This window comes from Hyaena hyaena, unplaced genomic scaffold, assembly GCF_003009895.1.
Source record: "Hyaena hyaena isolate Hyena2069 unplaced genomic scaffold, ASM300989v1 scaffold_57, whole genome shotgun sequence".
NCBI classification, from domain to species: Eukaryota; Metazoa; Chordata; class Mammalia; order Carnivora; family Hyaenidae; genus Hyaena; species Hyaena hyaena.
This window is the reverse complement of record NW_024080690.1, coordinates 4,103,307-4,164,652: the sequence shown is the minus strand read 5'-3', so window position 1 is coordinate 4,164,652 and position 61,346 is coordinate 4,103,307. Positions and strand designations below refer to the sequence as shown.

General features: G+C 45.6%; 1 long non-coding RNA gene and 2 gene segments (V, D, J or C); 1 reads left to right on the top strand and 2 right to left on the bottom strand.

Annotated features, from left to right (window-relative positions):
• Nucleotides 1-7,789: 7,789 nt before the first annotated feature.
• LOC120231546 lies at nucleotides 7,790-8,439 on the bottom strand. The segment is given in 2 exon segments: nucleotides 7,790-8,169; nucleotides 8,391-8,439. Coding segments are annotated over 2 exon segments (429 nt in total).
• A 4,959-nt stretch (nucleotides 8,440-13,398) lies between these two features.
• LOC120231520 lies at nucleotides 13,399-14,642 on the bottom strand. The segment is given in 2 exon segments: nucleotides 13,399-13,842; nucleotides 13,967-14,642. Coding segments are annotated over 2 exon segments (378 nt in total).
• LOC120231521 lies at nucleotides 14,229-36,135 on the top strand. 2 transcript variants are annotated; one of them, XR_005528348.1, is made up of 4 exons: nucleotides 14,229-14,286; nucleotides 28,272-28,512; nucleotides 33,077-33,171; nucleotides 35,946-36,135. It is a non-coding gene; the product is annotated as an uncharacterized LOC120231521 (long non-coding RNA). The 2 variants fall into 2 exon arrangements; XR_005528347.1 differs by having other exon boundaries at nucleotides 35,943-36,135.
• Nucleotides 36,136-61,346: the final 25,211 nt, after the last annotated feature.

Here is a 61,346-nt window from a genome sequence, read left to right as displayed (position 1 = left end):
AGAGAGAGAGAGAGAGAGAGAGAAAGAGAGAGAGAGGGAGGGAGAGAATCTCAAGCAGGTTCTATGCTATCAGTGCAGAGCCCAACAGGGGCTTGAACTCACAAATGGTGTGATCATGACTTGACCCAAAACCAAGAGTTGGTCACCTAACCGACTGAGCCACTCAGGTGCCCGTCTTTCTTTTTAGTGTTTTTTTTTTTTTAATTGAGAGAGAAAGAGAGAGAGGGGGAGCCTGCACGTGAGTGGGGGAGGGACAGAGAGAGGGAAAGAGAGAATCCCAAGCAGGCTCCACACTGTCAGCACAGAGCCCCACTCAGGTCTGTATCTCAGAACCCTGAGATCATGACCTGAGAGGAAATCAAGAGTCAGACACTTGACTCACTGAGTCACCCAGGTGTCCCGGTGTTAGCAACTTTCAAATATGGTATATAGTGATATTAACTAAGGTTATCATATTGTACATTATATCCTCACTATTTATTTACCTTATTCCTGGAAGCTCAAAATGGATTAAGGACTTAACTGTAAGACCTAAAACCATAAACTCCTAGGGGGGGACAAAAAACAGAGAAAAGCTCCTTGATATGGTTCTTGGAGTGAGTTTTTGGATGTGATACCTAAAGCACAAGCAACATAATAAAAACTAAGAAAGCAAGACTACCTCAAACAGAAAGCCTTCTCCAGAGCAAAAGAAATGATCCACAAAATGGAAAGGCAATCTACAGAACAGGAGAACATATTTGCAAGTCCTATATCTGATCAGGGGCTAATCCAAAATGCATAAAGAATTGATAGGGGCGCCTGGGTGGCTTAGTCGGTTAAGCGTCCGACTTTCGCTTAGGTCATGATCTCGCGGTTCGTGGGTTCGAGCCCCGCGTCGGGCTCTGTGCTGACTGCTAGCTCGGAGCCTGGAGCCTGCTTCAGTCTGTGACTCCCTCTCTCTCTGACCCTCCCCTGCTCACGCTGTCTCTCTCTCTCTCTCTCCTAGAAATAAATAAAACATTAAAAAATTAAAAAAAAAAGAATTGATACAACTAAATAGAAGAGAAACACAAATAATCTAATTTTTTAAATTGGGCAAAGAACCTGAGTAGACATTGTTCTCAAAGAAGACACACAAATGGCCAACGAGATACATGAAAGATACATGAAAAAGTATTCAATATCACTAATCACTCAGGAAATGCAAATAAAAACCACAACCAGCTATGACCCCAGGCTTATTAGAATGGCTGTCATCAAAACAAGAGAGAACTAATCCTGGCAAAGATGTGGAGAAGGAGCCCTTGCGCACGATTGATGAGACTGCAGATTGGCGTAACCACTATGGAAAACAGTGTGGAGGATCCTCAAAAATATAAAACTAGAACTACCCTATGATCCAGCTATTCCACTTCTAGGTATATATTCAAAGGAAGGAAAAAGCAGTATGTCAATAAGGTATCTGCAGCCCCGTGTTCACGGCAGCATTATTTACAATAGCCCAGATGTGGAAACAACCTAAGTGTCCATTGGTGGATTGATGGATAAAGAAAATGTGGTGTATATATACAATGGAATATTATTTAGCCATTAAAAAGAAGGAAGCCCTGGGGTGCCTGGATGGCTCAGTCATTTAAGCATCCGACTTCGGCTCAGGTCATGGTCTCATGGTTGACGAGTTTGAACCCCGTGGAGGGCTCTGTGCTGACATCTCAGAGCCTGGAGCCTGCTTCTGATTCTGGGTCTCCCTTCTCTCTGCCCCTCCCTGCTCACACTCTGTCTCTCTCAAAAATGAATAAACGTTAAAAAAAAAAAAGAGACAGAGGGAAGTCCTGCCATTTGTGACAACATGAATTGACCCTGAGGACGTTATGTTAAGTGAAATAAATCAGACAGAGAAACACAAATAGTGTATGTTCTCACTTATAAGTGGATTCTAAAACAGAAAGAAACAAAAACAAAAATAAACAAAAAATATCAGATTTGTGGTTGCTAGAGGCAGGGATTAGAGGTTGAGAGAATTAGATAAAGGCGGTCAGGAGATCCAAACTTCCAGTCATAAAGGTCTCCAATCCTTATTGGTGGTCTCATGCATAATCTCTTGTCTTAAAATATACAGAAAATGTAAAAGATTTTTAAATCATCTCTTGGTGGAGAAAAGGCTATGAAATATTCCTATACTATTTGTAGAAAGAAAGTTCAATATTCCTAAATCTAAAAATGAATCTCTGTCTCTAGCAGACTAACCAAGTGTACTGTAGCCTGAATGACAAAACTGACCAGCAGCCAATACCAGTCCCCTCACAGCACCTAGAAATAATAACAGCATGTTTGGGTTGAAAGAACAAGGAACATGAGGTCCCACTGAGCATCAGCTTCTGGGACTCTAAACCTGACCGTTATCCCTGAATGAGGAAGGACTTAGACAGGTGGGTTTTATTGTACTTTGTCTCTGCTGTTGGATGCTGTTGGTTTCAGGTCCATAAGACTGGAAGCCCATCTGTGGCTGTGTGACTTCGGGAGACGGTCTCACTGGAGTCTGAGTCTGATACCCTGTAGTCACCATTTAGAGGATGGAGTCGGTGACACTGTTATGCATTCTGTGCACTGTGTTCTCCAGACTTTGTCAGCCCAAACAGCCAAGCCCACAATGGTCTGGATGATTAGAGACACAGAGATCTGTTCACTTCCTGGATCCAAGGGAATTTTCCTCTTTCTGACTAAAGGGGAGAGTTTGTCCTTGAGTGAGTTCAACCCACCCAGCAGGGGAGCTCCCCCTGCAGCAGGTGGTCTGGAATGGATTGCTGAGCCCTGAGTCACCTGTGCCTGAAACCGATCGCTTTGGACAAATAACTGCACGTTGTTATCCACCAAAGGTAAAATCCGTGAGGAGGCATTCGGTTACAGGGAACTCTGGGAAGCCTCCACGGATGTGTTTATGTTCACAGTGTTCACGTTCTCTCAAAATACTGGGAGAAACAGATATATTTACATGCCTGATTTTTCTGGATCATCAAGACTTTATTATCCATCTGCCTTATAGGAGTTTATTTTTTGGGAAAAAAAATCATAAGAATTCTTTAGAAATACAACACTGACCCATAAGGATAAGTGGAGAAATAGTGTGCTGGAGATGGAGGCTTTTTGTCTATAAATGTGAAACTCTCTGCTGATCCTGGCTCACACATAGACTAACTGAACAGATTAGACAATAATCTGCCCACTTGTTTCCCCAAACGGTCGTCACGGGTGGGCAGTGGCCATACCCAGAGATGGGAGGTTTGTGGGCAGAGCTATACTGTTCTGGGAGGAGTTTGTAGAGCTTGCATGCAGTAATAAACTCTGGCATCCTCAGCCTCCACCCTGCTGATTCTCAGGGTGAAATCTGTCCCTGGCCCGCTGCCACTGAACCTGTCAGGGACCCCAGATGCCTGGGTGGAAACCAGATAGATGAGGAGCCGTGGAGACTGGCCTGGCTTCTGCAGGTACCAACTTAAATAGGTGTATCCCTCACTGTGCAGGAGGCTCTGACTGGCCCTGCAGGAGAGGGAGGCCGGCTGTCCAGGGGTGACGGGCAGGGACAGAGGGGTCTGCGTCATCACAATATCTCCACTGGTTCCTAAAGTAAGAAGAGAGAAATGCAAGGTTATATACGAACTTCCTGAGTCATTTTTAGAATTTTTCTTTTGCTATTTATTTTGGGCGAAATCATTTTTTAAATGTTGATTAATAACCCTAAAATATCCAATTTCAAAAAGAACCCAAGATTTACAACATACAAAGCGACCCCTACAAAGGAGAGTGCAAGCCACTTGTGCCATCCCTCCCCTTCTGTGTTACAGTCTTCCTCAGAACACAGGTGCTTGTTCCTTCTGGAATGTTCCTCGGGCTCATGAATCTAAACATCACATGACTCATCCTAGAGAGCAAGATGTATGCATCTAACATGTCGATAAATACACATGCTATGTATGCACCTCTGTCACCAGAATTCACCATCCCAACCCCTCTCCCTTTGTCATCGGCCCTCTGTCCTTAGCAGTGATCCAGAGCATCAGCTGCCCCAGGAATGGAGCAGGGAACGTCATTTTGAGAAACTGAACCGATGAGTCCTGATAAGTCAAAGCAAAATGAGAGCTGACCTTTGATCTCAGGTTTGCAAGGGAAGCGCTCTCCTAGAGAACAGCATGCCCACCCCCTGAGCGTGCAGCAGGATGGCGAGAACCAGGAGAAGGGGTGGGAGGCTCTTCTGCGAGCCAAGTACGATAAAGTGTCTCCGTAGTTCAAGGAAAATCAATAGAGATAAACTCTGTGGTGGCTCAAGGGTAAAGGCACACAGTTCCGTGTCCCCTTCTATTTTCTCAACCAGTTTCCTGGTTTTTCAGAACTTTCTTAGTCACATTCATGGTTTTTTTTTTTTTAAATGTTTTATTTATTTCTAGGAGAGAGAGAGAGACAGCGTGAGCAGGGGAGGGTCAGAGAGAGAGGGAGTCACAGACTGAAACAGGCTCCAGGCTCTGAGCTGGCAGTCAGCACAGAGCCCGACGCGGGGCTCGAACCCACAAACCTTGAGATCATGACCTAAGCGAAAGTCGGACTCTCAACCGACTAAGCCACCCAGGCGCCCCAGTCACATTCATGTTTTAATGGGGTTGAGCTTCCATAAATTTTTGGTGATAATTGCTTTTTTCTTTGTTTGAAACGCTCTGGGTTTGTCTTTTTTCACTTTGATTGAGATAAAACATGTACGGGGGAAAAAAGGCAAAAATGTTCAGGGCACAAATGACTAAGGTTTGCATGTAGTCACCATCTGGATGAAAACACTGAATATTTCAAATTCTCCAGAAACCTCATTCATATACTTTCCCAGCCATTAACTACTCTCAACAGGGTAGCTATCATTCTGACATCTTTCACACTAGTTTGGGTTTTCCTAGCCTCGAAATTTCCTATCAATTGAAGTAAGCATTCTTTTGTTTCTATCTCATTTCTAGTCTCTTTACTTTCAAAGAGTATTGTCTTTTTCAGACTTTGGTTCTTTTTTAAAGCTTCTGTACAATAAAGGGTTTTGTAAAAGAAATTATATTCCAATTAAATCACAAATGATTCCAAGGTGGCCATTTGCCACACAATGGAATGGACGATATGCTATTTTTCTTTTCCAATAAATAATGAGGAGCAACTGGATGTGGAAATGCAATTAAATGGATAGTAGAAATAAAAACCTTGTCCCACCTTACATCTGGCAAAACTATGAACTCCTGGAGGATTATCGTCTACATGTGAAAGCTAAAATAATGAAGCTTCTAGAACAAAGCACAGGAAGCTATCTTTAGGCTCCAAAGGTATGGCAAATGTTTATTAAATGGAGCACACACATGCATATGCAAATTAAAGGAGAAAAAGATGAATAAATTAGACTTCTTCAAGATTAGAAACTTATTTTCAAATAGATGATTAAGAGAGGTAACAGACATTCTTAAAAATGGGGGAAGGTTTTCCAATGCATATTTTTGATAAAATATCCACTTTCAGGATATATAACAACAGATATTTAGATAGATAGATAGATAGATAGAGGTAGATACACATCTACATTTATATAATGTTTTTAATATAATGTTTTGAACAGTTATTTCCCCAGATATCCAAATAACGAATGAAAAACCTATGAGAAGTTACTCAACATCATTACTCATCAAGGAAATGTACATTTTAACCACAATACCACCTAAAGATCTACCAATATGATTATACTAAAAAGTATGACAACACCAAGTACTGCAAAGATTACAGCAACTGGGACTTGCATTCACAACTGGTGGAGCGTAGATACCAACTGGCAGCCAGACTCACGCAACTCAGTACTTACAGTTCTGAGGAATGTTCCCAAGGGAAGTGAGTGTGTGAGTTCACAAAGGACGTCTCAAAAATGTACCTAAAATCTTTATCAACAACAGTCTCAAATCTAGAAGAACGCATACATTTAAAACGAATCGTGGGGGGCGCCTGGGTGGCTCAGTCGGTTAAGCGTCCAATTTCGGCTCAGGTCATGATCTCACAGTTCATGGGTTCGAGCCCTGCGTCGGGCTCTGTGCTGACAGCCAGCTCAGAGCCTGGAGCCTGTTTCAGATTCTGTGTCTCCCTCTCTCTCTGACCCTCCCCTGCTCACGCTGTCTTTCTCTCTCTCAGATATAAATAAAACCTTTAAAAAATTAAAAAAAAAAAACCCGAATTGTGATGTATTCACATACTAGAGAACTTTTCTGCAGCAGAAAGGAACAAATGATGGCCATACCAACAACAAAAGTGAAGTTCAAAAACCATGTCATCAAAGACATCCAGGCGCCAACAAGTACACAGTGAATGCTTTCATTTATGTGCAGTTGAAGATTGGAGGAAAGAGAACAGTGGGGGCTGCTAGGGGGTGGGGTGGGGGTGGCAGGGATGGAGTATGGACATGATGGAAAGAGCATGAGGAGGTCTTGGGATGTGGGGGGGGGGCGAGAAGAAGAAGTGTCCTTGGACTGGGCAGCATGTTTATCTTTATCCAAGTGTATACTTGAAATTCACCTTATATACAGCAAGTTCACTTTACTGCACTTAATACTATCTACTTTTTTTTATTTAAAAAAAGACTTTTTAATCTTTATTTGTTTTTGAGAGCGAGACAGAGAGAGACAGAGTGTGAGCAGAGGAAAGGCAGACACAGAATCTGAAGCAGGCTCCAGGCTCCAAACTCTCAGCAAAGAGCCTGATGTGGGGCTCGAACCCACGAACTGTAAGATCATGACCTGAGCCAAAGTCGGACACTTCACCAACTGAGCCACCCAGGAGTCCCTACTTTTTATTTTTTTTAATGTTTTATTTATTTATTTTGAGTGAGAGAGCACAAGTCGGGGAGGGGCAGACAGAGAGGGAGACATAGAATCCCAAGCAGGCTCTGCGCTGCCAGCACGGAGCCCAGCCTGGGGCTTGAACCCATGAACTATGAGATCATGGCCTGAGCTGAAGTCAGACGCTTAACTGACGGAGTCACCCTGGTACCCCTAATATTATCTACTTTTTAATTGAATGACTGAATGAGTAAGACTTAGGGAGAGTCTGGAAATTAGAATTTTTTCCTCTTCTTCTTCCCTACAAGCACTGATACCTTGAACAACCTGAACTCCGAGAACCTTTGATTTTTCATCGCTAGAGGATTATTGTACGACTGATTACTGTAGATGAGTAAGGCCTTGGTGCACCACTGAACACACAGCAGGTCTTCAAGTGTCAGCACATGGCAACCAGCAGAGTAATTACTGTCGCTGTTTACTGTTAGTCGCATTATTGCTATTATTACTGTTGTTATTATTAAGAGAATTAGTAGGAGTGTTGTCATGGTTATGGGCTCCTTCTGCCTAGTTCTCTGTCTCAAAGTAAAACAAAACAAAACCTCTCACGTCGGGCTCTGTGCTGACTGCCAGTTCAGAGCCTGGAGCCTGTTTCGGTCTGTGACTCTCTCTCTCTCTGACCCTCCCCTGCTCACCCTGTCTCTCTTTCTCTCTCTTAAAAATAAATAAAACATTTTAATAAAAAAAAAAAAAACCTCTCAGAGTGTTTCTCAGAGAAGCAATTCAAAGACCACGCTGTAGACTAATGCTTTTGCAAGCCTGACTCGAAGCCTCCTTGATAAAATTCATTGAATTCGTTGTTTTATGTTGTTCTAAAGGAATGCTTTGGAAGGACACAGTCCCTTGCAGGCCCTCGGCCTTGAGCTCTGCAAGCCCTTCCCCAAAGCACACCCTGCTCCGATGAACAGACCTCAGGGCACAGTGCAGCTGCTGGAACCCCTGAACAAGCAGCCCGGTGAGGGGAAGGTTTTTGCTCGAGGCTGGAGCACCGTGGGAGGAAGTGCATAATTCTGCTGGCAGTAGTAATTGGCGGAGTCCTCAGCCTGGACTGTGCTGATTTTGAGGATGAATTCTGTGTCAGACTGAATCGCAGAGAACCGGTCTGGGACACCAGCCTCTAGGTTATCAGCATCATAGATGATAAGCTTGGGAGGCTGGCCCGGTTTCTGCTGATACCAGCTTAAGTAGTCACTAATGCTCTCGCTGGCCCTGCAGGTGATGGACACGCTGTCTCTCAGGGACACAGAGAGATAGGCCGGGGACTGAGTCAGCTGAGCGGCGCCACTGGTAGCTGGGAAGGAAGCAAGGCACAAAGTCACCATCATTCACTAGATCCCACTCCATTTCCTCCCAGAAGGTTCTGACTGTCCTGGTCCCCTATCCTGAGAGCACCTGAGTCTCGAGGGGCAGGGAGATCCCGGGTCAGAGATCCACGGTACCCTGGGGAGACCCCACAGTCAGGAGGAGAGAACCGCCACCACCTCGGGGATGTCCCCTGACTGCCCTCCTCACCTGGGATGCAGGACAGCAGGAGGCAGAGGAGATGGGTCAGGACACCCATGTTCAATGCAAGGCCTGCCTGAGGCTCTTTTTTGCCCTGGATCACTGAGCAGCCTATTTACGGGGCTTCTGAAAAGCAGAAATATGGTTTCTCTGGGGAAAACATGCAAATCAGTGAGGGGTTGGGTGGGTCTGGCCACAGCTGCCGAACCAGGAGGTACTTCTAGGGGGTGATGTCTCCTGGGGCTTCTCATTGGACACAGGGTTAACGTCCAGTCCCCGAGGAGCTTCTCCTCCGTGTTTGTAAGAAGAAAGCATCTCGGATTTTTCTGGTCCCTATTTGTCCTCATGGCTCTCATTTTCTAGGGATGAGTGTGAAATATCAGTTCCATCTTGATATGTCACTTATAGACCAAATATTGGTGAGGCGTGGACAACAGAGTGTATGTCCTTGGATCAAATCCACGCAATGCCTCTTCAGGCACTATGCAGTTGAGAAAGCGCATACACTATTAGATTCTATTTCCATAGTCCGTTTTATTCTTTATTTTGGGGGTTAATGTCTCTTGGTTAAAAATTTTTTTCCTATTTTTACTGTTTCTCATTCTCATCAGTTTTGGTTCATCAGATTATCATGCCTTAGAGCACCTATAACTTCTCTTTTGTCTGATGCAGGCCTAATGTGATCTTTAATATTTAATAGCACCCACTTTTTGCTCTCACAAATAAACCAGTTTGTTTGAAAAGTTATATGATGGCCCTCTATTTTGATTCTTTTTATTCCTAGTTTACCAAGACATTTCTTAATTAAAAATTAGTAATGAGGAGTGCCTGGGTGGCTCAGTTGGTTAAGTGTCCAACTTCAGCGCAGGTCATGATCTCCTGGTTTGTGGGTTCAAGCCTCACGTCAGGATCTGTGCTGACAACTCAGAGCCTGGAATCTGCTTCGGATCATGTCTCCCTCTCTCTGCCCCTCCCCTGCTTGTGCTCTTTCTTTGTCTTTCAAAAATAAATAAAACATTTAAAAAATTTTTAATAAAAAAATATAAATTAGTAATGAATTGCTAAATTTTATCAAATATATTTATAACTTATCAATATGACCAAACATATATATTTGTATATTTTAAAAACATATATTTATAGTTATATCACCATATATACATGTATAATGTATATATATGTGTTATGTTGCACATAACATAAATATGTGTATATTTAAGTACGCACCACCTACAATATAACAAATATATATATCCACCTATATATGTATATGTACATATATACATATTTTCCAAAAATAAGATAACTTTTATTCAAATATTATTTTGTTTTAATATCTTCCTAATATCATTATGAATGGATTGCTAAATACTCATATTGAAAGCATTAATTTTTTAAAAAATGGATCTACATTCAAGTGCAGATGTGTAACTATTGTATTTGTCAGCTTTTGCATGATAATGACTGGTAACAAACCAATCACAATCCAGCAACACATAATACGAAGCATTAATTCTCATATTCACGTATGTTTGTATTAACAATGGTGTAGATGACCCAGGCAGGGCTCAGCTGGGTGGTTCTTTTTTTTTTTTTTGATATATTTTTAAATGTTTTATTTATTTTTGAGAGAGAAAGAGACAGCGTGAGCAGGGGAGGGTCAGAGAGAGAGGGAGACACGGAATCCGAAGACAGGCTCCATGGCTCTGAGCTGTCAGCACAGAGCCCGACACGGGGCTCGAACCCACGAACCGTGAGATCATGACCTGAGCCAAAGCTGGACGCTCAACTGACTGGGCAACCCAGGAGCCCCTCAGCTGGGTGGTTCTACTACAGGCCACTGAGATGCCTTCTATCCTATGGAGAGTGCTTCATCTGGGACCCGGATGGAAAGGTAGTGACTACTCTGGATAAAACATTCTAATGGCAAGCTTCAGGAGTGAACTAAATCTCCAAACCAAGCTGCATAAAAGAATTGAAGTCCAATTATCTCCAATCCTGGTGCACAAAATTTATATTCTTTTGTCTTTCTAATTGCTCAAGTTTCTAAAAAACCTTAATCCATTAAATTTTCAAAGTATTCCTCAAAAACAGTCAAAAGTAGAACCCTACTATCTAATAATAACACTACTGGGTAATTCAAAAAGATACATGTACTCCTATGTTTACAGCAGCATTATTTACAATAGCCAACTTATGGAAGCAGCCCAGGGTCCTTCAGCTGATGAATGGATAAGGAAGATATGGTATATATATGCACAAAGGAATAGTACTAAGCCATAAAGAAGAATGAAATCTTGCCATTTGCAATGACATGGATGAAGATAGAGAGTTTAACGCTAAGTGAAAGAAGTGAGTCAGAGGAATAAAAATACCATATCACCTCACTAATATATGGAATTTAAGATACAAAACAAATGAGTAAAGAAAAAAAAGAAAAAGAGAGAGAAGCCAAGAAACAGACCCTTAACTATAGAGAACAAATCGATGGTTACCAGAGGGAAGGTGGGTAGGGGGAACGGGTGAAATAGGTGATGGGGATTAAAGAGGGCACTTGTGATAAGCACTGGGTGATGGATAGAATTGTTGAATCACCTTATGCTAACTATACTGGAAATAAAATAAAATAAAATAAAATGAAGGAAAAGCAAAGTATTTGATCATGCCATTGACAGATAAATATGTTTTTCAGACTATACTATCTTAAAAATGTTTTCAAATCTAGTTTTCTGTTAATTGGAAAACAGAGCTGAGTGTGGTCTCAACATACAGCTGTAAATATAATTGTCTTCAGTGGCTTCATTGGAAAAATCTCTTTAGCTGAAGTAAACAGTCTCTAAAACAGCTTCTTAAACCTTCTATAGATCACCTGGTAACTTGTTAAAATGCAGATTTCCATTTCAAGGTCTCAGGTGACCTGCAATTTTGTATTTATAAGAAGTTCTCAGTGATGCAGATGATGATGCAGGATTCTGGGGAAATGTTGAAGAGCAAGTTATTTCTAGAATAATGAAAAAGATTGCTACATGAATGTTTAGTGTTTTTGTGTGTGTCAAAAATGTTTTTCACTTCTTTGTCAAAAGATTGCTATATATTTAATGTAATTTCCTCATTTTCTGTTTACCATATAACTCAATAAAGTTTCATGCTATGATCCCAGATTTACTGCTAATACTTAGGAGAACATTCAGGTGTATTCTGGATCCATCTTCTAGCCAGAAGAGCTCTGACAGCTGGGAATTAGTGACCATCCTGGGCTGACTGCTGTCAGCCCCCCACTGTTGCCATCACTTCTGGAAACACATCTCCCCCTTTTTTTCTCTATAGCTCCATTTAGAGGTGCTCAATGAAGCATCGTCACTGAGATATGGAGTTCAGAAGAGACGGATTTGATGCTATCCATCAGCACAGGGTCCACAAGGTGAGGGCTGGAGAATCACCTGGGTTGGGGGGGGGAGGCCACTAGAGCATCAGCACCCCCCACCCTGGGGCTTCCCAGACAGGTGTGAGGACCACACACATGGTTAGGCAGCCTATACCTTCAGCCTTCAGCAGTGATGTGCTCTGGCTTCTCGGAGGAAGCACCACACACTCTCTCGATTCTCATATTTGCTCTTCTGCCTACCATACCCCAGTTCGTTAAAAAAAAAAAAAATATATATATATATATATATATATATATATATATATATAGTCAAACTCTAATACCCTGTAATAAAACAATTCCTGACAAGAAACAGCAAGAGAAAATTTTGCAAAGGACCTATCTGATAAAGAGCTGTTACCGAAATATACAAAGAGCTTTTTAAATTCAACAATAAAAGAACAAACAATGTGATTAAGACATGGGGCAAAGGCCTTCATGGGTACCTTCCCAAACAAGGTATAGAGATGACATATAAGCATCTGAGAAGGTACTTCATATTTATTATGTCTTCAGAGAAATACGAATTCAGACAACAACGAGATGCCACTACATACCTCTTACAATGGCCAAAATCAGGAACCCTGACAATATCCAGTGCTGACACGGATGTGGAGCAGCAGGAACCCTCATTCACTGTGATGGGAATGCACAACAGCACAGCCACTTTGGAAGACACTATGGAAGATTCTTACAAAACAAAACCTCCTCCTATCACATCATCCAGTAGCTGTGCTTCTTAATATTTACTCAAAAGAGTGGAAAATGATGTCCATACAAAGCCTACACACAGATGTTTATACTCACCTTATTCATAATCGCCAAAGCTTGGGGGGAACAAAACAGATGCCTTTCAGGAAGTGAATGAATAAGTAAACTGTGGCACATCAAGACAATAGAATAATATTCAAAACTAAAAAGAAATAAGCTCATAAGCCATGAAAAGATATGGAGGAATCTTAAATACATATTATTAAATGAAAGAAGCCCTTCTGAAAAAATTACGTGCTATATGACTCCATCTATAAGATATTCTGGATACGGCGAAACTGTGAAGGCAATAAAAAGATCTGTGGTTACCAGGGGCTATGGTGGGGATGGAGGGATAATAGTTGGGGCACAGAGGAATTTGGGGGGCAATGAAACTATTCTGTATGATGCAAAAATGGTGGATACATGTTATTATAAATTTGTCCAAATCCACAGAATGTACAACCCCAAATGTAAATGCCAGTATAAACTATGGACTTCGGGTGATAATGATGTGTCCACATAGGCTCATTGAGTGTAACAAATGTACCCTCTGGTGGGGGCTGTTGACAATAGGGGAGGCTGTGCCTGGGCGTGAGCAGGGGACATTTGGGAAATCTCTTTATTTTCTGCTAAATTTTGTTGTGAACACAGAACTTCTTTGAAACTTAAAGTCACCTTTAAAAATTCCTTCTTGGAATATCTAGAGTGGCTTCTCTTTTGCCATACGAACCCTGATGGATGCCATCACCCACATCTCCATCTTGATTACATCAGAAGGGGCATTGTCATGTCTGTGCTGCTGGACTGAAGAGGGGGAAGGGGAGTCAGGGGGCAGAGGAGCCTCCCTTCCCTCCTCCCACACCTCCCAGTGACCTCCAGAGCAGGGCTGCATCTGACACTTTCTGAACAGATGCAGGCACAAGAGGGCCAGCAGGAGGAGCCCAACCGCTTCCCTGGTGGTTTATGTGCTGGTCTGTAACACTGTGTGTGGGTAGTTATTATAGTGCTGGCAGTGGTAAGTTGCAGCGTCGTCAGGCTCCAGGCTGCTGATGGTGAGGGTGAAATCTGTCCCAGACCCATTGCCCCTGAACCATGAGGGGACCCCAGTTTGCAATGTGGATGCATGATAGATCAGAAGCTTAGGAACTTTCCCTGGTTTCTGCTGATACCAGTCCACCCACGTGTTCACGTTCTGACTCGCCTTGCAAGTGATGGTGACTGTGTCTCCGGGAGATGCAGACAGCGAGGATAGAGACTGGGTCATCTGGATATCACAGCTGGCTCCTGAGATTGGACACAGAGACACACATAGCCACACTGTGAATCATGTGTTAAGAGGACATTGCTGGAGGGCCCAGCAGTACTGAGCACATCGGCTGAGTACATTCCCGGTGTTCCTCTTCCTTACCTGGGAGCCAGAGCAACAGGAGGCCAAGGAGCTGAGCGGGAGCCTTCATGTCCATTCTGTGTCCTGACTGGGCCTGAGTCCCGCACAGGGTGTGACCAGCCTATCAATCAGTGTTCAGGGAAGTGGGCTGTGCCTGGGGAACATGCAAATCAGCAGAGGATGGAGCATAACTGGGACAGCTGCAGAGTTGGGTTATCTCAAAAACGGTACAGATGCAATAAAACCCCCTGGACCCAAGTTCGACCAGAGCAGCATAAATTTGCCTCCTGGAGCAGGTGTTTCTTCCTGGAGGCCAAAGAGCAGAATCCGCCTGCTGTCCTGTGAGTAGAGAGTTCTTTGCGTCTCTTTAAGATTCATGACACATTTTTCTTACTGTCTCTCTAAGACAGCATCAGTCAGCTATTACACAATCCCAGACACTCTAAGAACCTGTACAGGCCCCTTTTATTTGGTGCCTGTGGATGTTATTTAGGCCACAGAGATTCTTCTTTGCTCTACTGTCCCGATATTCTTGGCATGAGAAATTACCATCACTACCATCCAGCGATGGAATGGGGTAGTAGAATAATAAAGAAGTGTGGGTGTTATGATATGTAAGTTGCCCAGCTGTTGAGTATCTGCCATCGCTAACGTGTCATCTCCAGCTAAGCCACGTGTCCTCATCCCCATTCTGAGCTCTCTATCCCACTGGGCCACACAAATAAAAAGCTGCCTAAGTGTGAGAAAACTACCACCAGGTGGGGCAGCCAGAAGTTGTCACCTACATGAATGTATTTATTCTAGAAATCAAAAATTAATAGAATTCTGAGAAATTATCATGAAACAAATATTGATACAATCCTCTTTGCTTCTGTCAGGGCTGGGCTTAGCTGCAGGACTGGCTTTTTACAATAACAGCACTCCAGTGCAGTGTCTCTTAAGAGTCCCAACCCAAGCACATTTGTCTGCAGAGAACATGTCTCTCTCTGAGGGCCACAGGACAGAATCAGTTTACTATCCTATGAGCAGAGTATTTACTTTGCTGTCTTCAAGTTCTGTGACCTGCTTTTCATGTTACCTCTCCATCTGAGACTTAGTCTGTTGAGTGGGACAAAAGCCCAGAAATCCAAAGAAATTTTATGAGGTCCTTGCATTTGATGCTCACACATTTTTCAGGACAGAGAGTCTTCTTCTTTGCTCTGATTTCCTGATGCCCTTGGTGTGATGAATTATCCACATAGAGAGAGAACCTAGGATGTCCACAGATTGTTCCTCTCCATATTCAAGAGTGTACTGATAAACACATGCATGTCAAGAACCTACTGAGGCTGGAGAAAAAACTGCATGAAAGATTACGAGGATGGGGGGGTGGGGTAGGTAGCGCCTGGGTGGCTCAGTCGGTTAAGCATCCAACTCTTGATTTTGGCTCAGGTCATAATCTCTTGGCTCGTGGGTTGGAGCCCTGCATCAGGTTCTGCCCTGACAGTGAGGAGCCTGCTTAGAATTCCCCCTCCCCCTCCCCCACTATCCTCTGCCACTTGCATTCTCTCTCTCTTTCTGAACAATAAATAAACATTAAAAAAATTTTAGGGGAAATTTGTCAGAGCTCACACAGGGCCAGAAAGAGTTATTGTGTGCACCATTAGGAGTAGAAAACCTCATGATTCACAGGGCATCTGGCTGAGTACTCAGGAGGTACTGCCTTGGTAGTGAGGCAAATTACCCCTGGACAGAATGCTATTCTGGTCCTGCCTGACAAAGCTTAAAAGCAATACCCAAGTCTATCAGACAGATGCAAGTCACAAGATTTGATATTTCAGTAAAAATGATGAAAAGCCTTAGCACTAGAAATTGTCTAAACTGAACTATTATGAAAAAAATATTTGAAAAAACATGAACAGAGACAGCATCAGTGAACTGTGTGACAACTTCAAGCAGTCTGTTACATGAACAATTCAAGTCTTAAGAAGAGAAGGTGACAAAGGAAGTATAAGAAACATTTTTAAAAATTATTGGCTAATTTTTTTTCAATTATAAGAAATCATTATCAGGGCTTGCACAATTAAAAATCCAGAGTCAGCTTGAAACCATGTATTTGGTGGTTTGAATACCACCAAAGTGCAAGGCAAATCCCACCAAACTGCCTGCATGGTCCTGGTTGCAGAGAAGTTTCTAGAAGATGAGTGGTCTGGGGAATGTCAAAAAATTTGCCTCCAACATGAAAGCACATTTTCAGGGGCACCTGATTGGCTCAGTTGGAAGAGCATGTGACTTGATCTCGGGGTTGTGAGTTTGAGCCTTATGTTGGATGTAGAGATTACTTTAAAAAAAATAGACTTAAGGGGCGCCTGGGTGGCTTAGTCGGTTAAGCGTCCGACTTTCGCTTAGGTCATGATCTCGCGGTTTGTGGGTTCGAGCCCCACGTCGGGCCCTGTGCTGACTGCCAGCTCAGAGCCTGGAGCCTGTTTCAGTCTGTGACTCCCTCTCTCTCTGACCCTCCCCTGCTCATGCTGTCTCTCTCTCTCTCCTAGAAATAAATAAAACATAAAAAAAAATTAAAAAAAAAAAGGACTTAAAAACCCCCACATATTTTCAGTAACTAGGAAAGAGTTAGGTTTGAAGCCAATATATACTCCTTTATTTAGTAACCTGTAAGGTTGATGTTTTGACTGAGACCCAGGAGAGAAGAGCGCTCTACAGTAAGGACCACTGGCAGAGGACTTTATGACCCAGAAGTGCAGTGACACTTAAAGTGCCTGTGACAGATAGGCAGAGCACTTGGAGGCTTCAGAAAGCCCCAACAGGAGAAGCCCAGAATGGACCTCTAGGTTATTAGAATAGTGGTCCAATCTCTTCACAGGTAACAATTCCCTTGTTGAGATAGGCTCCTAGCTTGCTGTTCAGCCCTGGTAGAGACTACACACTGTATATAGATCCTGAAATAGCCATGTGACCTGAGCTGCCTTTATGAATTGAGTGGTGACTTATCCAACAAGCCATAAGGTCTGCACCCAGTATCCTATCCACCTGTAGAAGTGGGATATACAGGCTAGGCCTTGATATAGTCCCCCAGGCACACAGGTGAGTTATTCAAGCTCTCATGAGACCTACACTTGCTGAATTGTTTCCTTTCCATCATCCTAACCCTTATGTGGATGCTCTTTAGACAGTTGGCCATAAAAAATAACAATAATTCAGATCCAATATATAATGGATTTTTATGCAATCCAGTTTTATGCAAGATATGCATAAATTCAGATCAAAAGTAGAGTTTTATAGCCTTACAGACTACTTTAAGGATAGTTGGGAATGAGCATGTAGGAAGAAATTTATCTACTGGGCAGAACTCAGAGTTGGCTTCTCCAATCCACTTCACCTCTCTTAGAGATAAACTGGATCAGAGAGGCAGTGATTAAAGGTGTGGTCCCATGGTCAGAAGATTAGATAAAACAAGCCTGAGAGGTTGGTGATGAGAAGCTCAAAAGCAGAGTTTTATGAACGGCCCTCTGGACTGAGCATTTACTGTAAGAGTATTTGTATCCTATGCAAATGTTCACTTTAACACACACCCTGTACAGGGAGCTCTCAATCATTGGGCAGATGAGATGACCAACTCTGTGGATGTCAGTTAGCTTCTCATGCATACACCCCAGTGTTTGTTCATTGAGTTCAGACATAAAGTGGCCGTGGTGGCAGGGATGGAGGCCATGCACGGGCTCAACAACATGGAACTCACCTTACCAAGAATTAAATGGATTTTTGCCTCTAGGTAATTGCCTAGCAAGACAAAGGAAGAGATCAATACTGTTCCTGAGCTCCCACAACGGCTTCAGGACCTGGGGATACTAGCTAGCCACTTGGGGCTATATCCCCTTCCCTTCCCTTACTTTTTAAATAAGGTGTATTTGTAGTAAATTCATTCTTCAAATTACTTAATGTAAAAGTGATTGTGGCTAAACTGGAAAACAAATAAGCATCCCGCTCTGGGGAAGAAGGAGAACGTCGTGAGTTTTCCTGGGATCATTGTATCATATGAGGTAGATGCATGATGCCGTTGGACTTTAATTGGAAACATAAATATGGGTAAACAAGTGTTTTGAATGTTGGAGTATAAAGAAGTGGACCAGTTGTTTATTTGTCTGCTTAGCATCACTGCTTTGCCCTTGTGCATTCTCATGGACACCACTTCCCAGAATCCCTTTCTCCTTTTCTCCAGATTTTGTTTGGTTAATAAAAGGTGCTTGTATAAGATCTAAAATTTGGAATGGTACAGGAAACCCTTACTCTCTACTGGTGTTATGGTCCAAAGTATGTGCAGACCACAGATGAGCTTCTCGTAATTCTTGAGGTTTATCATGGCTTCTGAGATCTCTGGTGACTCGTCTTCTTTGAGCTGCTACCAAAATTATTTGTAGCAGATTTTCCACGATTCAGAAATTTCTTGAATGAGGAACTCTGGAAGTGGCTTCCTTGACCTTTGGTCCTCAGACTTCCCAGTAAGTAACCCTTTAACGCCCTGGACTAAAACCAACCTACTTGGAAATTCTGTGAGGTCATTTGTTTTCCTGGGAAAATCCCAACTCCATCTCTCTTTTACTGTTCATATCATTAGTATAGATTTTGCGTCTTCGAAATAAGATCTCTTATTTTAAAGTCTTATGATGACCTTTAATTGCTTCCTTCATCCTGTCATTTCCTTCTGTTAATGGCAGGCATTCAAAGCACAGTGATTTTTTTCTTATTTTAGTCCTATAGGAAAAAACGGAGTCCTCGACTCCCATGCTTATCTGCTATGACTTGGAAGTTCCTGTGCAAATTTACAACGTATAACATTCTTAATTTAAAAATATAGTCTGTATGTTTAATAAGTGTAAAACATGCTTTTGGTTTAATACAAATTAACTGGTTCAAAAATTCACATAAAAAATTAATTGATGCATGTAAGGTACGATTTCTAATTACAAACTTAGCAAAATGGTACATGAAATTGGATACATAGATTATAAAGTATCACATTTCCAGTTGTTCTGAGAGGCTCTAAACATCCAAAATAATGTTATCAAAACAGATGTACAAAGGAAAAACATACACAGAAGAATGAAAGAAATAAGGAAGGAAGGAACCCGCATGCCCACTATCTTACACAGTAGTTACTCTTAAAGGGGGTAGATGATTATTTTATCAAGGAGAGTGAGTCACCTCTACTATGAGCTCAGCAAACTTTTCTGCTCAGCAGCTCTTGAGAAACAAAGCAGTCCCCTTGCCTAAGAGGAAGCAGCCAGAACCGCAAGGCCTCCCTGGGTGATAAGCTTGAGTGAATTAGGTTTATGTTCACAGATGCAAAGTTGTGAAAGCAAGTTATACATCTGACAAAAGTCTTCTCCAGTATCACAAGGGTGTTTGAGTTGCTGTTTACCCACAGAATCTTGAATTTTACAGAAGTAGCCGAGGGTTCCAGAACATTGGTCAATCGCTTTGTAAATGGAAAAACTTAGGAGCCTCTCCTCGTTTTTGCGGTTTGGAAGCTAAAGTCACTGGTCTGCAGCTGATGGTGAGTTTCTCTCCTGGAGCCATGAACTCAGAGGCTGGAAATTTGGTCAGCATGGTGTTCCCTCCAGCGCCAGAGAGTAAACATGACACAGGTGTCCGCAGTGTTCTCCAGATTGAAACTACCATGTTCCTAGCAGAGTGAATCTGGCCCCTTCCACTACAGTATGGGTGCCGTGCTGTCTGCCATGGCGCCTCAAGGACTCTCCCAGTGATTTCCCTTCCTGTGGCCACATCCCTGTGTATCTCCATCCCTCAGGAGATAGAGGTTATATGCTCAGTCCTTGATTCTGGGCTAGCCTGTGACTTGCTTAGGTCTCAAAAGATCTTGCATAATTTCTCCTTAGTTTCTTGTCTCCTACAACTTCTACATGAACAAATCCTGACTGGGCTGCTAGAAGATTAGAGACCGTGCAGAAAAGTGTCCAGCTGCCAAAGATGAAGCTATTCTAGAGCAGCCTACAGCCAGCCAACCCTCTACAGCCCATGAGCTGAGGCACACCTGGGTGGCTTGGTCGGTTGGATGTCCAACTTCAGCTCAGATCATGATCTTGTGGCTCATGGGTTTGAGCCCCACATCAAGCTCTGTGCTGACAGGTCGGAGCCCGGAGCCTGCTTCAGATTCTGTGTTTCCCTCTCTCTCTGCTCTTCCCCCACTCGTGCTCTGCCTCTCTGTCTCAGAAATAAACATTTTTCAAAAAAAGTTCCAAAAATAAATTATGAGCTGAATAATGACTAAATATTTTCCAAAGCAGATGCAAAATGTCAACCTACAAATTCAAGAAACTCAACAACCCACAAACAGCAGGAACACAAAGAAAATCACACTTAGGCATGTCCTAGTCAAACTGATGAACTGGTCCTAAGGAGAAAACTTTGAAAGAATCCAGATAGAAAAAAAAAAAGTAGGGGCGCCTGGGTGGCACAGTCGGTTAAGTGTCTGACTTCAGCTCCGGTCATGATCTCATGGTTCGTGGGTTCGAGCCCCGCGTCGGGCTCTGTGCTGATAGCTAGCTCAGAGCCTGGAGGCTACTTCTGATTCTGTGTCTCCCTCTCTCTCTGACCCTCCTCTGCTCACGCGCTCTCTCTCTCTCTTTCTCTCAGAAATAAATAAAACATCAAAAAAATTTAAAAGAAAAGAAAAAAAAAGTTTTGGAGAGCAAGAAAAAGGAGTGCACATTTCTTATCAGGAAAAGATGCATAACTGACCATGGGACAGCATCTCCAAGCACTGAAGGAAGAATATGTTAATTTAGAATTTTATTTCTAGTAAATACATCCTTAGAAAATAAAAGCAAAATAAAGCCATTTAAAGATGAAAAAGAAACAGATAATGTGTCACCATTGGACCTGCACCACAGAAATGCAAAGGAAAGTTCTGGCTAAAGATAAATTTCACCAGCTAGAAACACAAAAGAAATGAAGAGCTCCAGAAATGGTAAATGGCAGGTAAATGTAAAAGACTTGTCTTTTGATTTCCCATTTCCTTAAAGACAATTGACTATGGAAAGCAACATGAATGAGATTATATTGTGAGTTTCAAAACATATGTAAAAGTAAAATGCATGACAAAAATAGGACAAAGATTGGCAGGGGGGTAATGACAGTACATGGCTGTGAAGTTCTCATGGTGTACGTGAAGTGGGAGAACAGGAACTAAAAGCAGAGTAGGATAGCTGTCAATGCAAATAGTAGCCTATGGACAAGGTTTCTCAATGGGGGCACCCTTAACATTGTAGACTTGAAAATTCTTTATTGTGGGGGGCTGTCCCGTGCAGCCAGTGGCTTAACAGAGGATGCAGGAAGTCCAAGGTGTCACAGCTGCTAGTGGATGGTGATAATAAAAGTAGCATTATTATTAATTTGTAAATTTCTATAGTTAATTCAACCCTGTAGAGCCTGCACGTGGGGGTGGAGGTCTCCAGCCACACCTGCCCTTGTGTGTGACTAAGAGGAGACACAAGGCTCCCCACCTGACAACCAGCACCAGCTGGCAGATATGACAGGAGACCACTTTGGGTCTTTCAGGCCAGCTGACCTTCCAACAACTCGCAGCTCACAAGTGAGTCCCGGCAAACCGGCAGAGAGACCACCCAGCCAACCCACAGAATCATGGGAAATAATGAACTGTTGCTCTTTTAAGCCTTTACACTTTGGGGTGTTCTGTTCTGCTGGAATAGATAACAGGACAGTAATCAGTAAATCCATCTGAAGCATCTGCCCGGATCACTGCTTGGCTCTGTCTACTTCCACCGTCTTCTCTAAGTAGGTCTAGATTCAGTGTAATTCCAAATGCAGACATGTCACATCTCTCACGCTGTAGCCTCCTGCAGGAAGCAGGTGTCTTGGTTCAAGAACTGGAATCCACGACCCAGACAGGGTATTTTTGTTTGGGGACCTGTCGCTGTGGGTGGCCAGCTGATGTGCTGCTGACAGTAATACACCCCGATGTCCTCGGCCTCCACTCCGTGGATGGTGAGGGAGAAGTCAGAGCCTGAGTCTCTTCCCCGGAACATACATGGGGTTCCGGCAGCCCGGGCGGAAGCCCCAAAGATGAGCAGCTGAGGAGCCTCGTTGGGTCTCTGTTGGTACTAGGCCATGGAGGTACCTACCTCCATGCTGCTTCTACAGGTGATGGAGACGAAGTTGCCATGAGGCACCGCCAGGGTCTCTGGGGACTGAGTCAGGACATACCGCCCCACGCAGTCTGCAAAGACACCCCATCCAGGCCCCACAGTGTATTACTTTCCTCAAAGGCTTCGAGGAAGTGTGGTTTCTCAGAAGGCTTAAACATGGCACAAACTAGAAATCATGTGTCCCTGGGTCTTCCCACCTTTGCTGTGTCTAAGAATTCACATAGTTGTCGATGTGTCCTCAGTCCTCAGGCCCAAGACAAGTTATGAAAGGTGACCCAATAGGGCAGAGCCCTGCGCCAGAGAGACTGATGCATGAGTCCCTCCCTTAAAGCCTAAATGGATCCCTGGTGAGCCTCCAAAGGCAGGGTGGACTTGGGTGGGAACATGGACAGGGTGGTCCCTGGTGTTCAGGGGTCCAAGGACAGGTTCAAAGCTGTTTGTGTCTCTGCCTCGTTGTCAGCCTGGGGCTCTGTGCCTGGATTTCCTACTAAGAGTTAAATAAAAACAATGCTACCTATCCCACTATAATTGCGCCAACCCCCTTTTGAGCACATGGTCTCTGTGTCGAAGGCTAAGGGTCCAGCTCACAATCGGCAGTGGGAAGTATGCTTACCCTGAAAGCCCATCACCAGGAGACAGAGGAGCTGGGCCTGGAAGCTCATCTTGGAGTATCCTCTGGAACTGCTGTTTCTGGACAAAAAGGTAATAGGGATGGGGCTGGACAGGTAAATAATGGTCAGGGCTGCTCCAGAATGGGGGCCTGTTCCCCAGGGTTAAATAAGCACAGGTCTCCTTGGAGTCGATTTGCATGTCTGAGGGCCCAACAGAGATCTACTCTAGGGTATCTTAAGGCTGACAGACTCACTCTGCCTGCAGCTGGAGGAGGTGGTGGAGGTGATGGTGGTGCCTCTGGTCCCACAGAGGCTGAGGCTAGACTGAGTGAGGCCAGTGAGACTGGCCCAGTCACAGGGCTCCTCTCCAGGGGATGGGATGGAAGTCACCCTGGAGACAGATAGCCAGATGCCTGCAGAATGATCACTCAAGGATCTATTGTTACAGAGATGGGGTCTTACTCTGTTTTCTGCCAAGATTTCTAACTAGATGCCAAGTTAACCATTGATTGAGGCCCAGCCCAGGCAGATAACACAAAATAGCCAAGCCAAACTGCTTTATCACAGAGAATCTATTTCTGAATGTACACAACCACTACCAACAAAGACTGGTAATTAAATTCAAAGTTAAGCTGGGGTTGAAGAAAGCAGTGAATATGAGAAGCCAGATGCCCACAGAGAGAATTTGGACACACATTGCTGACCTGACAATGTAGCACTGTGTCCGGCCCATGTCTCAGGAGAAAGGATGGTATCTCATGCCCCCTGGAGACCACAGCTGTGGTCTTGGCCTTCTGTCATGTGTGTTGGAAGCTGAAGCAGCCCCAGGGTCTCAGGTCAGATCTTCTGCACTCTTCTATAGCCTTCCAAGTCAGGGTTGTAACTCCAAGGTCCCATGGATATGACCCAAAGAGGACATGGGGATGAAGTTTTGAGGGTACCTCCTGGGATGTTGGGAAGCCCTCCTCAGTGTCCTAGTTATCTCCATGGATCATGCCTATGTGGTTCAACCTGGTTCCCCTCTTTTTGTCTATCAGGTTGTCTGCTTGTCATCAACGTCCCTAAGGGAGGCCCTGTCAGCTACTGTAGTGGGTCAACAGAACACAGGGAAATGAGGTGGTAGCAGGTCCCCAGGGGCAGGACACAGACCTGTGGTCACCCTGACTGTTTTGCTCTTAGAACTTAGCAGTGTTCATAGAAACTGAGTTCTGGGAAACCAAGAGAGCTGAACAATCTTACTACTGGCATTTAGAATCCTCCAGGGATTTAAGGAGGCATTTAGGAATAGATTATTGTCCCCTCACTGGAAGTAAAGTCTTTTATTTGTTCTACAAAAGAATCTTTCATGACCAAGGGGGAATCCACATGTCAAGAAGAGTTGAAATGCAAGCAAGGAGGTTGGTGTGGTTAGGGATGAAAGTGAGGCTATGTGTGGTCACTGGCTGCCCCCCTGATTTCTAGATGGCAGCCTTATGTAGGTGCCAGAGCCACAGAGTGGAGAGGGACAGCATCAAGCTGCAGACAGAGAGACTGTGCAGATTCCTCTGCTACAGACCTGCTAGTGGGTAGCAGGAAACTAGCTCCAGACCCAGCGTTGCTGATCCAGGCTGGTGGGACCAGGGTGTGGGTGTTGTGTTGCGCGTGATAGAACCAAGCTCACCACTCTATGAGCATCGGCCCTGGCGGTGAGTGGGACAGCCTCTGAGAGAGACAGGGGTGGAGGGTGAAGGCTGGATTTCCACCAAATGCTCCTGGCCTTGTGAAAGCTCTTCAATGATCGTCCTCTTCTCCATGGGAGATATCCTGTCCACTGGAAATGGATTCTTAGCCATCTAAATTTAGACACTCCTCAGCATCCCATAGTTGGGCAAAGTCTAAAATGCTAGGCATATAGAAAGGATCTCAGTGTGACCTTGGGAAGCACCACAGTTCTTGGGGGAGAAAGGTAGGGCTTCCCTCACCTCTGGCCCTGGGAGGAAGGAGAGGAGTGTCCCGTGCTGCCCTAGGGAATGAGGAAGGAACATTGGCAGCGAGCGCTGCCTCACTCTCTGCCTGAAGAAGGTTTTACCCTCCTCACCTTATCCCCCTAAAAATCCCTTTCCCTTTTTGAAATCTCTCCTCTCTGAGCATTTTTCCCGACTCCCCTAGCCAGTGCGCCTCTTTCCTCCACACCCTCATCTTATCTTTGCTATAACCACAGCACATCTCAGTTAAGCTATAATGCATATGTATTCATGAGTGTGTAATTATTTATGTATCTAGGGGTCTACCTTCCGTAATAGACAATGACTTGCTTGAAGGTAAGAACTAAAGATTTCAATATGTGTATGTCTAGGGCCAAGGGCCAATAGCCCTGTCCTGTGAAAAGAAGTCCCCACCAGCAGACACAGCCCAGAAGCTCCCATCTTTCTCCAATGTTACTCTTCCCAGTCGTGGGGCATGAGTGAGGGGGAGGGAGATAGTTGGATAGAAGGGGTTCTTCCAACCCCCAGGGACTGCCCACAGGCTATACTCTCATGGTGATATGGTCCCAGGGTGTCAGCTGACTTAGACATGATGTCTCAACAGGTGCCCTGGGTTCTTGGCTGGGTCACACGGAGCCTCCCTGGGTCAGTGTAGGCCTAGTTCATCACTACAGTATTCAATTCCCTGACTCCCTGAATCAAGACATTTCCCTGAATCCCTGCTGCCTGTCCTGGAGGGGAGAGATGTATGAATTTGGTAGGAAAGTGGATTATCTAACTAATAGCCTTCAGCAGTAGCTGAGGTCAGGTGAGGGGCAGGAAGGCAAGAACGTGATTTTTGTGTCACAAATCAGAGAAACAGTAGGATATTATGTTCCTAACTGAGGGATTTCTCCCATCTCCTGAACCAAGCCATGTCCAAAAAAGTGATTCTTAAGCCGGACTTTATAAAACATTTCAAAGTGCCTCATGAGCTTAAGAAACATATAATCAAATTATAGTCTTTTCCATCCTTTGGGAAAGTTAGGTATGCCACTCAGCCAATAAGTGAAAAGGATTAAAAAGGGAGGCAAAGTGGATCATATTTGAGAGTGGCCCCCCACATCCTCCATGAGAGCTGGGGACCGCAGCCCCTACATCCCATCAGAGAGTCAAAGAATAATAACCCAGGACTTTCTCCATAGAGATAGTTTCTTCCCAGATGGTTAATGCTATCTCTGTCCATGTCTTTTTTTCTGTGAGATAATGGATGACAAAGCAGATCATTAAGCACATTCTGAGAAAGGCCTTCCTTTGTGTACCCCTCTGAGCCTGGACACACTTGGCATTGGATATACTTAGAGAAATGTGTTGTGAACATGAGAGAGGGGGTGGGGAAGTGGTGCATATTCACAGAGAGTTGGTACTGGAATAGTACAGCAGGTTGGCATGGTCCCTAAAGGTATCAGGTCCTAATCCTCAAATCCTGTTGTTACCTGACATGAAAGTCATCCATTAAATTAAGATCCATTAAATTAAGGATCTTGATCAGATGAGATTGGGCACATTCAGGGTGGTATGACTGTAGATAAGAGACAGTTGTGGTCTCCCTGCCCAGCCCTCACTGCATTCATGGCGGCCAGGACCTAGGTCTCAGTGGGCAGGTCTGTCCCCATGTGGCAGCTTCTGAGTATTTATAGTTTACTTTTTTGGTTTCCAGAACCACCACTTACCAACAGAGGGTTCTGAGGTGGAGTCAGAACCGCAGGTCAACAAGGGCCCGGATGTGTGAGGGAAGGAGGCTGCTCTCTGAAGGCACTGATGTAAGGCCTGTGCAGGGAGTGAGGGGACCTGGGGGAGGGGAATTCAGAGCAGGAGCTGCACAAACACCCTGCAGTTCCATTCGGGGACCAAGAGGAGGCGCACTGGAGGAGCCCAGATAAGGAGGCAGGGAGCCAGTGATAGGAAGAGGGATGCCATGTCAGAGCTGTTGGCCCCTCCCCTGTCCCCAACAAGGTCCCAGACCCTCAGCAGCCCCAGGGCAGGAGTCACAGATGGTGAGGTTTGTGCCCCAAGAGGTGACAGGAGGACGGGGCCTGTGGGCCTGAGGGCCTGACAGCATCTTGGTCGTTGACAGTGAGGGTGACTTCTGTCCAGACCGGCTGCCCCTGACTAGGCAGCCATCATGCCCAGGGGGCCGCGGGAGTGAGGAGGAGCCCCGGGAGCTCTTTCTGGTTTGTGCTGAGGTCAGGCTCCAGCAGTGTTGATACGCTGGCTGGCCCTGCAGGGAATGTTGACCCGCTCTCCTGCGACACAGTGTATAGTGTCCCCACTGGCATGGAGGGGGAAGCCAACATGGACATCGCAAACATGAACAGCAAGCAGGTGGCTCATTCAGTTGGATATATTTCTGATCAGAAAACAATACATGCTAACAGCTTCATCTTGGGGGAAACATCTGACTTTAATGCAAACAACCGACGACGAAACTGGAGTCCTCCTTCCTCAGCAGTCAGAGCAGCAGGAGGAAACAGAGCGAAGCTCCCCAGGTCCCTGACGTGCCTCCTGGTGCCTCTGCAGCGCAGACCGGGTAGGGATGCCCTATCGTCAGCTCAGGCTGCCGCACCCAAATCCCAGAGGCTGGGAGGCTTCCGCCACAGAAATGTATTTCCTCGGCGTCCAGGAGGTGGGAAAGCCCAAGACCCAGGTCCAGGAGGATTCGCCTTCTGGTGATGGTCCTCTTCCTGGTTATCAAAAGGCCACCTTCTCAACGTGTCCTTGCAGCTTGCATGTAGGAGGAAAGTGAACTCTACAATATCTCTTCTTAAAGGGACATTAATCCCATCAGCACAGGGACCCACCTTATAACCTCATTTAACCTAAATTATAGGCCTTATCTCCAAAAACAGCCACACTGGGAGCTAGAGCTGCAACATGTAAATTGGGGGGGATTCAGGATTCAGTCCATAGGAGATGGGCGGGACTCGGTTTCCAGTCACACACCCGAACACTGACTGGGATTTCCCCCACCAGTTAGCGCACAGGTGTCTCTCTGGGTGTTCCCTGTCATACCCAGAGAATTCGTTCAAGCGCTAGGTGCTTCCCTGTTGGTGATGGGCCACTATCACTCCATTACGTTCCAGTATTTTCAAGATCCGGGTGATCTCTTTGGCTTATTGTGGGGCTTGTCTGCCATCTACTGGCGGTTTTGTGATATAGCAACTTACAGGAGTGTAGAGGCTGAGTCCAGGCGAAGCGGGACTGAGACTTTCCACCCATTTTCATGAAGCTGACATTAGGACATCCGTCACTAGGCCAGAGTCTGTACGAGGCACAAAATGATTGCTCTCCTCTCAATAAATCAGGCACCCGGGAACCAGGTTAGCAGCTAACAACTAACCAGGAATGAGAAAATACATCGGTCACAAGACTGTTAAGGGTTCTGTGATCCGTACACGATGCCAAAGATGTAGTTTTGGAAAAGAGAGGTGGGCCAGGGGGGACCCTGCAGGCATAACGGCAAGGGGTAGGGGGGATGCAGAGGGCTCCTGGTCTAGATCTGTCACTCCAGCCTCGTTCCTCCCATCAGATACCCTGCCCGAGCAGCCCTGAGAACCGCAAGAAGTGCACCAGCGAGGGAACATCTGCATCAACAGCTGGTGAGGCTTGCGTTCTGGCTGTAACCCCATGAGAGACTGCGTGTCATCTTATTTAGCCCATGACTGACCAATTGCACTCTCTGTCATGGTGAAGCTGTGTATTTGTGCTGTCCCGTAGGGGAGCCATTAGCCCCATGGGGCTATTGAGCACTTGAAACGTACCTTGTACGAGTAAGTAACTGAGTTTTCATTTCAATTAATTCCAATTTAAGTTTATTACATAGCTGTATGTAGCTGATATTTACTGTATGAGCAGTGTCATTTCCGCCTGTAATAACCAGCGCTGTCATCAGGACAACCAGATTATCATTGTCGAGCATGGAGCCTGTCCCAAAACCACTGCACCAAGATACAGGGTGGGATATGGTTGTGATCAAAGTGGACGAAACACCTGGTGGATCTTTGGAATCTTCCCTGCTTCCAGGCAGATGACAGAGACCCTCTTTCTTGGAGACACTAAGAGGGAAGTTACCAGCAGTGTCACCACTAGAATAGGAAATGGACACAATACACAATGTGCCCTGGTATTGAAGATGTCCCACCCCATGGTCTTCCCAGCAAAGTCATGCTGGTGATCAAAGGGGACTGGGAGGGCCTCACTCACCGAGCAGTGAGCTCAATCTCAGTCCCGTAGAATGTGTGCACCCTTCACACACACCGCCCCCCCATTCCCTTTCTCAGCTCCGGCCAGAGCCCAGGACCAGAGCCTTGTGTCCACAATCCGGACTGCACCTGCCTGACATGGACCTGCCCACAGGCTATGACCAAGTACTACTAAGGGCTTAAGTAGCAGAGGGTGCACTTTGGGGAACATGCAAAGCAATGAGGGGTGCGGGTCTGGGCATCCACCTTCTGAGCAGAGAACACAACCCATCTCATGGCTGTGAACCAGACCAAGGGGCTTGATGAAAAATGTCACAAATGTTACCTTTCCAGTGAGAAAACCCTAGAAGTCTCCTCACTCTTACAGGACTGGTTTGGTTTATACTAGAGAAGAAAAAAAATGTTCTTTTTAAATAAACACTTAATGGTTTGTTAGGAATCTCCTGAGGAGATAATGATTTTAAACACTCTCACCCCCCTCGGATAGCTTCAAGATGCCGAGCGGGCAGAGAGGAAGGGAAAGTCATTGTTGATCCTCAGATATTATTCCTGCCTTCCCTAAGGGCTGAGAGGACTTACAAGAGAAAGTTCTTGACATTTCCCCTTTTCCATGACCCCTTTCTTGCTTCCACTCCCCAAATATCTTCTTTCCCTGACATATGTCTAAACTTCACATCAGATTTAAAAGGTTTTGAATACAAAGACTTATTGACTCCTGTCAAGAAAAAGTTTTCAAAATAAAACTGGCAGCTTGGACTTAAAACTCTCCCGTGCCTCCCCAGTTTGGGTAACAGAGCCAGCTAAAAGCCCCCCAACTCTACAGACTGCAACCCCTGGAATGAGAAGCCTTCTGTCTCTGACCCAGCTTCCAGAAAAGTCCACTGCAGTCATGGAAATGCTTTTTGTGAGTCTTCCCATATGAAAGAACTGTTCAGCTGTGAGGTGTACAGTTAGCTGACAGCCTCCAGCTGTGGCCCCTCGGGACCTGTCACAACATTGGAATCAAATCCACAGTCTTCCCAGACAGCTCCCAGCTAGTTGACTGAGCATGACTAGTTGACTAAGGTCTGGCCAGTTCTGCTCAGTGGTGGTGAGGGGGCCCTTCCACTGGGCCGGGGAGTTTCCCATTGGGTTACTGAGACCGTCGAATCTCATAACTGGGTTGACTGAGACTGTCGAATATAACCTTCTCATAATATACTCATAAGAAGTCCCTGGGGTTCTCCCTATCCAGCTCTGCTGCCTCCTTCTGTATCTTTTGTAGGTGTTACCTTCTCATGAACCTCTTACCCCCTCAACTCCATCCTACCACCGGCTTCCTAGGGGATCCAAATATATGGTTGACACCAGGAAGGACCTGAGAAGGCAGGGAATAAGGATGGAGTTGGGGACAGGATCACTTGGTACCCAGAAGGTCATCAGGACCCCCACCCATGGCCCTGGGGTCTCAATTGCTAAAATTGCTGAAAGTTACTTGAGAGAATGTATGTATGGAGGGAATACGCTGGTGGATGCAATGGGTCAGGGGTCTGGGAAGGAAGGGAAAGGCATTCGAGGACAGTGACTCCAGCAGCTGGTTGTCAGGTGGCATTGGCCCAAAAGGACCTGAAGACAGTTCAACAGTTGAAAAGCAGATGTGAAGGTCAGAGGACATCCTTAGCAGTTGAGCAACAGACCTTTTTTCTCATTGTGGGAAAGCAGAGAAGGCTGAAGACCAAACTGAGGACTGAAAAACCTGAAAAAGATGGAATGTTCAACAGAGACAAGCCTGTCATGTCATGGTCAGAGCCCTTCTGGGAAAACTTGGGAACCTGGCACACAGATGGGGAAAACTGGTAGAGGGTACACAATGTTGTATGGTGGAAACTAATAAAATATTGTATGTCAATGACACCTCAATAAAAAAAAAAAACAAAAGAGAAAGTGGTCTACTCAACTCATTATTCCTTAGAAACATGCCATATTTTTTTCAGTTTCCACTTGTTTGCTGACACGTCCTGTCATCTGGCATTGGGATCTGACAAGAGAAAAGTTACCCAGTCAGTCCATGCTAGGAGGCCAAGTCTGCACCATCGCTAGGTGATGGAATGAGAGCTATCCTTGCACTGTATCCAATATTCAGTTAAACAATATTAATTTTAAAAGTTTATTTATGTATTTATGTATTTAGAGAGCAAGTGGGAGAGGGGCAGAGAGCCAAGGAGAGAGAGGGAGAATCCCAAGTAGGCTCAATGCTGTCAGCACAGAGCCTGACACGGGGCTCAAACTCACAAACTGTGAGATGGTGACCTGAGCAGAAGTTGGACACTTCACCGACTGAGCCATCCAAGCGCCACCAAATAATATTAATTTTATACTGCCTCTTCTAATGTCATCTATTACAATATTAAAACTCCTCATATCACCATGTTACCTTTTAAAAATTATTGAGAAATGGCACTTTTAGAAAATATATCATGGAGAGTTACTGTGCCACTTGGTGTCACAATAGTCTCCTGCCTGCGCATCCATCTGAAATCCCAATTGTTTATATTTTCCTTTAAATTCGACAACTTTTTAATGATATCCTAAAAATTGTCTAAGACTCAGCTTAATTGCTACCTCCTTCATTAGTCCTTCTTTGATTCCTCTGGTCATGTCTTCCTCAGAGGTCCCAAGGACTTCCCAAAAGAACCTTTGAGCTATATTTGCATAATCATTGTTTGTATACATATTTCACCTTCTCTTCAACACTGTGAACTTCTAGAAAGCAGGGATCCTAGATTCCACAACCACAGTTCCCCCAATACACAGGGACTTCCGTTCTTACTGCTGTTCTTATATCTGATCAAAGAAGAAAATGGAGTCATCCCTCTGGGGGGAATGAATCACCGTCCGTGAAAAGATCAGTCAACAAGGGTCAGTGAACAAGTCACTGGTCTCTTCAAACTCTGAGGCCATAAACTTTGCATGGAAGGGTCAGAGGAATCAAAGGGCAGATGGGTGAGCACCCCTTCAAGACCAAGGAGCCACCCTTTGGGGACAGCGTGGAAAACTTCAGGGCTGTGGTTGGGAGTGGCGTATGTGAGGAGAACAGGAACAGACACAATGGCCAGGGGTTCCAGAATGGTTGGAATAAGAAGATAGGTTCCTCAGAGCATTTGGGCAGATAGGAGGTTGAGGGCGGACGTCAGGGAGGACTGTGCGTGAGGAGCAGAGGCCTCAGGGACCCAGAGGGGAGCATAGATGAAAAATAGCAAGGTGAGAATGGAGTCCCCTCTGACCTACCCTCCTTCAGGGATGTCCCTTGGCCACTAACTACTAGGACATAGCCCAGCAGCACTCAGACAGGAGGAAGGTGATCTACAGCACCTTCTGTGGCAGGAGAGGGGATGGCGGTGATGTAGGTGGTGACACCGTGTCCCCCGGCCCCCACTCCCCACTGGCACTGGTCGCGCCTGCTCTTGGGGCCGCTGAGTTGGGACCTCGTATGACCCAACGGCTGGACTCTCTGATAGTTTAAATTATGAGGCGATGTAATTCCATTTGCATAGTCATTCCCAGCAGGTACAGTTATGTGAACTGATATATAACAGTAGAGAAAGACACGATTTTTCTAGGATGATAATTGCCTTTTTAAATGATGATAATTGCCTTTTTAAAACAAGTTAATATTCTCATAATATCCCTTCTCTTTTCTGTTGGTTGGTCAAGCCAGACTATTCTAGTCATACTTTTAAATAAAGAATCAAATCTTGGGTTCCATTCTTGGGTTAACAGTACTTCCGGCTTCAATTTTTTTTTCTGATTTTTTTTCACTGTTACAATTAGGTTTTTTGTTTTGTTTTGTTTTGTTTTGTTTTGGCAAGGGCTGACTGATTTGTTGATTTTCTAACTATTTTAATTACTTGGTTAGGTGTTCCAAGGAGGCCCTTTTTTTTTTTTTTTTTTTAAAGATCTGGATTAATGCTACATATTTTACACTCACTGCGTTCCCTGCATCCTGTATGGTCACTAGTTTTATCTCTGGTATATTCATCATCTCCAGATGGTTATTTAACGTCTCATTCTTTTTATTTGTGACGACGGAGTTATTGAGTATGCATTTTCCTTGTTTGTCTGCATTTTTTTTTCTTGCCCTTGAACTTGCCAGTGCACGATGCTCACATCTGAAACAAGCAAACCAGCATAACCAGATACCCCCGGGGGCCACCTGCAGGAATTCTCAGGGGGGACTCTCAGTAAGAGGTAAGGGGCTTTTCCTGGGCTCCCCAGGGTTAGATCCTTTTGAGCTAGAATACAAGAAAGTGCTTTTTTATCCACCTTCTTCAAATAAAGCCCTCAGAAAACCCCATCAAAGTTCCTGAACTATCTGCAATTGTGAATTTAAAGGACTAGATCTCCTCTCAGGGCCTGTAAATTACTTAGCCTTCAATACACATTAGAATCCTTTCCCCCCCCCCTTCTTACCCCCATGGTTTTCTGTTAGGTTTCTCAAGATTCACATATGAGTGAAAACAATTGGTATCTGTTTTCCTCTTATTTCACTTAGCATAATACCCTCCAGTTCCATCCACATTGCTGCAATGCAAAGATTTCATTCTTTCTCATTGCCAAGTAGTATTCCATTGTATGGATAAACTACATCTTCTTTATCCATTCATCAGTTGATGGACATTTAGACTCTTTCCATGATTTGGCTCTTGTTGAAAGCGCTGCTATGAACATAGGGGCCCATGTGCCCTTATGCATCAGCACTCCTGTATCCCTGCACTGGGTGTTTTATGGAAGCCAATTTGACTGTAAATTATATTTTTTAAAAAAGAATCATGTCATGGGCTTCTTCAAAAAGATCAGTGCCCTGATCCCACCAGAGAACCCCAGAATCAGATCTCATGGGGGTGGGGGGACACTCTCAGATTTGCCGTCACTTGCAACCAATGAGTCTTAGGAGCTTCCAAGCCAGGCTATCAGAAGTTGGTTCAGGAGCTCTAACTGCTGGAGAAATCTCTCCCCACACCTGGACTGAGGTGGCAGCCGGAGCTGGCACGGGTCTTTCTCCCCCCATCCAGGGAAAAGACAGCCCCAGGGGACCCACTGGATGATGAGGAAGAACAGTGGCGAGGAGGCTCTCAGCCAAGTGTTAGCATCTGTCCGTCCTGCGGCTGGGGCTCCGCTTGATCGGACTACATGCTACACATGACAAATTGGCTAGGACACACGGTTTTCCAACTCTGATTCTTTTGGGAAAGCTTTTCTATCAAAAACAAAATTACTTTGTTGGCCTTTTCCCGTGCCTTTTCCTTAGGAGTTCTCACAACCTGAGGGTTGTTTCTCCCTGTCAAACATTCGAGGTTGTCAGTGTGGCTGTTAAATGGCACTGCTGTCTGAATTATGGAAATTAAGTTATCTGCTTTCTGCTTGGTCTCTTTCCCTAATTCTGTAAGTCTGTTCCTTGTTCCCTTGATTCAGCGGTTAACGACTTCCAGTGTGTGTCTGAGGTTCTAATTGGATCATGTCCTTCGAGTACTGAGAAACTATTCTTTAAAGCTTTAAGGTAGAAGAGGTGAGAATGTAAATGCCCCGAGCTAGCCTGGATCTTGGACAAATTGCCCCTCTCCCCGTTCATCTCTTCCTCCTCCAGGCAAGTGGGTAGGTGGGAGCCTATGGGGCAGTGAGGATATGAGGAGGAGGATCCTCTGAGCTTCCTGCTCCCACCTTCCTCTACTATAAATCACACCACCCCTGCACCTGGAAGAGCTGCTGTGACCTCTCTTCCTTTCTCGCTTGCTTGATTTCCCCCACCAGCCTTTCATCCTTTCTTCTCCTCCTTCCCCGTTGTGTTTTGTTTCTTGCTCTATTATACTTAGCTGGAAAACCCAAGCTGTGCCATCCAGCTGCTCGTTTGGGCCATCACAAGGGCCAAGGTGAAATCTCTCAGGGTTTTTATACACACACACACACACACACACACACACACACACACACACACATATGTGATCTCTGATCAGAGTTCTGGGTTCACAGATAACAGCAGGAGAAATGCAGTCATTTTCTTCCCAATTTGGCCAGTCCAAGAGCATTTCAGAGAGATTTCCAGGAAGAAGGAATTTGTCAGGAATGACGGCTTGAGCACTTACTACAAGATAACCCCTGTGTCTGTGTTCTTGCCTTAACTCAGACCCTCCCCTGCCAGGCCCTAGTGCCTCCACCTCCATCAATCTGATGATTGAAAGGAGCCTTGCTTCCTCTTCTCACAAACTCTGTCTATCACCCCAGTATTACCCAATCCAGCCCCTGGGCTCTCAGTCTGGTTTCAGCATCCACATCTCCAGCATATCCCCACTACCACTTACAATCACATAACAAGTGCCTATAAGTGACCTGACCACATTGGGGGAGGGGAGTCCTTCTTCTCCTTGCCACGTGGATGGGCATATCTTTCCCGAAGGAGTTACTCTATTTGGGTGTGGGGTTCTGATGGGGAAAAACAAAGAAAGACAGCCAGTCATTCTCCTCCAATATACATCTGGTCTGTTACGAGAGAGTGATCAAATCATCTGTTATGTTCAATGACAAATATCATTTACCACCCCTTGCCCCCATGAGGCTGTGTCTTCGGGTCTTCTCAAACTCTTCAAGCTCAGCCCACAGTTATCCAAACTGATCAACAGGACAAGGCAGATTACATAAACTCCCCATTTTTCTACCATCGTATGGGACCACTCTAGGGAACGTGGGCTGGTTTGGGTCACACAAGCATCTTTGCCCCCACTTTTCCCATAGCAGCACCTGATGGTTTTCTTCTAGTCAACAGATCTCTCCTGACTCCCAGCCCTTGTCTTCGGATAATGGTACTGAGTCCATCCCCTGCTCGCAGGATAAGACTGTGACCCACACCAGATCCATGAAAGCCTTTCATTTCCCAGCCATTGACTGGTTCTGGGATCAAGCCACATTTGAAATCATACCCTTGAACTCTCTGCCACATGAACCTATAGATTCCCTCTTTACTTTAGCAGCTCTGGGTCAGGTTTGCTGTCACTTGCGACCAGAAGAACACTGACGATTCATCAGAGCCTGGTGACTGAGAGAGTGTGCCCTCTGAGGCCAGCTGCCAGGAGCGCTGGCCTCAGCTCTGGGAGCAGCTGCTCTGACTGGAAGCCTCTGGGAAGAGAAGGGGCATCTAGGAGACTGGGCGGGGTCAGATGTGTCAAGGCAAGTTGGGTCAACCAATGGCCACCAGAGTGTGCCTCCAAACCCACCAAGGGACCCCAATCTCCAGGTCTCTGCTCTGCCCGCCTTCCAATCTGGCCCTGCTTTGTGTTTCTTCTTCCTCCATTGTAATAAATTCAGTCAGGTAGCCATGTGTGGCATGTTCCAAGTCTAGTCCAGACTCACCCCAGCTCGTTCTCATCAACCCCCAAGGTTCTGCCATCTTTTTCCCTCCCCCTTTTCCTTCTTTCTTCATAGCCCATGAGAGTGATGGTCAGCCAATGGCCATTTCCAAAAGCCCAGGATCCCATAGATGCCCCCCCTCAAGCCCTCACCTTAACAATGGGGGCCAAGGTTCCCCAACACATCTCAGTTCTCAACTCCAGTGATGCATAGAATCATTAGAAAGGAGTGGATGAAAAACCAGCCTGGGCCCATCCACAGCTCCTCTTATTGAATTGCTCCTGGGCTGTACCCAGGCATCAGCAGCTTGCAAAGGTCCCCAGATGGCTCAAAGGTGCAGCTATACAGCGTGGATCTGTTTCCCTGGGGAAGCTCTTGAACGTGGCTCTTTTTGTGCCTGTTTGTTCAATTTAATGGCAAGATCAGACACAAACACAAAGAGCCTCACAAGGCATTGTAGACTACGTCACCCTTTTTAGTGGTTCCCAGACCGCATGGATTAATCTCAAAGGCTTTGTGAGATTTGACCCCTGCCTTCCTCTCCATCGTCCTTTGGGACCACTACTCTCTCACACACTTGCAAGCCAGCCCCACTGGCTTCCTCCTGCTCTGTCTGGGGACTTCCCCTCACATGCCTGACTCAGGCTCATCATTCAGTTCTTGGAATAAATGTCCCTTCTTCAGAGGCCCCATCCCTGGCTGAAGTAGGTCTCTTCTCCAGTCATGCCATTGCATTGTCTTGTTTCAAAGTATAGCACTTAGCGCATCAAAGTTATCTTGTTTTTCTCTGTATTTATTGCCCATCTCCCCCCTAGACACAACACACAACCCATAATATAAGCCCCAAGAAGACAATAATTCTTGCTTTTCTTTTGCCTCTATATCCCCAGCAGTTAGTGCCTGAGAGCACGCTCATCAAATACATACGAAGTGGAAGGAAGCATTTCCCTCAGTAGGAAACACAAATAAAGAGCAGCAGACATCAATTTCCACCACACAGTGGCAGCACCCGCCCAGTCAAAGAAGCATCTACTTCACTAAGACTACGCGGTCTGGAGAAATTGTCAGCCATCAGGCACTTCTGGCTTTCCATCCTTCCAGATCTGTCTAAACATCCTACGGTCAGTGAAGAAGACCTGCTGTCAAATCACTGACAAGGCGTTTAGGACTTTAAACTGTCCTCACTTAGCCTGAACTGTTCTATCTTTAAAATGTACACATTAATATTCTAAAATATATGACATCCTTTAAAAACTGGCTGCAGAATAATTTAAAAGGAGGGATTCCAAATGTTTCAGAAACAAAGTGCTGGGAAGACTTTTAGAGGTGAGGACAGAGACCAGTGTTCGGGGAGGAAGGGAGCTAAGGTTGGAGCTTTAGGATTTTCTAGTTTATTCATATTTACTGAGCAACTCCTAACATAATCTCAAAGCATCTGATATCAATGTCCGGCATGGGGTCCCACACAGGACTGGTGCTTCATACATGCTTATTGAACAAATGAGTATATTTGTAAAGGGGGAGTGATAAAATAGCGCTAGTCTCTGAGATCGTAAATTCAAACAGGCTTTGTAATTCATAAGATGCCATGCTATATTGTGAATTATTATTAAGAGCCAATTGTACAAATAATGAGAGGCTGAAGTAGGGTTAGAGGGTCACTGTACACCATGGGTCCCAGGGAAGGCTTGTCAGAGATGTGGAGGGCAGAATGAAGTTCCAAAGCATGCTTTTCCACCACTGCCAGCAAATCTGCACTCAGGAGGTGCCTGCCAGATAGCAGGGGCATATTTTGCCCTTACAAAGAGGGCTGATATGGTCTTATTCGGGAACAGAGGCCAGAAACCCTTTCCTCATGGTGAGGTCTTCCTCATACTGCTGAGAGTTTTTTCCTATTAAATTGGATCTAATCATATTTCTGTTGGACCTCTTCTACCCCCACCTTACACATATTAGCATCTTCAGAAGAAAGCTCTCCCTCCATTTGGAATCTTATTATTGCCTCTATAATTATTATAGTTATGACTATGACAATCATTATAAAGAAAACCATCCAAATGCAGTAAAGCAGAGGAAGGAGGGGGCCCTATGGCTCTGAGTACGGTCACAAGACCACAGATATAAAGAAGTAGCAATGGCTCTCCTCCCAGTCTCCCTCAGGGCTCCCCCAGGAAGTGGGGTGTGAGCAGCAGGAGTGAGGGTAATTATACTATGGTCAGAGAAATCCCTTTCTTCCTCCTCCCTGCTCAAGCTTTGTGCATCCTTATTTCCCCTCCATCTCTTCTATGATAGCCTCCATTCGGGCCCTTACTGCCTCTTTTCTGGATTATCCCAACGCCCCTGTCACTTGCCTCCCAGCCCCCGGGATCACCCAGTCTTTCTAGAATGACCCCAAATGGGTCTTCCCCAGCGAGGGGCCATCATGTCACTCTCCTGCTCAAAGTCAACAGGAACTTCTCGTTGCATCGAGAGTTTATGTGGACATCTTCATCGCAGCTGGGAAACCTCCATAGACTGGCCACCACCCTACCCTACACAGCCCACAGACAGAAAGACGGACTCACTGTGGCTGCACACATGCCCCTAGTTCACTCCTGGCACCCCCGCTTCTGTCTGTGCTCAGGTTAATATCGTAGCCTGACTGTCTGGAATTACCTACTATCTTTCCATCTGACTCAAAGGCTGGCAAAGCCCTGGCTCAAGCTCCCTCCTCCAAATATTTCCCAGTATTGTGATGCTTTACTCTTCCTCCTCTCCAAGGTATTTCATTTGCATTCATACTATCCTGCCTTGGGTTGGAGCTACTCAGTTCACACTGTTAGCTCCCTCAACTCTATAATCCTTGACGACCAGGGCCTATACCTGAGTCCCTCTCACGTGAGTACTTAGCACCAAGAAACTGTTGGAGCTGCATAAATGCCTAGTGAGTGGAAGGTGTTATTCATCACTTTCCTCTGATTCGTCCTCGCCTTTGCCCTGTGAGATGAGTATATCAGTATAATGACCTTGGTGCCACATATGGGCACAGGGAGGCCAAACACCTTGGCCTGCACCAGACACCAAGTGGTGGATCCATACAGAAGGCCAAGTTCAGTACAAAAGAAGCAAGGGTGGGCCTATCTCGGGTGGCCCACTCTGTGGTGGGGAAATACCCGAAGTGACTCTGACTCAGAATAACGTTACATGGTGAGGAAGAAATCCAGACCCTGTGTCCGGGTCCTGGTTTCATGATTTCTACCTGTATGACCCTGGGGAAGTTTCTCGACCTCTCTGAAGCAATTTCCTCACCTAATAATTTCGTGGAATGGCAGAGGATGAATTGGCACCAAATATCTCTCATCGAATCAGGCACATACTCATACATAGATAGAGCTTTGTTGTTAGGAAATTTGCACAAAGAGCGCTGGAAAACAACAGACTCAGATTTTTCTTTGGTGCCTGGGAAGAGTGGAGAGGAGTCCAAAGTACCATGCCAGGAACGGGGAGGAAAGGGAGAGGCTGAAAAAACATCCCCGGATCATCTGAGCACATTCCCAAGATACCAGGCCACCCATTAGCACTTGTCCCAAGCAGCGAGTCACTGTCCCTTCCTCCCCCATGCCCTGGGAAAGTGCACAGATTGAGTTCATTCCATGAGCTGCCACCGTCTCCTGTTCTCAGGCCCAGTCATGACCCTCACTAGCTACTTGATACTCAAAATGTCAGGGATCAGCCATGTTGAACGTGGACCCAGGGGCGTCTGGAGGCACCCAAGAGATGAGAGCCGTTTGCTAAGAAAGTGTTAGAGTCGGTGTCTGGGGGACATACCTACCCCGTCTTCTGCATCCATGGAAGTGTTAACTGAAGGCAAATGCAGTCATCCAAATAGAAGGCAGAAGACAGTCGGAAGTTAGCCTGGCCGATGTTTGATGTGCTGCCCCTTCACTTCCGGCTGCAATGCTTTGGGAAAACAATCTAAGCATTCAGCAATTCCCCTCCTTGTACTTGGAAAGTGACAGTAATGCCAGCTAGCGCCTGCGTGAGAATCGTGGCGACGATTAAATGAGATAATGCACAGAAAGTGCTGCCCGTGCTGCGTCGCACGTGGCAGGGGCTCACTTGGTTAGGAGGGCCGGGGAGGGTGGCAATTTGATCCCGACACAGGCTCCGTGGATGTGTTTATTCCCATTTCACAGCTGAATAACCTCAGACCCCAGAAGTTAAGTGTCTTGCTCAAGGTCACCTGGTCAGTACAGGGCAGATCCTTTGATTCAAGTTTCACTCCTTTTGTGCCCAGGATCCCAGTGAGTGATCCAGACGTCCTGAGGAGGAGAAGGTGGGACCGGAATGGACATTCTTCTTGGGAAATGAGAGGGTAAAGGAGAGCCAAACCAAGAACCGGCTGAGCCTAACAGCTAGGTAAACATTAAAACGCTCCAAACCCTTACACAGAACTGGGTAGGGGCACGCCTGCCAAAGTCTCTCTTCTCTGCCTGAAAGTGCCAACTTGAACAAGATGTAACTGCTTTCCCCCTGCTGGATTTGTACTCCTGGGGTCATTTAACTGATGGGAAGTCTTATTATATGGGAGCAGATGTGATCTTTCTTCTAGAAGGAGCCCAAAGTCTGCAGGGTTCAGCCTCAAAGGTAGGGAGTCCCCAGTCTTGCCCCCAGGACTATTTCAGGAGGGCCTGAGCTTCTGAAAAAGACCACCTCTCTGGGACGTCCATCTACAGGCCTTTGTCCTACCCCGGGTGAAATCCGCTCCATCAGAGCATCAAGGCAGTATTTATTGACCAACTTGCCCAAGGGCCAAAGGTCAGAAACTGCAGCTGTGAGTTAGGACTAAGAGACGGGGTAAACCCTAGAGTAACAAACGCCCTTAGGAAGCCCTGAATTGTGGCATTTGTCACAGTTATTGGCTATTGTAATGTCACTGGGAACTTGCCTGTCACTCTTTGCTCTGAGCCCAGCACCTATGTGACGGTGTGCCAAGTGCTTCACAGATACGTGTCAAATGAACAGACAGAAGTCACCATCATTAGAACTGATCTTGGTCACTCCCTCTGGCAGCCACTCTTGTCTTTGGTCCCCGTAGAAGCTTGAGAGTCCCCCTTGGCACACGGCACTCCCTACTGATACACACGAGGCTCATCTGGAACATCTAGCTCATAAGCAGCAGCACAGTAGCTTCTGAGCACAAGTCCTGGGAGTCTTCCATGGTGCCAGGGGGTGAAGGGGTGCGGGAGGATGGGGAGGAGGGCTGCCCAGTGCATTCTGGAACCAGTGCCAAACCTTTGCTGCCTTCTCCTCCCCCTGCCCGGGTTTCTGGGGAACCAGAAGCTTGGGCCAGTGTGACATCCTGCCCTCGGTTGCTCTGTCACTCTCACTAGCTTCTCTGAGCAGAAGAACCAGGTGGGACACTGTCAAAGAGCTGTGGCTTTTTAGTGGGAAGACCCAGAGTCTAAGAACAGCTCAGTTCCCTGCTGGCTGTGGGTCCCTTGCAAGGTCATGGGCTATTTCTGTTCCTTGGTCTCCACATGTGTCTCCTGGGGTATGGAGATGGGCTAAAAGCCAAGGGGAAAGCAAAAAGACCTTGGGGCAGGGTGGTACCTGGCACATGACAGGTGCCGGAAAAATTGTTGTCAAGGAGGAATGAGAAGGTACATGCCAAGGCCTTATCACAAGCTCTGGGGTCAACGAATGCTGCTGTTTCACTTCTTGCTCCTGACCAGCTTTAGTGCCTGGATGACATCTGTCCAGTGTCCTCACCCAGGGAGCTCCCCCTTTCTGGCCACCCCCTTGCGTCCTCATCCCCTGCTCACTGACAACCACCCACTGCTTCCCCACCCTCTCCCGGTGCCCCGGATGCTCTGGGCCTCTCGTCACCCAGTCCTGTGGGCTCGAGTCATGTCCAGCCTGGCCCCACCATCAACCTCACTGACCTGCGGGAGCCTCTGCCTCACAGAGACATGCCAAGTCCGCCTGGCACAACTCTGGGCCGTGTCAAAGGGCCTCATCATGGCTTTTATGTCTCTCTGCTGAGCTGGGCAAAGGTTTTTAATCATCTCATGGCCATTTTGAGCACATTCCCCACCAGAGCTATCTAGAAACTCTTCCCCCTTCTGGAGTGCCTGGTTCTCCCCTGGCCTTCCCTTTCAGCAGGTGACTTTGCCTCCCTTGTGCCAGCAAGTCAAGTGCCCTGGGATGAGCGTCTCTCTATGTGCATCAGAGAGCAGTCAGGGGTCCCACGGCACATCTTCAGGGCAATGGAGAGAGGGGACAAGAACGGGAAGGGTAAGGCGAGGAGGGGTGCGGGGCATGGGGCAGGTAGAAGTCAGGCCCGCTGCCCCTGCCCAGGAGCCTTGAGTGGGCAGCGAGGCCTAGTGTCAGTGAACTTGCTCAGGCCCTATATCGACAGTTCATAAACAACTATGTTTTCAAAACCACCCCAAGAAGGCTGGTGTCCAAGACCAAGGTGCCCACCTCTCTGCCACCTTTTGGACCCTGTGTCGAAGCAGGAATCGAAGAGGGGAGACTTCCCCAGCTCTTCTCACCCTGGAAAATATGCCAGCAATAGCCTGGAGCCTCCAAGAGGAGCGCAGGGGACTCTGGTATGGTTCAGTCCCAAAGACTGTTCCTGAAAAAAAAAAAAATCAAAGGAGGCACAGGGCAGGTGAGAGCGACAGAACATATTCGTACATTCTGACTGTCAAAAACCAGGCATCCTCAGAGTAGGGACCTTCAGAGTCCCCTACCGTCCAGGACAGTTAGGTTGTAGGCTGAGAGCCTGGCCAGAAGCACAAATGTCCGCTGTCCTGGGGGCCGCTAACCCCTGGCCTGGCTCATCTTCTGTGCACTCTGAGGTAGAGTGAGAAGCAGGCTGTGGAACTGCTCATGGAAGGGGTGACCCAGAGGTCAGCAGAGGGAGTGGGGCCAGGGGAAGGTGTGGAGCACCCTGTTTGGGAAGTGGCTTCTCATTTGGGCTACCCAGCCAACTGCCTTTGAGATGAGGAGCAGGACCTTCTGCCCACAGGGCCTCGGTTGGAAATCTAGAAGCTGGCCCGGATCAGCAGGCTTTCATCTTGGAAGTGTCACATAGTGGGCTTGTTCAAACGCAGATGGTGAGTGTCCCCTACACACACACACACACACACGCATGCACACAGTGTTTGAGATTCAGCAGGTCAAGGCTGGGTTGTGTGTCTGCATTTCTAACTGGTGCCCTGGGGCTGATATTGCTAAGCCAGGGACCACACTTTGCGAACTGCTGGTGTGCCTCATGACCACTAGCTCCTCTCCTAGTTCTGAGATTTTAGGATTTGGTTTCCAAGAAGGACATACATGGGGAGAAATGATTAAACGATAATGGAGCATCTCAGAAGAAGGGGGAAAAGTTGCCAAACCTTTGGCCTAGCTCTGACCAGGGGCTGGTGTCACATTCTTGCCTGGGCCCCCACAGGGAAGGGGCAGTGGCCCGATGCAGCTACACTCTCCTTCCGTCTGCTCTCAGGGTGTCTTTTCATTTGGGTTCCATCGGATTCTACATCTGACACCATATTTCATGATGCCAGCTGCTTGAGTCTGTAATGAAATACTTTATGGGGAAGCATTTTGAAAATAGGAAGTGGGAGGCAGGGGGGTTATTTTTAACGTATGTTCATATTTTCTGCTTTATCTCCTTCAAAACAGCACATGTTGATTGCGATAAAAGAGTGTAAGTCAATGGGAGAGAGTAGAATGGGGTGGAATTGAACGGATCTGAATTAAATAAGAGTTGCATTATCCCTCCTGGTAGTAACCAAACACTGAATGAAGGCCGGAGGAAAGCCTGGGTGGCTCCAGAGATGAGAAACCGGCTCTCCCCGAGGATGGCGAAGTCGACAGGCGACAGGAGTGCGGAGCGTGGACGTGCAAGTGCCACGGAGAGAGAATATTTGTCTTCAGGGAACCTGGAGCCACGCGGACGCTTGATCTTCGACACCAGGGTTGGGGGAGGCAGGCAAGGGTGAGCTCCAGCTGGCCAAATGGAGCCTGTGGCCAGAACATCCAGTGGCCGGGTCTCAGAGTGAGAGCCCACATTCCCTGACCCTAGGCCAAGGTCTCCCCCACCATCTCTAGGTGTCCCCATGTTCTCAGAGTGTCTTCCCTGCAGGTACAGCAGAGCACCTAAGGTGTGGACCCCATTTCTCTCCGTTTCGGTTTTCTGTCTCTACATGTTCAGCTGGTCCTTCCAGCCATCCACCCCAGCGGCCCTCCACGCACAGAAGCATAGCAATCGACGGAGACTGAAAGGCTGACTGAACACAGTTTGCCCATGAGCAATATCACCTCAGACCCTGGGACAATCAAAGAACCTGCCCGAGGCCTCATGGCGGCCAAGGCCTTGCTCTGGGCCCCTAAGCTCTGCCTCTTCTCATGAGAGGAGGGGTCCGAGGGGCCGCACCAGTGGGCTGCCCGTGTTCCTGTGCATGTGCCCAAGCCTGCGGGGCAGCACCGGATGCCTGCTGTGGGAAGACTAATGGAACCAGGATGCCCACACACCTGGGCGCCAAGTCCCTTGGGGTTCGGTCGGAGCTGCGGATGGGGAGTCGGCAGGCTTCGGACTTGCCTATAAGACAGAGTAAAGTGCCGGCTTCGCAAAGAAATTACAATCTATGTGTGTTGGGAAAGAGCCCGAAGAGAGCAAAGGAAGCCAGAGTTCTGGCAAAGTCTCAGGGCCAGCCTCTGGGTCCGGCCAGAGGTGCCCAGTCAGGCGGGTCCATGGCCTGCAGAGCCCCGTGGCCGCTGAGGCAGCCCCTGCCCGGCTGGCGGAATTGTCCAGCAGCACTCAAGAGCCCTTCTCAGAGGGGCCAGCCACACTCTCCTCCACAGTTGTTTCAAGCCAAGATCCCAGGTCCTCCTGAAAATGCTTGTAAGTGGACTGCCGGCCAGGAAGGCGCCAGGCAGCCCAAGCCTCAACAGCCCCATGACCTTCTCCTGACCTCTGCTTTGGGACAAGTCAGTCCAAAGCCCCAGGTCAAGCCCACTGGGCAATATGGTGTGGAAACACACCCCAGGCACCAAAGACCTGTTTTCTGTGGGTGCCACTAGAACTTAAAGAAGCCGGGGCACTGAACTACTATTGATCAGCTTTAAGTGTTGGGTTTGAGCTCAAAAAATCAGCTGAACAAGTGTCAATTGGGAGAGATCCCGATTAACCGGATTACTGAGACCTCAGAGTGTCAGCCTGCCACAAACTTACACGAGCCGCTAGACAGCGAAAACACAAAAACAGAACTACTGCAATCTTAGGCTGCATTAACGAAGCATAGGGTCCAAAATAAAAGAGGCAGGAATAGGGCAGGACATATTTGGTGTATTATGTTCTGTTTTAGGTAGCACATTTTTAAGACTTTAATTACAAATCAGAATATTCTCAGACTGGTAGAATGGTAAGGCAAAGGACCCTTGGAAGAATTTTTAAGGAAACGGCTGTTTGGCTGGAAGGAGGCAGGAATCCAGATTTAAGAGCTACCTTCCAATACTCGAGGGGTTGTACGTGAGATTGCTCATCCAGCCTGGGGGTTACACTGGTGGGCTGAAGAATCCACCATACCCGTAGAGATCGACTCAGCCTGTCTGTGGAACGGTGTGCTTCTCCATATCAAGGCCTTTAAAAATTCTCACTCTGTGGATTTATCCAAGACTTCTACTGCTGGGAATTTATCTCAAAGAAGTCATCAGAATGCGGTGAAGATTTTCCTCTAGTGATTTTTACTGCTGTGTTATTCACAATATCAAAAAGTTAGAGGCAACCTGAGGGTTCAATAGTGAGGACATGGTTGCATATATTGTGATACCTCCATGCTACAGAAAATATGGCAACCATTAAAAATATGTCTTCAAAGACTATTTAGTGATATGAGAAAGGTTCACAATGTCAGTGAAAGGAATGATCTGGGTGCAATAGGATAGTCAATAGGATTCTAATTTTGTGCAACACATGCATGCCTACACGTGCACAAATAGGAAGACATGCAGCCAAAATGCTAACAGTGCTTATCACTGCATGTTGTATTTATCAGCGATTCATTTCGTGTTCACTTTTGTGTGTTTTTCAGATTTTCTGCAATGCTTATGTATCATCTTTATAATCAGAAAACAAATACTAAAAATATTCAAAAAGCAGCTGAATGCAGAATAAGTGACAGGCTCCGGGGTGAGCCTGCAGGTGGATCTGCTCGGTGACAGCTTCCCAGTGAGGCAGGGGACCCTGGCCACTGAGTGTCCGGCCTATGTCGGATGGGAGGTTGAACAAGAGGGTGGCTCCATGTGAGAATCGATAGAATGAAGGGGGAGTAACATTTACCGAAGACCTGTGCTAGGTCAGTACATATGCTAAGAATCTGAGACTTGGAGCTGAGATAACTCCTGTAATGACCATAGATTGGTAAGAGTTGGAGCTGGGATCTGAATCCAGGACTCTCTTCACCCCATGTTTGAAAGACCCTTCTCCCTCGGCAGGAGTCAGGTCCGATTTGAGCACCTGTTCAACTGTCCAGCCTGTGTCACTTCTTGGGATCAAGAAACAAGTAGGAAACCTTATGATTTATTACAAGAGACTTGACTCCAGGCATATTTCTGAAGACTTAGGGTGGAGACGTCTCCAGGAGGGGAAATGCTTAAGGAATGGCTCAAATTCCAGTGTTCCCCTTGTCACCAAACATCTCAGGGGGCCACTTAGCCTGTGGCTCCTACTGATAGACTCCTTTTCTAAGTCTGTGGAACAGAGTCCCTTTCTCCCCCTGAAGCATGATGTTATCCTCAGAGGTGAATCAGCCATCTAAGTATAAAATATCCCATGTCTCCCCTCACCTCTGCTGCCTTCCTCATCTGCAGCCATTTTGCTAAGGTGTCAAAGAATGTCTAACCCAGCCCCCTTTCACAGAGGGCAAATCCAAATCTGCCAAGAGACTGGCAGGCCCACAGTGAGCTGCAGTACAATCAAGAGGTCCAGACACCAAACTTAGAACAGTCATATGCCCGTCTCCCGCCAATAAGACTCTGGACTTAGAGAAAGTCACCTAAGTGAATGAGTTGTTATTTTCCTGAAGGGCCTTCAGTGGGTCCCAGAAAAAAAAAGCCACAAACGTAATGGTTCTTAGAACTTTCTGAGCACTGATGCATTCCTGATTTATCAGGCGTTATCTTCCCTGCACCAGCTACATACATGCACACACACACACACACACACACACACACACACATATACACACATCTTTCCCATAAGGGCTCTGAATGTCAACTAATTTAAGCAGCTCTTGGCTCTAGCCAACGGAGCATGGAAAACAGGGATTATTTTCAGAAAAGTCTTGCCTGAATGTGATAGATGAATGTTCTCAGGGCCCACCCCACCAGGAGGACCCCTGTTGACCTAAGAGAGGTAGAAGTACAATCTCCATTTGCCGACACCACTCTATCAAGAGATTCAGCTCTGAGGGTCAGTGTCATTGCATAGACTATCAAGAAATAAGATAGTTTTTCTATCTCAGAACTCAGGGTGGGGCGTGGGCAGGGAAGGTAGACAGAACAGTACATATCTTGTTTTCTGATTTCTGGGAATTTAAAAGTAGTCTTTATTTTCTTTTTTAAAAATTTTTTAAAGTTTATTTATTTATTTTGAGAGAGACAGAGACAGCAAGATTGGGGGAGGGGCAGAGAGAGAGGGAGAGAGAGAATGAATCCCAAGCAGTCTCTCCACTGTCAGCACAGAGCCCAATGCAACGATCAAACTCACAAAACCATGAGATCATGTCCTGAGCTGAAACCAAGAGTCAGATGCTTAAGTGACGGAGCCGCCCAGGCGCCCCAAAGTTTTCTTAAAGTAAGTTTCAAAATCATCCTACTCCTGAAACATTTTCTAAGAAAAGACAGTCTTTGAGCAATACATGTTTAGGAGAGTCAGAAATGCTAAGTCGGACCATTTCCTCTGGCAGGAGAATAAGTCACTACCAACCTCCATGACATCATCTCCAGGTGATGGAAGCATTCCCCCTAAAACAGCCAAACAACCCTAATAGCCCACCTTTGGGGTTCTGACTGTATGGCCTTGGGCAGTTCATTTGACACCTCTAGATGTCTCTCTTCCTGTTTAATACGATGAGGATATAATCACCAAGATACCTCCCAGCTTTAAATTATATAATTCAACTTGACTATGAATTGATCTAGACCAAGGGCTGGCAAATGACAGTTTTCCTGGTCAAATCCAGCTTTCTGCCTATTTTTGTACACAAAGTTTTATTAGAACACAACTATGCCCATTTGTATGTATTATCAATGGTTGCTTTCCAACTACAATGGTAAAGTTAAGTAACTGCAACAGAGTTACAAAAAATATTTACTATATTTTTATTTTTTTATTTTTTTTTTTACAGGAAGAGTTTGCCAGCTCCTGGTCTTGACCATTAGAAACAGGTAGGTTGAGTTAGACAATGAGAAACTAGGTATTCGGTAGGGAGCTCATGGCAAGCCTTCCATAGGCCAGGAATCTATTTATATTTTCAGCCTCTACCACCTACTGGGATCACACAGCAGGCGGCAAACTTATGGAACGTGTTAAATAGAACTTTCTTGTCATTGTCCTCACGCTGCTGTGTCTAAGCTTCAGTGAGTGCCCCTTGGCAGGCACACCTGGCTCTTCCCTTTCCATCCCTGCACCATCCCATAGACCTCCACCACATCTCTCTGCTCACTCTTCCTCTTTCCAGACTTTACTCTTGGGTTTATTTTTTAAAATCTGTCCTTAAACAGAAGCCTCTCCCTCCCCTTGAGTGTTTTAATTGCTCTTGTCTGGACCATGTCCAGGTTCATTATGTTTCTTTGGAAGCCTATGGCCAGAACTACCCACTTTCAGGAGCAAACTGTGGTTTCAAACAGAGAGGGAAAGTTTGGCTCTAAAGCTTGGGGTTAGCAGGTCAAGCTTTGTGGATGACATGGGTTGGGACCCTGCCTCTTGAATCTTCTAGTTAGGTGGCCTTAGTCAGTAACAGCCAGGCCACCTCCAAAACCTCAAAGGTGGTTGTGTGAGCTGGTGAGACATGGGGCTCAGTGAAGAGGCTCACATATGCACACTCAAGGTCTGCAGTTGGTTGTTGATGCCCTTGGTGGGGGCTCCTGTCTTTAGAGAAGTCATCTGTATATTTGGGTGTATGGATAGATAATCAGGTAGGTAGGTAGGTAGGTAGGTAGGTAGATAGATAGATAGATAGATAGATAGATAGATAGATAGACTTTGCAACTAACTTCTCTGAGGACAAGTCTCTCTCTCTCTCTCTCTCTCTCTCTCTCTCTCTCTCTCATTCCCACTTCACAGCTAACAAGTGGCAAAGGCAGATCTAGGCCAGGGCACCTTATGGAAATAGAACATGGTGGTCTATTCGGATGGATATATAAACATACATACACATATAAATATACAAAATCTTAAATATATATACACATGTATGTTATATTTATGTAGTTGTGTTAGGTGTGTATATACCCACCTACAGTGTGTGGGGGTGTATACACACACACATATATGTAGTGTATAAATGTATACTATATACTACCTCATATATACTCATGTATTTATTTATAAATATTGTAACATACTTAAGACTAACAAAATATATCTTGTTTCCTAGTTGAGCACAAGTCTCCTTGTGGGGACTCAGCCTCACCCATCTTTCCACACACGCAGGGGCTAGTGTGGCATGTGACATATAGACTGCCTGGGTGAAAAAACCCCGAAGGCCTCTGTGCAGTTCAGAGAAATGAATTCCAGGAGAACTTAAATCTCTACCCAAGGAGTTCCAACTGCTTGAGAAACACTTGTGAATTCACGGTTTACGTTGAACGGCCTTCAGAACCCTTGTTTGAAAAGTTACTTAGCAAACATTCATTGAACATCTAAAATGCGCCAGCTCCCTTCAAACAAGACATGTCCCTTCGCACCCCTAAGTATTGGTTTACAACTCATTAGCCGTTTGACAGGGCAGCTGGGAGGGCAGGGGTGGAAGAGAAACGTAACCCTGGAGTGTCCCACGCCTCTGTCACCTGAAGGTACCTCATCCCTGCGACATTAAGGAAAGCCCGTGAGAACACGTTTCCATTCACAAGCACCTACGGCATGTTCCGACGTTTAGTAAATACAGAATATCCAATTCCTTCTGGGCTCCTACCTGGGCGCCCAGCATCCTGTGCGTGTAGCTGCACTGATTTGCCCGAAAGGTACCTGGGACGACCTTGCAGGAAGCTCAGCTGTCCCTCGCTGCTGCTAGGGCCACGACGACAGGTATCGATCGGCCAGCGGAGGCTCTTGTCCCACATGCCACAGTCCGGCATGTCAAGTACAGCAGCCCAAAGGCCATCATTTGGGGGCTGAGAGGATCCCAGAGCATCCCCGCCTCCCTCCACTTGGATTTGCCCCGGGTAACTCCTGAGTGTTTTAAAAAGCAAAAAAGTTTCTAGAGGCCTCGGCTTGTGGCTCCCATTACCTCGAGCAGACCCCTATCTCTAATAGAGATCACGCATTAATGACAGAGACAAGTCCTCAAGAAGATTAAAGGCCTTGTATAATTAAAAAGATAAGAGCAGGCCTGGGAGAAGGAAATTGGGATTCAATTAACACGGGCGCCCTCCCCCCGCCGCTCCCCCGCTATCGAATGTTCCTCTCACAAGTGGCCTCTCTACTCACTGAGAGTCAGAGGCTGAAGGGCTCTTATTTATGGCCTGCTCGAGTTGGGCCCGGGGCCTTCCTCAGCTGGGGAGTCTGTTTACTTAGAGCTCAAGAGGAGGGGGGAAGAGCAACACAAATCCTGCAGGGGGAGGCAACAAGGTGCTTTTGACTCCTTTTCTTTTCTCGTCTCAGCTCCTCTGATCTTCTTGACAGGGGAAGAAAAATACTCAATAGAAGGTCTATTTCCTTCCTCCTTCAGCCCGAGGCTGACACAACAGGCTAAGGGTCACTGCTGAGAAAGCTCTGTTGGGGTTATTTGTGTTGGGAAACCAAGCCACTTCCCCCTTTCCGTCTTTCTCAGGTTTCCATGGAGGCAGAGGGAAGATAAGCTTGGAGGAGCAGCTGCTCCAAGGGCCTGTGGGATGGGACATGTGGGGTGCGCCGTCCTCAGAGAGCCTCACTCCCAATGATCTTCTGAAGGACCCGGAAGGGGACTCAGAGTTCACTTGGGTCCGGGTTCCGAGCCGGAGCTGGTAGGGTGGGGACAACCTGTGGGCGTCAACAAAGGGCAGAGTGAACACCAGGTCTGTGGGAGTTAGTCCCAAGGTGGCTCTAGTGATCATTTCTACTTCACGGCTAACTAGCGACAAAGGTAGATCTAGGCCACGGCACCTTATGGAAATGGAACATGGCGGTCTATTTGGATGGATGGACTATACTCTTGAAAGACTCTGCTTCTGCTGAAGGATGGTGAAGCCCGCACTGTTGCAGCTTCTCTCTCTCTTCTCCCAGGGGCACCTGGAACCCTCACTCAGAATTCCTCCCACTAAAAATCAGCTCCCAGTCAACTTTTGGGACCTCGGGGTGTGCAATCAGGCCAATGGAGTCCATGAGGCTAAAGAAAATGGTCTTGAGGAGACCAACGCAGGGCACCTGGGACCAGGAACACAGAAAACAGCATAACAGCTGGAAGGAGTAGAGACATTTGCAGATAAAGCATAATAATCAAGGTATTAGATCTTGTTCCATGCCCAATTAATCGTCTTGGAAGCTCTATTCAAATTTGTCCATTAACCTCACTTAATATGCTCCAGACACCTGAGGCTTGAGATGTTTAAAGCCAAACTCCACCTTTAAACCACCCAATATCCTACCCTCCTGGTATTGCTTATTCTAGCAAATGCCTCTGTTAGGACTTTTGGAGCCTTAGTTGTTCGATCAACAAAACAGAAGAAATGATGCCAGCTCTGTCTCCCACAAAGTTGACAGAATCAAATAGAGTGCTCAGAAACTGACACATTTTGCAAAGATAAAATGCGAGGCAGATCGTCAAAGTTGCAGACCTTGGCTCGCCTCTCTCTCACAGCCCATGTCAGTCATGTCCTCCCTGGCTCTCAAAGCAAGGGCTCCATCCCGCACAAAATGCAGTGACACTAAGTGAACTGCAATGGTTGGCACCTGTAAGTGACAAACCCCTGCAACCCACATGAAGAGCCCCAGAGATGTCGCTCAGATGCAACACACAGCCATTTTCATAGAACCCCGGAGACACTGAAACTGAACTGTTAGTAGGAAACAAGGAGTTGACAGTGATCGCAGAAATTCCAAGCTAGATGAGAAGGGAGAGAAGCTGCCTAGCAAGCTTGCCAAAGAGCTATTTGGAGCAAGCAGCGATGTGGTTGTAGAGCAAAGACCTTAGAGATAATCAGCTATATCCCTCATTTCCCAGAGGAGCCATTCAACCAAGAGACGGTGTGTTTGTTGGCCTTCAAGATGGTCTCCTGGAATTCCTGCCCTTGTGTTGTCCCTCTCCCAGAATGACTAGGGCTGACCTGTGTAACTAACGGGATGTGGAGGAAATCACAATTTGTGAATGCTGAGCCTAGATCAGAAAGCACACTGTGACCTCTACCTTGGATCACTCACTCTGCGGGAAAGCCAGCTGCCACGTCATAAGGACAACTCAAGTCACCCCATGGTGAAGAATGGCAGCCTCCTGCCAACAGCCAACAAGGAACTGAGGTCTCCTGCCAATGGCCATGTGGATGAACCATCTCGGAAGTGGACACTTCTCGGCAAAGCCTTAGGATGATGCAGCTCCAGCCAATATGTTGAGAGACAGTGAGTCAGAACCTCCCAGCTACACCACTCCCACATTCTTGCCCTGCAAAAACAGTGGGATAATAAATGTTTGCTCTTTGAATTCACTAAGTGTGAGGCTTATTTGCTCATACAACGACAGATAACTAATACAGAGGTTGTATGTTGCCGAGTTATGTTCTGTATTTTCACAGTGTATCCACAATCATTATTTCATTTTACTCTGATACTTGACTTTATTCTGATACTTAATCTGATGCTTTATTTCTCCACTTCAAAGGTAGAGAAGCTGCAGGTGGGAGAGGCTAACTAGCCTTTCCAAGTGCACATTATGCACGATGGAGAAATAGGTGAAGAAGTCAAGGATTCTAACTTCTAATATTTTCTCTTTGCATACAGTCCAGGTGCTGAAATCACATTCTGTGGATACCTGCACCATGAGCCATTTTTGAGGGCCTGCTCTATTGCTCAAGAATTCCCTCTTGAATGTTCTAGAATGTAGCTGGAAGCAGCATCACAGGTGAATGAGGAAGTTACCTCAACTTTAGCACCAGCTGCTAGGCTAGACGAAATATTCCCAGCCACCATCCAACAAGCCTCCACTGAGTGGCTGCCATATGACAAGTGTCAAAAAAGCCACATCTACAGGATGCATTTCCTAGAGGCACAGTTCAATAGAGAGCCAGGGGGTGAAAAAAAAGAGAAAAGAAAAATAAGAAAGCTATAACATTTGAGCTTGAAATGTCAGAGGGAGCCAAGGAAGTTGCCTGATGGATTGCCCTGTCATCTCCAAGCCAAAAGAAAAAAAATTTCAGATCCATCAATTTGTTCCTGCCCTTTTAATCCAAACAATATTTTACAGCATCAGAACGCAAAGAAATTATTTTCTTAGACATTCAACAATGTGCGTGGATTGCTGAGCACTTCATCAGAAAGCAGCAAGTGAGGACTACAGGTTGTTCTTATGTCTGCACGTCATATTGAGCCACGTTACGTGTAAAAACATACTATAACATCCATGGTAGCCTATTTTGTACCATATGTTCATTTATTTGTTCACTCACTCATTCTCGGGGACGTTGTACATGCCCTTGACAATGAATATGAAAGGACACCTGTGTACGTGCACTCTAGCTGCCCAGGTTGAGGACCACCCCCAAACCACTCTGGACATGCTCCTTCCTCTGGCTTGCTCCCTGGCCAACAGACCTATTCTCAAGCATTCTTTCTTTGGGGCATAATCTGGGCTTCCACCGTCTGCTCCTTGGATCAAATGTTTGGCTCTTGCACTCAGATCCTGTTGGGATATATCTTTATTTGCAGAATAGGCTGAAATATTCCCTCTCCTACCACAAAAGATGATTGACAGCATGCAGTATCTGTGCAGAAGTTTAGAGAAGGGCATGCCCCCCAGGCTGGTTTCATAGCGAAGGCTTCCAAATGAGGCACGATTTGATGGGGTCATTTGCCAATTCTCAAACAAGTCCTTACTTCTCTTATCCTCAGGTCTTTACTCACACTACTTTTGTCTCCTCCAAGCAATCTTTCCTGGTACCCCCAGCCACATTTCTCTTTCTCTGTCCCATCATACTTTGGTTCTTCTATCTCAGAGATCCGCTTTGTATTTGAATTACCCGTGTGTGCATTTGCCTCTCCCTCTACATTGTGAGTCATCATTAGGCATGATTGTGTCTATAACCCTATACAATATCTAGCACAGGGAATGATGAATCTTTATTACAATGACTACCATTATCTACTCGCATTTTACAGATGATGAAATGAAGGCACAGAAAAATGAAATCGCTTGCTCAGGGTCATATAACTAAGAAGAGGCAGAAGTGGGATTTGAACCCATGTCATCTGACTGCAGAGCCTGTGCTTTCAATGCTGAGACTGGAAGGTATTTCTTGCTAATGATTCCATACCTGCTGGTCCATAATTTCTGTCCAATTCTATTTTCTAGAGGGATCTAAGTCAATAGACATAAGCTCTTTTTTTACATCCTTTAAAATACATTAAGACAGCAATGATTATGTTTCCTCTGAATTTTCTCATCTTGTATGTTAAATATGTCTATTCCCTCAAGAGTTCCATAAGACTGGCTGTTTCTAGCTCCCTCACCATCTCAGTCATCCTCTGTTGAATATTCTCAAGTTGGTGATAATTCTCATAGAAGGTGAAACCTGAAAGTAAACACAATACTTCAGTTGTGGTTCGGCTGGTGTGCAGTAAAGGGAAGTGATGGCTCCCTGTTGGAGGTCAGGCAGATGGCAGACAGGGCCTGGAGGAAAAGAGTGATACTGAGTCAGAGAAGGAGACAGAAAACAAGGAGCTGGTAAAGGTTTAGGAAGGTACGTTCTAGTGAAAGTCCGAGTGCCATGAAAACTAAAGGAAGAGGAAGTTGAAAGAAGCAAGAGGGTGGCTCACAATGTGAGACTGTGAGTTAAGGAGAATGAAAACTGGGAAGGTGGACAAATCTGGGGATATGCCTGTGAGCGCAGGTGGGAAGAAACGCAGGAGTTCTGGAAAAGCAGGCAGTGAGCCCGTAGGGTGATTGTTAGCTGTCCCTTCCCTGTTACAAGTAGAAAGGGAGGGACACAGTGGCTATCAGAAGGTGGAGTAGGCAGCAGGGTCAAGTAAAAGGTTGTTTATATGCCAAGAGGATTGGGACAGGTGAGTGTTTCAATAGAGAGGAAAAGGTGAATAAGAAAGGCAAGATTGAAGTTGTTGGAGACCGTGTAAGATGGAGAGAGCTGCCATGATGGAAGGTACAGAAACAGCTTGAGGGTAGAGATAGAAACATCAGAAGGTCTGAAGGTACAGAGGAGGGAGCTGATTACAACCTTCACTTAGTGCTTTATGGCATGCCGGTATTTTCCATGTTCATTATTTCACTACATTGTCTACCAGTACTGGAAGGGAGGTGTTACTATTATTTCTAGTTTACATGCAAGGCTACAGATAAGGTAAATGGCTTTCCCAAGGCTGAAAAAGGCGTACAATTTTCTGACTTCTGGACTCTTTTTTTCGACCTTTTGCCTGGAGCTTTTTGCACTGTGCACCAAGGAATTCAGCAAGGTGTGATCCACGGCTATGCCCTAAAAGAGAAGCAAGAGAAGTGTGTTGTTGGGAGGAATTAGAGGCTAAGGAGGCTGAGAAGACTGAACACAAAACTGAGGAAAAGGAGTCAGTGTGAAATGAAGAGACAGTTTTTCTGGCAGCATCAAACATCATGGGAAACAGCCTAAGCTTACGCTGGGCTAGAGGAGCCCAGCTCCAATATTCTCTTGTATTCTGAGAAATAATAATCCATGCATTATTTCCACTAAGCTTAGTTGAGTGCCACTGTGTTGCAGAACCAGGAAGTGACTCAGGGTGGGAATTTTGTGTAGGCAGAGAAAGAGTAGAAGGTACAAGATGTATAAGATAAATCAGCACAGTGGCCATGCGTGGCAGAATGAGCAACCAAAGAGTGAAGTGCTTGCACAGAAACCCATAGAGATAAAAGGCTCCATGGTAGTCTGAGAAGGTCTTCACAGAGCGTTGAACCTGGAATTATATACATGTGCAAGCCTGGTGGAGAAAGTGGCAATAGACACTGAGAGGCCCTAGTGGTAAATGAATGTTTCAGGTAAAGTCAAGTCCTGTTACTAGGTCTGGAACCACCCTCCCTCCGCCAAGAAGGCTGGAAGAGGAAGCATTCTGACTTGGAGAAAGAACATGATCAGCCAACAGAGAAATGAAACTGTCCATGAGAAATCAAATTGGGAGGCTATTGAAAAATGATTCTGGAAGCCTAGACCAGAATCCTGGCAATAAAGATGGGAAGAGATGTTATGAAAGGAAGCATGGATAAGATGCAATTATTGAGTAATAGAAAATGAGGAAGGGAGAGGTCAGAGATAACTCTTGGTCATGAGTAAAATGGGAGCAACATTGTTGGATAAAAAGAAATGTGAAGGGTCACAATTTATGAGGAGAAGGGAACATAAAAAAGCACAGGGGTATCATAGTAAAGCCTTTTATAAGTATCTGGAGATGCAGACTAACATTCCCAACCATGCTTGAGCCTAAGTGGTGAAGATTTGGACATCATCTACAGGGAAGAGGCATATAACTCTTTGAGTATGGATTATAAGGAAAGAAGAAGAGTGGTTATGGTCTGAGTTCTACATTATACCAAGGAGAGGGTGACAAGCCATAGAACTATTTCCTAGAGTGTCAGGAAGAAGTATTTCAATTAAAAAAAGGGGACAATAATAGGGGATGACAGAGAAAGGGGCTGAAGGCATCAAAACTTAGAGATGATACAGAGGTCCTTGGTGTTCTTGGGACCAGTGTCTGGAACTGGGGACAGGGAGAGTAATATTTGTGTGTGCAAAGGGTGACCTAGGGAAGACAGATCCAGACTTGGAACAGAGGTCCAGGAGAGGAAAGACTGAATTTTTCTATAGAGGAATACTCTCCTTAAGAAGGAGAATTATAAAGATTTAGAAATGCCTTAAAGTTGATACTAAAGATTCATTAAGAGTGAATAATGAAAGCTTCAGGACTTGGAATTCTTTCAGGCAGTGGCCAAACTCCCTTTGCTCCCAGAATGCTGCTCTCAAGCTGTGGCCAGGGTAAAACCAAGCGCCTGGAGGCCCAAGGCTACATCTTTGAGGTTGCTAGAAACTGGCCTGGATCTCCTGGTCACCTTGGCCTCTGAGTGGGTATCTAAACAGCTTCACCATTGTCCCCTAATCAATATACCTCTGGAGGACCTTGGCTGTAGTTAGAACTTTACAGCAAATGCATGACAGGAAACCCATGAAAACATACTTCCATCTGTGTACAAATAATCTGTAAAGCTGCTTGCATTTTTGCAAGTTGAGAGAGCTTTGGCAGAAGGATATCCAACCCTGGTTCTGCTAGACATCTGAGCTCAGTCAGTGACAACGTTCTCTGAACCCCAACTGAAATGTGAGCTAACTGACAAGTGTATATTTGAGGATGGTGGGACAATATATTTGAAACTGTCCCAACACATACAGGTAGAGTCCCAGTTGTGTGGTAATAATAGAGTCTGAGTTAGCCAACGTAGGTTTTAGTCTTGGCAACCTCACTTACTCACTATGGGAACTTGAACCTGTTTCAGACATTCAGAGCCAACTTCCAATCTCAGACCACCTCATGGTGTTACAGCTATAAGATGGACCAATCTACTAAAATGGACCATACAATATAGAAACACTTATAAATTATAAGGTACTGGGGCACCTGGGTGGCTCAGCCGGTTAAGTGTCCGGCTTCGGCTCAGGTCATGATCTCACAGTTTGTGGGTTCGAGCCCCGTGTTGGGCTCTGTGCTGATAGCTCAGAGCCTGGAGCCTGTCTTCGGATTCTGTGTCTCCCTCTCTCTCTGACCCTCCCCTGTTCATGCTGTCTCTTTCTCTCTCTCAAAAATAAATAAAACATTTTTTAAAAATTTTTAAATAAATAAAAATAAATTATGAGGTACTATATTTTATTATTATTATAGTGCCAAGAAATGGTAAGAAGCCTTTCTTTAAGTTAGACTTGAGAGCCTGGAGTATAAGTACTTGACAATGACTTTCCCTGCATGAGATTTTTCCTCATCTGCCATTCTGAACTCAGTAATACATACCAAGCCTCCATTTGCCAGTTATCTTCAATCATTTTTCATAGAGAAACTTCACAGCCCTGTGCCCTCTAAAATAAATTTGGAACTAAGTCAGTAGGTTTGGGGAAGAGAGTTTGGTGAGCTGAAACTAAGAATTCATTCTGGGCCCTATATCTCATGTTTTGTGGAGCAATTCCAAACCTTGACTCACTTTGGACTGGAGCTATCAGAAAACATCCATGTGGCCTTAGTCTGGGAGTGCTACAAAACATACTTTCTGGGCTCATTCTAAATGCCAGGCACTTTTCCATCCTTTCAAATACAAAATGTAATCCAGTCCTCAATGCAGCTTCTGGGTTGAAATGACTCTCCCCACTTAACAGATGAAAAAACCGAGGACAGAAAAAAGTTAAGACTGTGCCCAAAGTCATACAAATAAGTGTCAGAGATGAAATTTTAACCCTTTTCTTTGACTCCTACATTCTTTTCATTATACCACTACTATAAATTAAAAAAAAAAAAAACAGTCTCTGTGAACTAAGTGAATTTATTTGGGGCTCCTTCTCACAGTGTTTTGACTCAAGAACTTCACTGAGTCCTCCGGTCCATTAGCCTGAGAATGACAAATTATCCTATGGAATGGACTATGGAACTCAGAGGCAGATCCACATGTGTATGGACTCCACTTAATATAGAATACAACTGGTATTACAGATCAACAAGGAAATAATAGAGTATTCAACAAATCTTGCTGGGACAGCTGTTCAACCATAAAGGAAAACTAAATTGGAATTCTACTTCACCGCATACACAAAATCAATAGAAAATGGCTTAATAATTTAAATGTGAAGAACAAACTGTAAAACTTTAGAAGAAAATGTAAGGGGAATATTTTATGACCTAAAGATAAGAAATACTTTTATTTTAAAACACAACATAAAAAATGAAGCTCATCAAGACAAGATTGTTAATTTTGACTGTGTTGAAATTAAGAACAAGGTTCATCAAAATACACTATAAAGAAAATGAAAAAGACAAGTTACAAACTGGGAGAAAATATTTTCAACACATAACCAATAATAGATTTTCAGAATAGAATTTCTGAAAATCAGTATGAAAAAGACAATTTAACAGAAACAGTCCAAAAATATCATGAGTAGTCACTTCCCAGCAAGGAAAACAGAAGCTGCCAATAAACATACAAAATTCACTCAATATCACTGGCAATCAGGAATATTAAAATTAAAACCACAATGAGAAACAATTTCACATCCCAACATTTGAAAGTCTGATAATACCAAGTATTGGTGAAGAAGTGGACACTCTCCTTGCTGGTGGGAATGTAAATTGACACAGCCACTTTGAAAACCATTTAGCATCATCTAGTACATTGGAAGGTATGCATACCCTATGACCCTGAATTTATACTACTGAGTCTGTACTCCACACACACACATACACGCATACAAAAGCACTTTACCTGTGGGGAGCCTGGGTGGTTTAGTCGGTTAAGCGTCCGACTTTCGCTTAGGTCACGATCTCGCGGTTCGTGGGTTCGAGCCCTGCATCGGGCTCTGTGCTGACTGCCAGCTCAGAACCTGGAGCCTATTTTCAGAGTCTGTGTCTCCCTCTCTCTCTGACTCTCCCCTGCTCATGCTGTCTCTGTCTCTCTCTCTCCTAGAAATAAATTTTTTAAAAAAATATTAAAAAAAAAAAAAAGCACTTTACCTGTGCAGCAAAAGATAGTGAAAAGAATGTCCATTGAGGAACAGCTATTATAGAAAAATATACCGGAAACAAATCAACAAAGCAAATGTTCATTAACAGGAAAATGGATAAATAACTTGTGGTATAGTCCTACACTAGAATAGCAAATAGCCGTGGAAAGAAAGTGTAGATCCACTTTCACTTTCAACAAAGTGTAGAAAGAAAGGGCAGTGGTCAACACACAAGAGCCTCACAAACATATTCTTGATCAAAGTGAGAAAAAAAGTAAACTGTATAAGAATGTACATACTTCATGATATTATTTATTATTGTGTTTATTATTCCAAATCTATTGTTTGGAACACATAGACTCGAGGCCAACTGTAAAGAAAAGTAAAAGATATAATGAATCCAGAATTTGGGATTGCGGTTGCTTGTTCTTGGAGGAGGAGTGTGGGGCCTCAAATGGTTCTGAAGGTGACCTCTGTCTCTCAGGTAGCGTGGTCCTTATATTGCTCTTTATTCTATCAATCTTTAACCTTACATACTCAATCTAGGCTGTGTTGTGAGTATGAGTTTGGTAGAGGACCCAGACAAGGAAAATTAATATTTGTAACTTAGAGTATACAGTCTCCTAGCACCTTGGGCACACTCCAACCCACTACTAGCTCTAAGCTCCTCTTCGTGAAGTCTGTATAGCTAGTGCCTGGCACAGCAGCTAGAACCCTATGGATGCTTAAGAATAGCTTAATGAGGGAATGAACAGGAGAGGACTGACTGGAGGGATTGGTGGCTGGGCAGATGGAAGCCGAATAAAGTAGACAGCTCAAAGCCTAAATAAGATGAAGGTATTTAATAGAGACTCTGGGGCAACTTAGGGAGAGAGGCAGAAGGCTAAGACAAGATCTGC